At 42.5% G+C, this 70649-nt stretch overlaps 5 protein-coding genes across 7 annotated transcripts; 2 read left to right on the top strand and 3 right to left on the bottom strand.

The window, feature by feature from the left end:
• Positions 1-31340: 31340 nt before the first annotated feature.
• hira (histone cell cycle regulator a) lies at positions 31341-49291 on the bottom strand. 2 transcript variants are annotated; one of them, XM_072709117.1, is made up of 26 exons: positions 49053-49291; positions 48532-48874; positions 47585-47647; positions 46913-47023; positions 46687-46777; positions 46235-46329; positions 45517-45612; positions 45132-45292; positions 43181-43348; positions 41732-41845; positions 41297-41367; positions 41072-41177; positions 40407-40613; positions 39978-40063; positions 39537-39713; positions 38840-39028; positions 38249-38456; positions 36824-36922; positions 36434-36582; positions 36108-36269; positions 33740-33798; positions 33376-33481; positions 33157-33279; positions 32658-32821; positions 32474-32562; positions 31341-32226 (listed from the first exon to the last, which is right to left on the bottom strand). In XM_072709117.1, exons 2-26 carry the CDS (start codon positions 48566-48568, stop codon positions 32110-32112), a joined length of 3048 nt encoding a protein of 1015 aa, XP_072565218.1. In that variant the 5' UTR covers positions 48569-48874; positions 49053-49291; the 3' UTR covers positions 31341-32109. The 2 variants fall into 2 exon arrangements, with proteins under 2 accessions (XP_072565218.1, XP_023692871.2); XM_023837103.2 differs by having other exon boundaries at positions 48532-48818.
• A 62-nt stretch (positions 49292-49353) lies between these two features.
• Positions 49354-50794, top strand: mrpl40 (mitochondrial ribosomal protein L40). Its single transcript, XM_023837104.2, has 4 exons — positions 49354-49494; positions 49780-49863; positions 49978-50136; positions 50462-50794. The coding sequence occupies exons 1-4, from the start codon at positions 49433-49435 to the stop codon at positions 50769-50771; spliced, it is 615 nt and encodes a 204-aa protein (XP_023692872.1). The 5' UTR covers positions 49354-49432; the 3' UTR covers positions 50772-50794.
• A 172-nt stretch (positions 50795-50966) lies between these two features.
• c2h22orf39 (chromosome 2 C22orf39 homolog) lies at positions 50967-52937 on the bottom strand. Its single transcript, XM_023837106.2, has 3 exons — positions 52701-52937; positions 51714-51881; positions 50967-51450 (listed from the first exon to the last, which is right to left on the bottom strand). Exons 1-3 carry the CDS (start codon positions 52863-52865, stop codon positions 51319-51321), a joined length of 465 nt encoding a protein of 154 aa, XP_023692874.2. The 5' UTR covers positions 52866-52937; the 3' UTR covers positions 50967-51318.
• Positions 52938-54803: 1866 nt separating this feature from the next.
• ufd1l (ubiquitin recognition factor in ER associated degradation 1) lies at positions 54804-59431 on the bottom strand. Its single transcript, XM_023837117.2, has 12 exons — positions 59266-59431; positions 58812-58944; positions 58522-58554; positions 58320-58441; positions 57976-58106; positions 57773-57845; positions 56750-56818; positions 56488-56556; positions 56322-56372; positions 56030-56118; positions 55870-55951; positions 54804-55549 (listed from the first exon to the last, which is right to left on the bottom strand). The coding sequence occupies exons 1-12, from the start codon at positions 59266-59268 to the stop codon at positions 55475-55477; spliced, it is 930 nt and encodes a 309-aa protein (XP_023692885.1). The 5' UTR covers positions 59269-59431; the 3' UTR covers positions 54804-55474.
• Positions 59432-59570: 139 nt separating this feature from the next.
• Positions 59571-69284, top strand: cdc45 (CDC45 cell division cycle 45 homolog (S. cerevisiae)). 2 transcript variants are annotated; one of them, XM_023837115.2, is made up of 19 exons: positions 59571-59811; positions 60058-60117; positions 60204-60296; positions 60382-60519; positions 60899-61045; positions 61404-61462; positions 61544-61592; positions 61678-61739; positions 61856-61906; positions 62098-62217; positions 62332-62463; positions 62550-62648; positions 62750-62911; positions 66875-67013; positions 67210-67293; positions 67372-67490; positions 67739-67815; positions 68135-68202; positions 68575-69284. In XM_023837115.2, exons 1-18 carry the CDS (start codon positions 59761-59763, stop codon positions 68197-68199), a joined length of 1707 nt encoding a protein of 568 aa, XP_023692883.1. In that variant the 5' UTR covers positions 59571-59760; the 3' UTR covers positions 68200-68202; positions 68575-69284. The 2 variants fall into 2 exon arrangements, with proteins under 2 accessions (XP_023692883.1, XP_023692882.1); XM_023837114.2 differs by lacking the exon at positions 68575-69284 and adding an exon at positions 68358-68506.
• The last annotated feature ends 1365 nt before the right edge of the window (positions 69285-70649 follow it).

Genomic DNA, 70649 nt, shown 5'->3' with positions numbered 1-70649 from the left:
TTGGATATACAGCTTGGATTTTGAATATATTGGAATAGTAACTCTTATTAACTCCGGTGGACTGCAAAAACTTGTTTAAAAAGTATGTAATGTGACTTGGAGTAATGAATCTGGCAAAGTGGTTACCTAATAAATAATCATTTAAAATATATTTGAAGTTGCATTTCTTTTGAGAGTGAAATTTGATTTGATTTTACACACTTTGATTTGTGTCACATCTCAGAAGTCAAGTAATCAGGAACAGGCATGAGAGAAAACAAAACATGCTTTATTTGAGGTCAGGCAACAAAACAGACCACAAGGGGCCAGAACAGGAAAGGACTTAGGTATACACCAAGGCTTGACATCAATGACAGGACTGTGGAGCACCCTTATACAGGATTGACGAGGGAGCAGACGACGAGCAGCTGGAGTGAGCCACATGAGGGCTGAATTGAGAGGTAAGACAATACAAGCAACAGGAGAGAATGAAGGGCAGGAAAGCAAAGCATGACAATTTGGTTATGACAGATGAATGTATTGCTTAAACACTTCTGGATAAGAATAATAACAATTACCTAATTCAAAAACACAGATGCGAGCTCAGGAATCTGTGCCATTATGAATATAATATAATATAATTAGTGCTGTCAAATGATTAAAATTTTTAATCAGATTAATCACAGGGTTCCTGTGGATTAATTTTGATTAATCATGATTAAATAACATTCATTTTTAATCTATATTAATCACATTTAATTTTGCATGAGCAAACAGACTCAAGAAAAAAGGGAATATATATGCACTTAACATGTTTATTGAACATCTTGAACATGAGTCGGATGCATTCCATCTGCCACAGAAGTGCAATACCATGGACCCATATCAAAAAGCAAGATTTTTTCCTTAGCCGGACAACTTGTCGGATTTAAGGTACCTCAGTTTAAATGGTCTTTATCTTCGTTCGCTTACAATTAGCACGAACTACCATAAATCCGACAAATAATCCAACTAATCATGAAGTCCAATTCTAGCCCGGTTAATTGCCATTGTTAGCAATATCAGTTGATAACACATTACGTGCGGTGCTTTACATATAAAACTCCATAGCAACACATCCACAGATAAGTTGGACGGTATAGCGTGTGCAACCGATTTAATGAGCCACAAATGAGAAGTAGTGCTTAAACAGTATAAGACTACAACTTTCCCTTCTGTTGATAAAGGGCGCAGCCATCTTTGATTCTGAACTCGGGATCCTCTGTGCTGCTCCGAGATATTTCTCGGATGTCCGGAGAAGGGTCCAGCTGCAGACGCCTGTAGAGTGGAGCTCCACGGGAAATATGTCACCTCCACGGGAAATACATGAATTTAAGGGGCGTAAAGTGGATCTCATCATCTCATCATTCTCATGATCTTTACGGACGTAAAGTGGAGCTCCACAGGAAACACGTGACCAAACTGTGTGTTACAGCAGAATTTCAGTTGTAAAATTCTCAAAAAGTATGTTTTTGTTCATTTATACGCTAGAGAAATTATATATATATATACACACACACACACACACACATATATATATATATATCTGGTCTGATCTAGTTTGTGGAATATATATATTGGTCATAAGATGAGCAGTTATAAACATACCATACATACGCAATTGCTATTATGTTACTTTCCATACACATTACTAATATATATATTGGTCTTGCCTTAACTGTTATAAACATATACTATATACGATTGCTGGAACAGCGCAAATGCGTACGTATTTTATGTGCATTTGCTCTGATATGACAAGAAATTATTGTGCATTTTAACCTGTATATGCTAATTCGTACTTCATTTGCGGTATATAGGTTGAAATGCATGGTATTTTCTTGTCATATCAGCGCAAATGCACATAAAATACGTACGCATTTACACTGTCACAGCAATCGATTGCCGCACGTATCGCTTTTAAAGGTGAATGCGTACTTGCGTACCAGTTATCAACATGTAACAATTATATTCAATCAACTGCTAAATTTATTTAGACAGCAACAACAAACAGAATAAAATAATAAAAAAAAATCAATCAACACACTCATGTGCCAGTAATTTAATCTTTCTCATAACAGACAGCATTAACCCGGAAGCCCCGCTGGTCAACACAGGCCTGTAAAAATAATTCCATGTCCTCTTGGATCTGAAAACCAAAGAGGAATGGCTCCTTGGATTCTATCTTGTCTCTTTTCGCTAACAGAGTGGTAGTTTCCGGTAGAGGTCACGTGTTTCCTGTGGAGCTCCACTTTACGTCCGTAAAGATCATGAGATCCACTTTACGCCCCTTAAAATCACGTATTTCCTGTGGAGGTGACGTATTTCCGGTGGAGCTCCACTCTACAGGCGTCTGCAGCTGGACACTCTTGGATGTCCGAGAAACGGGAGTGCATGTAGTCACTTCCGGCTTCAAAACTCCGGAATCCGACTCGGAATACAAGTTCCGAGGGGAAATGGAACGCACTAAAACTACCCGAAATGGGTTGACAGAGACATTTCAGTGATTTTGAATCATTCTGTGCTGCAGATGGGTTAATTGCATTAAAAATTTTAATCAGATTAATCATGGTGATGGATTAATCCGCGTTAACCCGTTAATTTTGACAGCCCTAAATATAATATAATATAATAACTATTTACTAAACATAAAAACTAAAAAGAAGTTTCTCAGGCTTAATATTAGTCTTTTTTTAAGCTCAGCCTTACATATCATTTTGGTTTTTGTCAATTTAAATAATTGCTTTGGTTTCCATCAACATGTTGTCACGCCTGGCTCGTACGATCCTCGTGTGTGCCACGCCCTCCCTCGTTACCTCGTGTTACGTCCTGATTGTGATCACCTGTGTCCTGTTATTTCTGGCTAGTTTGATGTATATTAGTCCGCATCTCCCATTGTCTCCCAGATCAGTCATTGTAATGTATTGTTTGATGTCACCTGTCAGCCCTGATTAAAACCCCGTATTCACGGCCTACTTCCCTGTTCGCCCGCACGCCAAATGTAACTCATGTCATGCAAATAAAACCCACCAGGAATTTTAAAACTTTACACAATTTCTGTTGTACTTATCTGGTCATTTTTCATGTCCTATGTCTATCACATGATTCACTGGTATGAATCTGTGCCCCAGCAGGCAGCATTTGGTACAAGGCAGTGCTATACCTTGGACAGGATGCCAGTGCATCACAGGACATGTCACTGTACAGCAGGAGAACACTTATGAACATAGGGAGAGCATGAAATTCAAACCCCCAGCCCCAGATATGTGGGGCAATAGGGCTATCCACCGATCTACAGTGACACCCTGAGGAAGGTAGGGAAATGATTCATGGTAAAATCTGTACTGTTCTAGATTATGCCATGGTTTTTCCATGATTTGTCATTCTTCTTTTTCAGTGTATACAACATTGTGTCCATATTTTCTGTGCATTAGCTAAAACAAATGAAGCACAGTTCATTTCTGTAGAAATACTGTTTTTATATATCAATCAAATTCATTAAGCTATGAAAGGGCTGACTTTAAAACCTTCCTAATGTATGTAAATAGCTAATTATGCATACACTATATGGATACAAGTATTAGGATGCACCCCTTAATCGTAGAACTCGGATGTTTTATTCAGATCCATTACCACGAGTGTATAAAATCAAGCATCTAGGTACAACAGAAACTCAGCCACATAGCAGACCACATAAAGTAACAGAACAGGGTCACCGAGTGCTGAGGCACATAGTGTGTAAAAGTTGCCAACGGTCTGTTGACTCAATAACTGCAGAGTACCAGACTTCCTCTGGCATTAAGCCCAGCACAAAAACTGTGCGCTAAGAGTGTCATGGAATCGGCTTCCATGGCCGAGCAGCTACATGCAGGCCTCATATCACTAAGCACAATGCCAAGCGTCAGATGGAAAGGTGTAAATCATGCTGCCACTGGACTCTGAAGCAGTGGAAACATGTTCTGTGGAGTGACAAATCACGCTTCTCTGTCTAGAAGTCTGATGGACAAGTTTTGGTTTGGCGGATACCAGGAGAACATTACCTGCCTGACTGCATTGTGCCAACCGTGTCAAGTCTGGTGGAGGAAGAATAATGTTTTTCAGGGGCTGAGCTAGGCCACTTAATTCCAGTGAAGGAATTCTTAATGCTTCAGCATACCAAGATATTTTGAACAATTATATGTTTCTGACTTTGTGGGATCAGTTTGTGGAAGGCCTTTTTCTGCTTCAGCATGTCTATACCCAAAGTGCACAAAGCATGGTCCATAAATACATGGCTGGGTGAGTTTGGTGTGGAAGAACTTGGATGGCCAGTACAGAGCTCTGACCTCAACCCCATCAAACACCTTTGGGATGAACTAGAACTGAAATCGCGAGCCTGGCCTCCACATCCAACAACAGTGCCTGACCTCAAAAATGCTCTTAAGAACATAAGAAATTTACAAACGAGAGGGGGCCATTCGGCCCATCAAACTCGTTTGGGGAGAACTAAACTAATAGCTCAGAGTTGTTAAAATCTTATCTAGCTCTGATTTAAAGGAACCCAGGGTTTTAGCTTCCGCTACACTAGCAGGAAGACTATTCCATACTCTAACTACACGCTGTGTAAAGAAGTGCATTCAGATAACTGCAGCTGGTGTGATGACACAATGTCCAGCAGTAAGATGCAGAAGCTGTCCTTTTGTTACTCTTTCCTTTTTGCTCTACTTTTTCTTCAGTTGTCATGTATTATTTTTCTTTCCCTGTCTCTCCCCCCCCCCTTTTGTAAATTTTTTTTTCTTCTTCTTCTCTCTCTCTCTCTCCTTTTTCTCTCCCTCCTCTCTATCTCTTCAACCTCAGTTAACTTCCCCTGTCAGCTCCAGATTTGTGCCGCAATAATCTAAAATGGTTAATAAAGAGTACACCACAAGTAACAAGAGGAGCTTAATCCAAAGCTTCACTTGGCAAAATAAAAGTGTTGGCACAATAAAGCACCCAGACTAACATCCTGCTTGCTAAACTGCCGGACACGACAGGGGTAAAAAAAAAAAAGAAGTGCTTCCTCAAATTTGTTTTAAAATGTTCTCCCGCTAATTTCCACTTATGGCCAGAAGTTCCAGTATTTAAACTAATGATGAAATAGCCATTTGGCTGAACAGCATCCAGACCCATTAGAATCTTATAGACCTGGATCATGTCTTCTGGATGAATGGACAAAAATTCCCACAGACACACTCCAAAGTCTTGTGAAAAGCCAGTAGAGTGGCATCTGTTATAACTAAAGGGGGGACCAACTCCATATTGATGCCTATGGTTTTACAATGGGATGTTGTGATAGTTCATGTAGGTGTAAATGCTAGGTGTCCCAATATTTATGTCCATTGTGTGTGTGTGTGTGTGTGTGTGTGTGTGTGGGTAAACTTTGGCAAGGTAATTAGCCCTTGCAGCAAGATCAGTATTCACTAATGATCTGTGATTAGCCTCTTTTTCCTTGCATGAAAGTGGCGTTTATTAGGAGAAAAGAGGATCTATTACATTGTATTAATTATGAAATGGTACAAATTTTGTAAATTATATTTTACAGATGTAAATTTCAATCTCTGAATAACATTTCCCCTATCACTGAATTATTGGAGTTTGTGTTCTTTTAAAGCTGCTGTTCATGTTCAACATTCACTGTTCATCCACTTGATTTTACTACGTTATGAAATGAATTAAATGAAATCTGATATTTTAAAGAGTTAATAAGCTTGCCATGCAGTAGTTAGGATCATCTGTGATATTATTTCCTGTCACACAGGCTGTGTTCAGAATGTCCACTTGGCGACTATGAACAGGGTGGGCCATTTATATGGATACACCTTAATAAAATGGATACACTCTTCACACACTGATAGCAACACCGCAGGAGAAATGCTAGCACAGGCTTCCAGTATCCGTAGTTTCAGGTGCTGCACATCTTGTATCTTCACAGCAAAGACAATTGCCTTCAGATGACCCCAAAGATAAAAGTCTAAGGGGGTCAGATCGGGAGACCTTGGGGGCCATTCAACTGGCCCACGACGACCAATCCACTTTCCAGGAAACTGTTCATCTAGGAATGCTCGGACCTGACACCCATAATGTGGTGGTGCACCATCTTGCTGGAAAAACTCAGGGAACGTGCCAGCCTCAGTGCATAAAGAGGGAAACACATCATCATGTAGCAATTTCGCATATCCAGTGGCCTTGAGGTTTGAATGGCCCCACTATCTTTGTACCCCATATACCACACCATACCATCAATTTAGTGGGAAGATAGTGGGGCCATTCTTCATCAATGGAAACCTCAAGGCCACTGGATATGCGAAATTGCTACATGATGATGTGTTTCCCTCTGTCTTTCCCTGTGTGAAGAGTGGGAGAAGAGGGTTGCATTGACAATCCAACACAATGGGCAGCACATTGAACACATTTTATAAGTGGTCAGAAACTTGTAAATAACTCATGAAAGAATAAAGTCACATTAAAACCAAGCACACCATTGTTTTTCTTGTGACATTCCCAATAAGTTTGATGTGTCACATGACCCTCTTCCTATTGAAAAAACAAAAGTTGGATGCAAAATGGCCAACTTCAAAATGGCCACCATGGTCACCACCCATCTTGAAAAGTTTTCCCCCTCACATACTGTATACTAATGTGCCACAAACAGGAAGTTAATATCACCAACCATTCCCATTTTATTAAGGTGTATCCATATAAATGGCCCACCCTGTAGTCCACTATATAGTTAGTCAGCCATTTTGTAGTGCTATTCAAATTCTCAGTTGTAAACTTCATTAACTATATAATTCACTACAAATTTGTCATCAGGCACACCAAAATGTAGTGTACAGAAGCTGTACCCTACATTGGCCATCAGATACGATGGAGAATACCAAGTGTCACTAATAAAGTATTAAACTCACCTATGTGTGATTTATATTTTACGTCTAAGTTACTACTGTTTATTACTTTTTTGGGCCCCATGTCAATGTTTATACATATTGTTTGATCAAAAAATATGTGAACACCTGGTGCATTGGTCTTTACAGACCAATCTCTGAATGCTTTCTGTGTCTAGTAATGTCTACAAAAATTACTGCTGAAATTAAAGAGGGGAATTATGGGAAAGGGGTGTCATATTAACATGGGCAATGACAGAGGTAAACATGTTTTGTTTCTGGTCTTTAACTGAACTCAATAATTAAAGAGGGTGTTGACAAACTTTTGAATTACAGGCTTGTACATTTAATGTGGGCATATCATAACAACTGTTGAATGAATTTGTCTCACTAACACAACAGGTTTGGTAGGCTTGTGCCTATATTTACATTTACAGCCTTTGGCAGACACCCTTGGCCAGAGTGACTTATATAACTGCTTAGAAGTCTCGATCAGTGAATTACATTCCAATACTGGTTCAATAGAAGCCAAGCTTAAGAATACCATCAATCTTAAAACTCTCTTGGCAAATATATATATTTTTTTCATTTTAAAATACAGTTGTAATATTGGAAGTGCTAATCCAAGTACTTCCGAAAGAAGTACGTCTTTAGTCGTCGTTTGAAGATACCCAATGACTCAGCTGTTCAGACATCTAGGGGAAGTTCATTCCACAACATAGGTGCCAACACAGAGAAGAGTGTACCTCAGGGGTGGCCAGTCTTATCCAGAAAGGGTCTGTTTGTATACAGGTTTTTGGGATAACCTTTAGGTCAGCTGTTCAAACCCAGGTGTGAGGACTCTTCAGCCAATCAGTCCTCTAATTAGTAATCTAAATAGGGAGTTGCAGCAAAAACTCCCATACACAGCGGCCCTTTCTGGATAAGATTGCCCACCCCTGGTCTCGATGCATGTCTTCCTTGCGCCTTGAGAGATGGTGGGACTAATCGAGCAGTGCTGGAGGATCAGAGATGACAGGGAGTATAGCAATTGTGTGGTGTGGGAGATATTGAGAAGGTTGAAAATGAGTTGAGCAGCTGCATTCTGGATCAGTTGCAGAGGATGAATGGTACTCAGAGGCAGACCTGCTAGGAGTGAGTTACAGTAGTCTAGTCTCAAGTACCTGAGTGACCTGTGTGGAAAGAAATGAATGAACCCTTCTGATGTTGTACAGGAGAAATCAACATGAGCTGCAAAGATTAGCAATATGACAGGAAAAGGACAGGTGATTGTCCATGGATACCCCAAGGTTGCTTGCTGTGACTGAAGGACAGATCAGACAGTTGTCTAGGGAGATCACAAGATCCAGGTATGGGGATGAATCTGCTGGGATGAAAAGCAGTTCCATTTTTCTGGGGTTGAGTTTCAGCTGATGAGCTATCATGCATGATGAGGGTCTTTGGTGAATATAATACTTCTCAGACATCTCAAATGTGCGGTGGCTTGTCTCCTCCAGTACCTGAACAGCAGAATTAAAATTTTTTTTAGAAGACCTCTCTGAACCATATTTGAGAAACATTGCTCAGTCTGAACTGTAAACATTAACAGTTGTTAAGCAGCATATGAAATATTTGCATATGAGGTATAACAACAGTGGCAGGGTAGCTTATTTAATGTATTTCAATGCTTTGTATGGGTAATGTTAATTTACAATAAATACAGTATATCGAAGTTTTGTATATAATTCCAGTTACAGCTGCAGTCCCCATCATGCTTGCAGAAGTGTATATAGTACAGAAAAGTGTAAATAAACCTATGTATGCACAGATTTGTGTTGTTTTATTTTAATTTCAAAATTCTAGAGGCATACTGTCATAGCTCGGCGGAGCAGGGAAACAGGCATGGGAGTCCAAAGGTATGGGGCAAAACACAGGCTTTATTGGAGGTGACACAATCAGGAACACAGAGAACTTGCAATGTTATGACATTAATGACCATACTCAGGAAAGAGTCACAGGGAAGCACTGAAATACACTGAATCATTAGATAGGATTAGAAACAGCTGGTAATCAGGAGGACTCCACATGAGGTAAACGAGGGGGCATGGCACACAGGAGGATTGGCATGATCAGGGCATGACAGAACCCAACCCCAAAGGCGCACAACAGGTACACCGAAGAGGACCAGGGGCCCGGACAAGACACGACACAGGACCCTGGGACAGACGGCATAACACCACCTAGAGGGAGACAAAAGCAAGAACATCAATGAGGCAACAGGAACAACACCAACACGCAGAACAGGCACAAAGAGCACACAAGGGCATCAAAGATGGCCAGGGAGTCGGAGGGACCCCAAGCGGTCATGATGCATGAGCAGGCAGAACCACCAGCGGCCGCGAAGCAGGATCCAGAGGGACCACCAATGACCATGAGGCAGGAGCTGGAAGGACAACCAGAGGAGGCGAGGGGGGAATCGGAGGAGTTGAAGTATTGTGCATCTCTATTTTTTTATTATTTTATAAAAGGAAATAAAAAAGGGATCATTAGTCTTATTTAGAATAAAATTCTAGAGAATTCTATTCTAGAAAATGTTAGAGAAATTAAATGTCGCCTGTGCTACTGAAAGTGAGAGAAGAGATAAAAAGAAATTTAGTCCCCCACAGCCAGCTGCAGTTGTAAACACAGTGCAGTCTGAGGATCGATCACATGCTAAACGGCAAGTTAAAGAAGTTAGCATTACAGTTCCCCCTGAATTATTAACAGATATACTGGAGCTTAAAAAAGGTGTAGCTTCTTTAAAAGGTCTCAGTGCAGAAATAGCTCAGATTAAAGGAATTCTACAGCAGACTAAATTGCAACCGCAGTTCCATGTCCGACCTATAGTAAGACCAGATGGAGACACTCCACCATCTGCTTCGCTGCAGTACCCGCATCAGCACTACAGTCAGCCTCAAGTACCTACACCAAGGCAACCCTTGTGTGGACCTAACCATTATAGTAACTGCTCTATCCGTGCTCCACAGAGGTGTTTTGTTTGTCAGCAGGCAGGATTAACTGAACGCTGCATGCATTGCTTCCGGTGTGGGAGCGGTGAGCATTTCCAAGCAGGATGCAAGAGGAGTTAGACCGTCAAGAGAGACTGCTTTAAACTGGGATGGGTTACCACCGAGGGACGAGTGTCAACCATAAACAGCATGAAGTCCCAGGGATGTAGAAATCACGACAATGTAGAAATGCATGGCAGGTTGAAGCAAGGTCCCCCTGTAAAGGAAGATTGTACTGTTCCAGAACACGTCTGAAACAGGATTGGGCTGTACATAAGCAAAAGTACACTCACTCGTCAGATGCCAGTGACAGAAGGTCCATCCGAGAAGGAAATGTTAACCCTTCGCCCGATCAAGATGGCCACCCCCACAAAGTCACCTCACTCGTAGGTAGTCTTGTTAAATGTTGTTTGAATGGCTACCAACTGCAAGCTTTATGGGACACAGGTTCTCAGGTTTCGGTTATTGACGAACGATGGAAAAAGGAATGCTTCCCAACCGCAAAGGTGAGAGATGTTTCAGAGCTTCTGGACTCGCCTGAATTGTCATTGACTGTGGCAAACGGGACTGAAATGCCATATTTAGGATGGATAGAAAGTCTCAGAAACTGATCAAGCTGAAGAACTGATCATTCCAATGCTAGTAATGAGAGGTTGGCACTTGTCTCATCCCATCATAGGTTTTAATGTTATTGAGTAAATTTTGGCAAGGACTGATGGGCCAAGGCAGTATAGCACAGTGAGAAAAGCGTTCCCAAGTCTAAAAAGGAACAAGGTAAGCGCTTTTATACAAGCGATTAATGCAGGACAGGAACATGTATATGTAGTGAGAACAAAGAGAGAGGAGGTTAAAGTTCCAAAACACGGCAGTGTTCAGATAAGTTGTCGTGTAGCTGCCCAGCCCTTTAAGGAGAATAGGACCATGCTATTCGAACCTGACCAGAACCCGCAGTGGCCAGATGGTCTTGAGTTTTATGAGACGGTAGTCACCATTAGGAAAAATGTAGTTCCAGTTATCATGATTGATGCCCTCAATCCGACTAACCATGACATTGTTTTGCCAGGGCGTACATTAGTTGGCTGCGTACAACCTTTCACAATGGTATTACCCACTCAGATTTTTGAGAAAACTACCCAGGCCACAGTAAACCATACTGGTGTGACGCCCATTAGTAATGCTAATGACCAGTGGGATCCACCTGTAGATTTGGATCATTTAAGTGAAGATCAAAGGAGGGTAGTAAGGCAGATGCTTAGGGAAGAGTGCTGCTCCTTCTCAAGGTCAGATAATGATATTGGCTGTACAGGGAAGTTGCAAATGACCATCTCTCTTAAAGACACAGAGCCAGTTAAGCGCACGTACGTATCAGTACCCGGTCCTCTTTACCAGGAAATGAAGGATTACCTCCATGACTTGATAGCGCAGGGTTGGGTCAGGAAGTCGAGCTCACCATACTCCTCACCTGTGGTGTGCATTAGAAAAAAGGACGGTACCCTTAGGTTATGTATTGACTACAGGGATTTGAACAGGAAGACCCATCCCGACCGTCAGCCTATCCCACGGGTCCAAGACATCATGGACAACTTAGGTGGTAAGTCCTGGTTTTCCCTCTTAGATCAGGGTAAGGCCTACCACCAGGGGTTCATGTCAGAGAGTAGTAGACCACTGACGGCCTTTGTTACCCCATGGGGATTATATGAATGGATTCGTATTCCCTTTGGGCTCATGAATGCTCCTGCAGCGTTCCAGCGTTGCATGGAGGAATGTTTGGAAGGGCTTAGAGACACAATTTGTATCCCCTACCTTGACGACACGTTGGTTTTTAGTAAAACCTTCGACGACCATGTAAATGATAAAAGTGTTACAACGCCTCAGAGAGTACGGTATAAAGTTGAAGCCAAGTAAATGTGATTTGTTTAAATCTGAGAATCGCTACCTGGGCAGGATAGTCTCTGCTGAGGGTAGTAAAATCGATCCATCTGACTTTAGAGCTGTCGAAGCATTAAAAGGCATCAGGCCTCAGACAGTGGGCCAACTTAGGAAAATGCTTGGTCTTCTCACGTATTATAGACAGTATATTAAGGACTTCTCACGGAAGGCTAGCTGTCTGTATGAACTGTTGAAAGCTGACCCAACGGAGATCCCTGACAATTGTGTAAAAGTTAGGGGTAGAAAGAAGAAAGTGAACCACGTTTTACCTTCAGACAAGCAAATCACATGGACCGACCAACATTAACAGGTACTTGAACAATTAATTGACTACCTACTTCATCCACCAGTTTTAGGTTTCCCAGACTTTACTCAACCATTTGTTTTGCACACTGATGCATCCCACCAATGCCTTGGGGCGGTGTTGTACCAACACCAAGACGGCATACTGACGAGTAATTGCTTACGGATCTCGCACGTTATCACCTGCATGCAGGGAAATTAGAATTCTTGGCGTTAAAATGGGCAGTCACTCAAAAGTTCCATGATTATTTATATTATACTCCAACCTTTACTGTGTATAGTGATAACAATCCACTTACCTACATCCTCTCCACCACAAAGTTGAATGAAACTACTTCCAGATGGGTTGCGGAGTTAGCTGATTTCCACTTTACAATAGAGAACAGACCAGGAAAGGAAAACCGTGACGCAGAAGCTTTGTCAAGAATGCCGTTGGATGTAGAATTGCTAATGAAAGAGTGTTCTGAAGAACTGCCACCTGCGACCATCGCTGCTGCCACTCAAACAGTTGAGGTACAGGGAGAGTCCCCTGCAGCTTTGTTGTTTACAGCTGTCTCCATGTCAGTTTCAGTTGAAAATGAGCCACTTATGGTATCGGTCAGCCCCATACCAAAAGAACAGTTGAGGGACGCACAAAAATCAGATCCAGTCATTGGTCCCGTGTTAGAATGTAAAATGTTGGACTCCCGACCACCGATTAAGGAGCTACGAGCCTTTAGCCCAAAGGTAAAACGCTTGTTCAGGGAGTGGGACAAGTTGTTAATTGATGATGATGGCATCCTGTATAGGACAAATACTGTTCATAGGCAATTAGTTCTGCCAGGAAAGTACAAAGGACGAGTGTTGGAAGAGTTGCATAACAAGATGGGACACCAGGGCACAGACTGTACACTATCCTTGGTACGGGACCGCTTCTTCTGGCCATATATGCAATCTGACGTAGAGCACTATGTGACTAAGGTCTGCATTTGTCTAAAGCAGAAGAGACCCTGTCATGACGAAAGGGCCCCCTTGGTGAACATTGTAACGACACAACCCTTTGAGTTAGTAAGCATTGACTTTCTTCATCTTCAGCGATGCAAGGGCAGATATGAGTACATTCTAGTGATAGTTGACCATTTCACCCGCTTTTCTCAAGCGTATACCACCACAAGCAAATCTGGAAAAACTGCTGCAAATCTTATTTTTAATGACTTTACTTTAAAGTTTGGTTTCCCCTCCCGTATCCACCATGACCAAGGAGGAGAGTTTGAGAACCACTTGTTCAGTGAGTTGAAGCGACTAAGCGGAGTAGCTGGGTCCAGAACAACTCCCTATCACCCAATGGGGAATGGACAAGTGGAGCGCATGAATAGGACATTGCTGCAAATGCTTAAGACCCTGACAGAGGCACAGAAAACAAACTGGAAAGAATCTTTAAATAAACTGATGTTTGCTTACAACTGCACATGTTGTGAAGTAACAGGCTATTCACCATTCTATCTTTTGTATGGAAGGTCACCTAGATTGCCAGTTGACATGCTTTTTGGACTGAGCATACCGCCAGATTCCAGTGAGCAGCGTGACTATGTGAAGCGATGGAAGCAAGGTATGGAAGAAGTCTACGCCATTGCGAATCAGAATGCCCAGAAAGCTGCTGAAAGGAGTAAGAGACACTATGACGCGAAGGTAAGAAGTTCAGTACTACAACCTGGTGACCGCTTCTTGGTAAAGAACCTGATACCCAGAGGAGGGGCAGGCAAGCTCACAAACTACTGGGAGGAAATCATCCACACAGTAGTGAGACACATGGGGCCCGACCTACCAATTTATGAGGTAAGGCCCGAGAGAGGCAAGGGACGTTCTAGAGTTCTGCATAGGAACCTGTTAATGCCCTGCGACCACTTACCATTCAAGACACCACCAGTACCTTCAAAGGGTAATAAAAGGAAACAGAAGGAAAGATATCAGCCTTCACCTGAAACACAGACATCTGATGAGGACAGTGGGGATGAGTATGGACTTTGTTACGAGCCCCCCCGCGTAGTGCCAAGGGATAGAACCAAGTCACTGAGTGAGTTAGGGAAGGTGATTGAATATAGGCGCTCACCACCGGAGACAGAACCGGGAATGCCAGCTTCAGTCACATCTTCAGTGCAGCTTCCTCGCGAGGACCAAAGGAAGGAGTGCAGTGAACCTGGTGAAAGCCAGCTTGGTGAGGAGATAGACCTACCTGCTGAGGATCCGCCTGATGAGGATTTGCCACGTGCCACTTCATCACCAGGTGTTGCTACTGAGGGGCACAACAAACGAGGGGCCACCTTATCAGTTGCCAAGAAGAGAGAGACATCCACCGTACATTCTTGTTACAATGTACAGTCAGCACCACAGATGTTACCCATGTACCATGCCCCGGGTTTGGTCCCATGGATTCCACCCTTGTACCCATTTTACCCTCAACCTTCTTCCCAATGTCAACCCCAACAAGTGTGAACAGTTGTCATGGTAAATAGGGTTGAACTGTTGTTAATATGTGTTTCTGCTAGTCTATGACCTTTGACTTTTGTGTGAGTACCAAAACTGTCAAAAGGGTCTGTAGTGTTAAGTTTAAATGGATTGTTTGAGAGACTTCTGTCAGAGTCTGTACCAGACCCCACCCTCTGTGGCCCTTCCACCTTTGTCTAGCAGGCATTGCTGGCCATTCTACCTTTCAACCCTCTCAGTCATTCAGTCCATCCCTTTCCTATGTGTTCAGTCCCCATTCAACCAGGAGGTGTTGCTGGCCAAACTGCTCCCTCTGTTTTAGTTTCTACTCTTCCCTAGTGTTTTCCCTGTTCCCTGGACCGCCACATAGCTTAGTGGGTTGAGTGTGCAGCATGCAGTCTATTAACCCTATGCTTGTGAGTTTCAGCCTGGCCTCAGGCCAGCGTCATCTGTTATTTTGTATTTATTGGTTTTCTGTTGGGGCAGCATGGTGATGCAGTGGTTAGCACTGTTGCCTCACACCTCTGGGACCTGGGTTCGAGTCTCCGCTTGGGTCACATGTGTGTGGAGTTTGCATGTTCTCCCCGTGTCGTCGTGGGGTTTCCCCCGGGTACTCCGGTTTCCCCCCACAGTCCAAGGACATGCTGAGGCTAATTGGAGTTGCTAAGACCCTTAGGTCTGCATGTGTGAGTGACTGGTGTGTGAGTGTGCCCTGTGATGGGCTGGCCCCCCATCCAGGGTTGTTCCCTGCCTCGTGCCTATTGCTTCCGGGATAGGCTCCGGACCCCCCGCGACCCAGTAGGATAAGCGGGTTGGACGATGGATGGTTTTTCCTAGTGTTTATTATTTTATTATTTTTGCTTTCCTGTTTCAGGTTGCCCTGCTTGTGTCTTGTTTTTGATTTTGGTTTTGCTTGTACATGTTCCTAGTGCTGTTATCCCAATGTGCTCTGTTAGAGTTCCCTAGCTTCCCTGTGCTAGTATTTCATTGTTCCATCTCTTCCATCTAGTTATTCCATGCCCTCTGTGATCGGTTGATTATTTTGATGATTCAGACATCCCTTTTGTTAGTCTTCATTATCTGTGTCCCATTCAGTCATTGTATTAGGTGCCTGTGTCATGTTACTGTGTTTTTTAGTTCTAGTTAGTTTCCTAGTACTACTCCCTGTGTTGTAGTTTTCCTAGTTTCTGCTCAGTTCCTTTAATAAACACTTTTGTCTGTCACCCTCTTTATGCCTACACCCTGCCCTGCATCCGTAACATATTTCAGACAGTAGGGGGATGTTACACTGCTATAATTATGTGCCAGATATTTGTAATTGTTATCTCTGTCCCATAAACAAATGCTAGAACATGGGCACTAATGTTGCTATTTTTGGATAAGTACATACATACAAATTGTATTTGGTATGTGTCACACCCTGATCATGCCAATCCTCCTGTGTGCCACGCTGCCTCATTTACCTCGTGTGGAATCCTCCTGGTTACCAGCTGTCACTACTCTTATCTAATGATTCAGTGTATTTCAGTGCTTCTCTGTGAGTCTTTCCTGAGTCTGGTCATTAACATCGTAACGTTGCATGTTCCTGAGTGTGTCGCCTCCAATAAATCCTGTGTTTTGCCCCCATACCTTTGAACTCCTGCACCTGTTTCCCTGCCCTGCACCGCCAAGACAGAATGACCAGACTCCGCGAAAAGAGGTCTCGCCTCACTGAGGAGGACTACATGGAATTAGTGGATGAGGTAATATACTGGCACCTGCCCCAGAGGCTGCCATGCTCCCAGTCTCCGTGGCGCCCACCTCAGAGGCTCCCGTGCTCCCAGTCCCCGTGGCGCCCGCCCCAGGGGCGCATCTCCCTGTAGCGCCTGCCCCAGAGGCTCCCATGCTCCCAGTCCCCGTGGCGACTGCCCCAGAGGCTCCCGTGCTCCCAGTCCCCATGGTGTCTGCCCCAATGGCGCCAGCTTCCCAGATTCCTGACGCTATCCCAGAGGTACCCGCTCAAGCCCCAGAGGACTTAGCCCACCTGACCACATTTCCTCTTTCATCATCATCTGAAGATGAGTGGGATCCTCTGAGGCTCACCCTGAGACCTTCCCCCGGGGACCCCCTCCAGAAAGACACCCTGGCCCCGGCTCCAACGGAGAAGACCCAGGAGAGTTCTAACAACTATTTAAATTTATTTTCAAATTTTATTGCTTTTAAATGTAACTAAACCATATGGATACAAGAAAATTAGCTTCTCATAATTCATCCACATTCATTAAAAATGTGGAACATAGAAGCTAAATTCTCCGATACGAAATGTAACTGCTGAAGGTGTCAGTGTACCTGGGTGTGTTATAGGCAGGGGAAATCTTCTGCCATGCTCTGCTCTATCAAGTATATTTATAGGCTGATGGTGTTTGAACTGTGGTGCTTGTAAAGTTGATCTCTTTATGACCTGTTAGCTTCCAGGCATCAAATTTCAAATTGTGCATACAGAAATGGTCATTGGGTACAACCTAAATAATAACCTAAATAATAGCATAAAAATTTATTTATTATTTATTATCTTTTATTTATAAAAGTTTATTCTTTATTAAAAACAAGTCATACTGTACATATTCAGATTTTTATGTTTTTGAACAGAGGATAGATACAAAATATTATACTCTAATTATAGCTGGAAGAAGGTGCCTCTGCCTTCCTTTTTCTACATGCTTTGTCAGAGTTATAAATGAGAAACACACAAAAAAATTCGTATAATTTCATTTTCTTTTATAAAGTTATACAGAGGAAATGCTTGGTAGACAGTGAAATTGTCAGCACAGGAAAGGCATTGTTGGTCTATTGTACCTTACTCCAAACTGGAGTGTATATACTTTTTGAAGATAATGTCCACTAGTGCCAACCTTGAAATGAATGTCTACTCTTAGGAGAATGGAGCATAAAGGAATGACATGCAAAAAAAAAAATCTATTTAAAATTCATATAAAATTCTTGACTGACATCTAGTGGTGAAGTAATTCATTGACTCAACATTTTAAAGACCCTAATTCTGCTTTTTTGTCATTATAAACCCATAAAGTATGTTAGCCCTTCTTTATAAAGTCATGGCTATTTAATAAACATGGCTGGGCCTGCTTCAGACATTCAGGCAGATTATTACACCCATATTAACTTTTACACCCATATTACGTAACATGATGAACAAAATTAAAGTTTCACGCTGCCTGTGTCTTCTGGCAGGATTGTAAGAAATGGTTCAAGAGACACTGCCCAGCTAATGTCCAGCACAATCTGTTCAAAATAAATATATGATCTCAGCTCTGGAGCCTTGTCCCGCTGTTCCAGGAACATGCCACCTTGCTAGAGTCTAGGCAGAACCAATCGAGCACTGAATACAACTCAACACATCTGCTGGAATGTGGAACAGGAACATTTCAATGAATCATGCCAAATAAAGGCTAGTCAGAGTTAATATAGCCTGGTGCTACTTATAGTGGATGAGAAAATACACTGAAACACTAAATACGCTAAATAGACAACTGCTAAGTAAGCTGCCAGTTAAGGTTGTGCGATATGGCATAAAATTCATATTGCAGTATATAGTTTGAACCATAGATGGTATATATTGCAGTACATGATTTGATCTGTAAATTTCAATATAACTGTTTTTGAAAGGGTAACATACAGTATGTCCATAGCCAAGGCATTGCAGCAGGAAGTTGTATAATAAACTGTTAACACATTTCAAAGTAGTCATGAACGTGGAATATTTATTGTGCAAATCTGCAATTATAGAAAAAATATGAAAACATTTCAAGTAACTTCACTGTTTTATCTTATATTAAAAACACAGGTTGGTTTTGTAAACTGTATATGTAAGCAGAAAACAAGACACAGAACTAGACTAATGTCATAACTCCATCTATATTAGTATGACCATCTCTGCCATAAAGGTCCTGCCAGGCAGAGTCCTGCACGGGTTCAGGTAACCGACGGGTGACCCGCAAATTTTGATGAAACGGGTGAAAAATATTCTACTGTGTCGGATACGGGTTCAGTTTGGGTCGTGTCGGGTCGGACCAAGGAGAGCTAAATTGCGGTTTTCAAAACATCATGTGCCAACAAAAAATACCCTAGGGCTATATTTTAGTGACAAAATCCCTGCATTCAAGATGATAAAACGTAAAATCCATATCAGTTTATGCCTGCACGCTCATAACAGGTGTTATGCCGAAAAAGGCATCCCTGCCATAGAATGCATGCCTGTCTGTAAATGACCGATATTGGTCGCTGATCTGAAACGAGTTGAGCTACTTTGTCGAGTTAGGCTACCGTAGTGCTAATCGATAGCCCTAACCCTAACCCTAATCCCTAAAAAACCCCTAAAACCCTAAAAAAAAAACCCTAAAAGCTCAACTCGTCAGAACACCGGCATGCATTCTACGGTAGGGATGCTTTTTTCGGCATAACACCTGTTATCTCTCACACTTTCATTTTCAAAAAATGCATGCGATCTCCTCCAGTTGTTCGAAATGGATGCTGAAGTAGTCAGCTGAGGCCACCAACTGTGGACAATATCCTTCTTTTACACAGTAATATAAAGCACCGCACCAAACGCTAGTCTTCGAATTCGCGTAGGAATTCCAATCGGGTAATCAAAGGAAAATGGACAGTGCACGTAGGTAGCCTATAAAATCCAATACTGTGTGAGGTAGTCTAATGTACATTTTATATAATATTAGTTTTATTAACAAATTTAATTGTAAACTGGTAAGGCTATGCGTCATGATCCGCTCCGTTCGATCCCGATGTGTGCCACGCCCACCTCGTTACCTCGTGTGATTCCCTGATTGTTCTTACCTGTGATTCGTTACCCGTAGCCTGTCTCGTGTATTTAGTCTGTGTCTAAGTCTGTAGTCCCTAGTTCTGTCATTGACGTTGCTGTAGTTGGTTGTCAATCTTCGTCTTGTCCGGTCCATGTGCAATAAAGTCACATTTACCTGCCAGTCTGAGTCAGCTCGTCTACTTGCCTGCTCGTCTGCACCACCAATCGTGACACTATGTGTGGGCATGGCAATATCAAACATTATTTGAGTTTGGAGGTAGGCTACTACCATTTGTTTTGCTTATTATTAGACTGTTATTAAGCAACATTTACATTTGGCTATGCCTTTTCAACTGATGTTGCACATGTCACTGGTCGTTTGTTGTGCCAATAAATTTTTGTCTTTAATTTTTAATCTGACTGATTTTCATTCGGGTGCGGGTCAGGTGTCGGTATTTAGTTAATTGTAGCGGTTCGGGTGCGGAATTTTATTTTATTTCTGTCGGATAACGGTTCGGATACGGTTTAAGTATGATAGGTATGGGCGGGTGCAGTTTGTCAAAATCAGACAGGACTCTGCTGCGGGGTACAGCAATAATCATATAAACAATTTTCATATAAATCATATAAATAATAAATTATTTATTCATTATGTCATTTTTGCGGGCGAGGAGCGGAAATTTCTGCGGTAGGGCGGTATAATCAAAATCTCTCCCGTTGGCCAAATTTATATCGTATACCGTTTATACCGCCCAGTACTACTGCCAGTAATGTGCAACTTGGGCAGTGTGCTGGGGTTTACAGCCACTCTGCAGTTATCACTTCCATTATTTCACAGGAAATCCACACATTGTATTGTTATGTAGATGGAAGTTCTAAAACTTATCTTCCAAATGTCCTGATTATCATACTGTGAGCATGTATGTGCAATTCACAAATGGGTGCATAGAGTTATGGTTGCTGAATAGGATTCTGGCCGTGTCCACTGTTAGCATATGCATGGCTGTTAAATGAAAAAGGGTGAGTGTGTCCCTTTTTTACATCCTTTGCTTTGCTTACTTTTTTGCTTTTCTTTCTGTCTACATTTTAGCATCCATCTCTCCATAGATTTCTTCTTTAACACTACTTACTCATAATAAACTGGAAGGGATTCCATAGGAATAAATCACGTGTCACTGTTATATGAAATTTCTATCCTCAGACTGATGATAAACCATTTGCCTCATCATTATTCATTAATTCCCCTGGTTGACATTAAAATAACTCAAAGTTTGCATTAACAAAGTAGGCCATTCCCTGAAAACTACTTGTTTTTAAATGACAAATGGCTTAATGGCTGCAAAAAATTATAAATATTTTTGTTTTAGAAATATTGTTTTGCATGGATTACATCCAAATATGTCAAAAGAACACATTATACTTGATTAACAAAACTGGGTAATATAAAATATTAAATATAACTAACACACACACTGAGTGCTGACATATGTTTTCTTGTGAATATTATCTACTTTTATGACATTCAAGTTATTAATTTTGCACTAATGGGGTGGAACAAAAACAGCAAAATAGAATTATACAGGAAATGCATCTATATATAGCCAGTTACATAGAAAAGGAATTAATGTTTGTGCTTTCATGTCATTTCCATCCACACAAAGGATAACAGAATAGATTATGTTCATATTGTGTGACTTATTCAATTCAATAAACTCGCTCTCAGAAGTGTATTTCATATTATATGGGTTTGAATGTGTGTTAAATTATGGCACAGCAAATGTAGGTTGGAGTCAGCATCCTCGAGCAGGATGGAACATGAAGCTTTTATAAACTTGTGGTGCAGGAATCAGATGGCGCACCGACCTTTGAGTCCTGCACCTAGTCATCCATCAAACATATTCGGCCACATGGGGTAATTACTGCTGAGCTCTCTCTGCACAAGGGTCTCTTCCTACAATTTGGATATCATTGTCATCACAGGCTGTCCAGATGTATCAGTCTCGTTAAAGGAAAGTGGACCCTGTGATGTGTCTCCCTGCATTTACCTGTCCCTCTGTGCCAGTGATCCTTCTGAACCCCTGCAGTGGGAAACTTCATTAGGAGGCTGAGCGGAGACGAGCCGGGCACAGCTGGAAGCAGGTCCCCGATCGGCAGTGTTTGCTGGCCCCTCCAGCGTTACCACTTAATTTCTCCAGCGTTGCATATTGTTATTCTTAAGTATGAATGGTTAAAATGAGCTCTTGCAGACATGCGATAATGCACTAAATGTAATTACAGCTAGTAAAATAACAATGACCCTCCTCCATCTGTTAGGCAGGGGTGAAATTTATTAAATGTAATTCCGACAATGGGCCTGGTGTAGTTATTTAGTTGCATTCTATGTTTTAATTGGATTCTGTTTCTATGTTCTGTGTTTGTATGCGTAATATTTATTGTGATACAACAGTGGTATCTATATATAGGGAATTTATTCTAATATTAAGATTTTCATTTTTATAAACAAAAACTTTGCTAATTCCTTGTAGAAAATAATGCAGCCATATGCAGCATCAAAGGAACATAACAGAGGTCATCTTATTATTTTAGCCATAAATATATGCATGGGCTTATTTAAAATCGTTCTTCACAAGATCTGTCTGAAAAACTATTGTGACTAGAACAAATGTAAAAAAGAGCTAAAAGGCAAAAATGGTTTGGGAGCATCTTATACACTCACCGAAAGGATTATTAGGAACACCATACTAATACGGTATTTGACCCCCTTTCACTTTCAGAACTGCCTTAATTCTACGTGGCATTGATTCAACAAGGTGCTGAAAGCATTCTTTAGAAATGTTGGCCCATATTGATAGGATAGCATCTTGCAGTTGATGGAGATTTGTGGGATGCACATCCAGGGCACGAAGCTCCCGTTCCACCACATCCCAAAGATGCTCTATTGGGTTGAGATCTGGTGACTGTGGGGGGCATTTTAGTACAGTGAACTCATTGTCATGTTCAAGAAACCAATTTGAAATGATTCGAGCTTTGTGACATGGTGCATTATCCTGCTGGAAGTAGCCATCAGAGGATGGGTAGATGGTGGTCATAAAGGGATGGACATGGTCAGAAACAATGCTCAGGTAGGCCGTGGCATTTAAACGATGCCCAATTGGCACTAAGGGGCCTAAAGTGTGCCAAGAAAACATCCCCCACACCATTACACCACCACCACCAGCCTGCACAGTGGTAACAAGGCATGATGGATCCATGTTCACAAATGCTTTGCTGCATACCTCGGTTGTAACGAGTGGTTATTTCAGTCAAAGTTGCTCTTCTATCAGTTTGAATCAGTCAGCCCATTCTCCTCTGACCTCTAGCATCAACAAGGCATTTTCGCCCACAGGACTGCCGCATACTGGATGTTTTTCCCTTTGCACACCATTCTTTGTAAACCCTAGAAATGGTTGTGCGTGAAAATCCCAGTAACTGAGCAGATTGTGAAATACTCAGACCAGCCCGTCTGGCACCAACAACCATGCCACGCTCAAAATTGCTTAAATCACCTTTCTTTCCCATTCTGACATTCAGTTTGGAGTTCAGGAGATTGTCTTGACCAGCACCACACCCCTAAATGCATTGAAGCAACTGCCATGTGATTGGTTGATTAGATAATTGCATTAATGAGAAATTGAACAGGTGTTCCTAATAATCCTTTAGGTGAGTGTATATCTACACAAAAATTTGTTTGGAGTTAATCTGAGTATTTTTATTATCAGTTGAAGGTTGTATTTAAGGTTCCAAACAAAATTTGTGTTGTGAGAAATATGGAACAGAAAGACAGAAGTGTCCAGTACTACATGGATATTTCACACTGCTGTCATATTAATATTGATAATATTTCTAGAAACAGATGCCATACAGCTTCATCCATCTTCTTGTATTATCTATTCCACGATCCATCCATCCAACCAACTACCTACATATGCTGGTCAGGGTTACTGGGTTAATCTGGTATTGGAATTTCATAATTGATCATTGATGAACGTAAAAAAGCTTTATTTCATCTTCTGCTTGCAACCTCATATCCAAATCATTTCAGCGACCCAGTAAAAGTGCTTATGCATATCACAGGGAGGCAACGTTATGGACACATTACATCACTGTTAAATCACAGGAGAGACACACCCTTGTTCTCTACAATATAAACATTGAAATGCTTTGATTTATACAATTTGGTTTTTGCTTGTGTGTGGCACAAAGAGGGAAAGGCACAACCCAGGAGCAGACCTAGGGGTTTTACTTCCAACTCAGACAGAACTGCAGAAAACAAAGGAGCCACAGTGGAAAAAGCACAGAACAAGGGATGACAATTGACATAGGGGGGAGCACACAGGGCAAAACTGATGGGCAGAGCGATGAAACAGATAACAGGACTGGCAGTAATATCAGCAGATGACACTGATTTGATGACAATGACTGGAGTGGGGAGCACAAGACAAAGCGTGTATTTTATATACTGACTGACGAGGACATAACGAGAAACAGGCGTGAGGAGATGGGAGGGCCAGACAGACACGTGACAGGCAGGACACAACAATACGACCTTATCAAGTGACAGGCTCTTCCAGTTGTTTGTTCCTAGACACTATTCAGGCAAAAGATTTTTAAATGTAAAGATTTTTGTCAATCATTTCTCTGTTTTATTATTTTATGCAGTGGTAAAATGGAACATGTTCCATTGACAGACTTTTCTGTTGCCTTATTCATTGCATTGCAGTAATTTTTTCATAGGTTTTTATGTCATGTGAAAGATTCAGCTCAGTTACATTGCTAGCAATAATAACAATAGTCATCCTCTCCAGGGTGTCACCTGTTCTGTGCTCTTGTGCTTCCTTGGATGGTTGGATGGATGGATGGATGGACAATAATAATACAGTCCCATTCTATGACTACCGCTTATCGTGTTACAATGACAATCTATTCCTCTTAGAAAAATGTTTCTTCTGATCATTTTCCTTTGGGTCAGTATTTTTTGATCAGTGGCACTCACTTCTCCTCACTCCAAACTTCAGACATCAACACTAATGCAGTTGTGTCCCATTACCTTCCTCCGAGAGTTTTTAATCACCTCCCACACAGATATGCTTCTCCAGGAAACCAAAATGCACAAAGTGTTACCTTGATCAATGGGTACTTTTAGATATGGATCTTCTTTGAAAAATCATCACACAAACGCTGCCATATATTACTTTAGATGTTTTTCTAAATGGAAATGATGAAGAACATTAATAAATCGGAAAAATCATGTTTCATCAACAGATAACTTGATTTTTAATCATGTTACTGAATGAGCCACAAAGAAAATCATTATTATTGAAGAAGACATAAAAAAAACTTTAACTGACACTGCAGAAATTAAAACAAGCAGCATCCTAAACCAGAGTTCTTACAAACTGAATAAGCACAGAATTATTAGTTGTTACTCACCAACAATAGTATTTTAATAATTGGTTCTGTCACCTTTAATGTTCATTGCAGGTTAAAAGTGTTCTATCTTTTTTATAAAATTTGTTTGTTAGAGGAATTGGTCTTAGGGGTTCACCTCAGTACAAATTCTTTGTGCGCCAAAAATGATTAGGCTTTACCTAGAATGAGATTTGGTAATGTTGTGATCATTGCAGAACTACCACATTATAAAACATTGAATATTTATATGTTGGCACAGTGGGTAATGCTGTTGTCTTTCAGAGATTTGAATCCCATGGGTGTCCTCTGCAAGTCCAGCTTCTTCTTGCAGTTCAAAGACAGAGATATAATCCTTCCAGCGTGTCCTGGGTCCGCCCCGGGGCCTCCTCCCTGTAGGACATACACGGAAAATCTCTCCCGGCAACTGCCCAGGAGGCATCCGTGCCAGGTGTCCAAACCACCTCAACTGGCTCCTTTCGACGTGAAGAAGCAACAGTTCTACTCTGAGACTCTCCTGGATATCCAAACTTCCCACTCTATCTCTAAGGGAGAGCCCAGACACCCTACGGAGAAACCTTATTTCAGCCACCTGTATCCACGATCTCATTCTTTCGGTCACTATCCACTGCTCATGACCATAGGTGAGGGTAGGAACGAAGATAGATTGAGAGCTTTGCTTTCAGGCTCAGTTCTTTTTTGGCCACAACGAGCTAGTTAAGCTACTGCAAAACTGCAGACGCTGCTCCGATCCGTCTATCCAGGTCTCGATCTCTTCTACCATCACTCGTGAACGAGACCCCAAGATACTTGAACTCCTCAACTTGAGGCAGTACCTCCTCCCTGACCTGAAGAGGGCAATCCACCCGTTTCCGGCTGAGAACCGTGGCCTCAGACTTGGAGGTGCTAATCGCCATCCCCATCGCTTCGCACTAGGCTGTGAACCGCCCCAGAGCTCTCTGGAGGTCCCCAGCAGATGAAGCCAACAGGACCACGTCATCTGCAAAAAGCAGCGATGCAATCCTGAGGCTACCAAACTGGACACCCTCAACACCCCATAAATATTCCATAAATAGTCCATAAATATTATAAAGAGGATCGGTGACAAAGGGCAGCCCTGGCGGAGCCCAACACGCACTGGGAACACGTCCGACTTATTACCAGCAATGCGGACCAACCTTCTGCTCCATTCATATAGGAATCAAATCACCCGCGGGCCCTAAACCCCATACTCCTGAAGCACCCCCCACAGAGCACCTCGGTGAACCCGGTCGTAAGCCTTCTCCAAGTCCACAAAACACATGTAGACTGGATGAGAAAACTCCCAGGTTCCCTCCAGTACCCTCGCTAAGGTAAAGCTGGTCCAGTGTTCCACGACCAGGACAAAAACCGCATTGTTCCTCGTGAATCCGAGATTCAACTATCGATCTCACCCTCCTCTCCAGTACCCCAGAATAGACTTTCACAGGAAGGCTGAGAAGTGTGATCCCCCTGTAGTTGGAACACACTCTCCGGTCCCCTTTCTTAAGTAAGGGGACCACCACTCCGGTCTGCCAATCCAGCGGTACTGTCCCTGACCTCCACGCACTGTTGAGAAGGCGTGTCAGCCATGACAGCCCCACAACATCCAGAGCCTTCAGGTACCCCAAACGAATCTCGTCCACCCCTGGGGTCCGGCCACTAAGGAGCTCTTTAACCACCCTGGCAACCTCAGCCCCAGTGATGGGCAAGTCCGCCCCAGCCCCCTCTGGCCCCGTGCCCTTTGATGTCTCGAAGGCGGTGCGCATAGATTGAGGAGGTCCTCAAAGTATTCCTTCCACCATTGGGTGATGTCAACAGCACCCCCTCTCCACTGTAAACAGTAGGAACCAGAAGCTGCTTCCCCCATATGGCGCATAAGCGCTGCAACTCCAGAAGAGCATCCAGCCCCTCTGCAGGAGATTGGTTCCAGAACCCACGCTATGTGTTGAGGTGAGCCTGACTATATCTAACCGGTATCTCTCAACTGCACGCACAAGCTCAGGCTCCTTCCCCACAAGAGAGGTGACATTCCATGGCCCGAAAGCCAGTTTAGTCAGCCGGGAATCAGTCCGCCAGGGTCTCCCTTGGCTTCCACCCGATCCACGTCGCACCGAACCCAAGCCATTCCCCTTGTGGGTGGGCCCACATGAGAACGGTCCCGCAGACCTCTTTTGGGCTGGGCCCCACAGGCCAAAGCCCAACCACCAGACGCTTGCCAACGAGTCCCTCTCCCAGGTCTGGCTCCAGGGTGGGGCCCTGGTGACCCTAATCCGGGCAAGGGTAACGAGACCTTGCTGTAATACTCAAATTTTCACACAAATACTCACAAATTTACGGACATCAAACTTCATCTCTGGAAAGACAAGCCGATCCGAAAGAGATGGGGGCTTTGGAACTGGATGGGTCATCAGGGTATTTCAAACAGATGAGCCGAGCAAATGGCGAACTGTGGTTTCACTCTCACTTAAACACACAAAATGGTAAAGCCATGTGAAGCAGGCTGATGTTCCTGCAGGTTTCTTTTTCTAACACAAAAACATTAAACTTGCTTTATACTACCTTTCCATGTTCAATATCGTGTTTAATATACAGACATAACAGTTGGGGGTGGGGGGGACTTTTCATCAAACTCACAATCCTGCAAGTATGAGGCCAAAAACTGATAATTTTATATGCATTTTAACTTTATGTAAAAATGTATACAAGATTTTGCACAAACCATTTAATATTTCAAAATGGAATTTTTGCTATAATCCTTAATATAATCCTTGGAAAGATTTGAATTAAGTAAGCTAAACACAACAAATAACAGCAGTGAATACTACAGGAAGCAAAATTTTAAACTAATTTTCACCTTTATGTGCAGAAGTAATATTTTAAATAATTTCTTTTAACATGCTATTTTACACATTGTGTTTTCACTTTAATATGCTTTGATAGTCATTTAAATTGAAAGATACACCAGGAACCTTATACAGTACAATGCATCTAAATGTTTCAATAGTGAAATGTGTAGACTATGAAATAAGCATGATATGGATCATTTATTTCATAACACAAAAATGTTCTCTGCAAAAATATAAAAATAAATTATATATAGTTATTGTGATAGGAGTGTTGAATCCATCCATCCATCCATCCATCTTCTTATTCAGAACAAGGTTGCTGAGAAAACAAATATTACATTTCTTAAAAGAGTCTAATAGTAGGCATATTTCCTGCACTAACTATTATTACTGTGCATACTGTTATTAGTTTATTATTTAAATAAGCTCTGAACATCAGGTGGAGTATTCCTTTAACAGCGGGCAGAAACATCACCACTTGTCTTCCAGATTAAAGTCACCATAGTAACAGAGAAATTACCGGAGAGGATGGGAGTGCTGTGGAGCGGTCCCGAGTCGCAGGTGTGTGAGCCTGGCTCTCCACAGAGCTGCCAGCTTCCTGAGCCTGTGTGCACAGCATGCTCTAATGTGCTGCCTGTCACACCTAGAGCACCAGAGTATGATAGAGGCAGCGTCTCTGGAGTACAAGCTTTCGTCTGCAGTGCAGACCTTTCCTCTGGGGTCTTATCGCAGTGTGCGGTCTATGTTTAGTTGCCATATACAGAATGCATTCATACAGAAGCAACACAGGCAAACAAACATCATTATTGCCACAGTGAGGAGACTTACTGTGAACACTTCAATCTGGAGGTGAGATCAGATTATTATTACTACAGGCACACCCAAATACATTTTGCACTTCTTTCATTTCAGTCTAGCAGTTCATTAATGTGTCAGGCCCACGGCTGTGGTTAGAGTGTTTTCACATCAATGACAATTCAATCTAGCAGCCCAGGTGTTACTCCTCAGGTGATCTTACATTTGTTTAAAATTAGACACCATTAAGTCAGCTTAAGCAAGGTCAGGTTAGTGCAGACAATTTAGGGCACCATTCCTTGCTTGCAGAACGTACTACACAAATGCCACAGTGCCCCTCCATGCCAGATCTCTGGAATTAACTGGGAGCTGAATTCTCAGCAAGTAAACTACATATTAACATATCAGTTGCGCCCAATATATATCCATTGAAGAGGGATTTTTACAAAGCGCATCATAGAATAAATTTCTCCCCAAATCAGAGGCCTTTCATTTGTACTCCTGTCTTATAAATCTACTTCAAAATAGCACAGGGTTACGCAAATGGAGATTCAGCAAATGCCTCGGAAAAGGACTTCCAACAAACTGCAGAACCATAAATAGGTGCAAACAGCCAAAATTGCCCAAAGGATTGTCTGTGTGTATGTGTTTGATAGCTCTTAATATGGCCATTATTTCTCTGATGTAAGTGTACACTAACCTTGCTCAAGTTCCAGACAGTAAATGTGAAAAGGGCCCATCTTACATGCCTTCCCTGGCTGATATGATGCCACCATGCAGCCAGTAACACTTTCTTCTCCTGGCATTGTTAACTTTAGAGTGGCTGCCGTCGGCCAGAAAATGCTAATTTCTAGCACTGATAGATAACACATTGCAGGAGAAGTTCTGCTAACCTTTTCTGTAGCTCTCTAGGAGAGCCATGCAGCAATGATTAATGGGGCAAAAAAAGCTGCAAGGCAAGGAGGTGAAAAAAGGACATGCAATCAACACAACAGAGTGCATCATGGGAGCTTCTCTGGGAACTCTGGTCCTAATGGTCTGGGACCACTCATCACCTTCATTTATCTGTCGTCATACAGATTTAATACACATAATGCTTTAACAAAAGTACCACTTGTTTTTTCAGTGGCATTATATTGCATACAAAGTTGGATGGATGGATCGGTGGGATTTGTTTTCCAGAGAAACGTACAATCATCCAGAAAAATTCATTTATGGCATGTTCTTCAATGTTTCTTAAACATTATACAAATGTTAAACACCTTTCGTAAATACACAGTGGCATGTATCTTACAGTCTCACCCTCACACACAAACTAAATCCAAGCAGAAAAGGACCCAGGCACAGGACTCTGCTGCCTCCCACTGGTGCTGGCAGGATGGACTCTTAAAAAACCGCATGTTGAGAAGATCCACTTAAAGTTGCAACCGAAAGCAAACTGACCCATCTCATATACTAAATAAATTTTAAGTTATTAAAAAAAATATATGTATTTTGGGGAGGTCCTAAAGAGCACACACGCACTGCTGATAAAATAAACATTCTGATACATGCTGAGGACAGATTTCCAACTGGAGTCTTTGCGGGAACCTTACATCTGAATATATGGAGAGGCAGAAATAGGCTACTGCTGGCAGATGAGTGCACGACTGCAGCCTTTGAGGATAGCTTCACGTCCGTCCTAAAAGGCACCACCACTGCTGTGAATCCATGGGGAGGTTAAAGCACAGGCTGAAGCTGACATTACAAAGAAGCCCTGCGACTGCAGCCATTCAGAGCTGTGCTTAATTTCCATATCAATGCATCAGTACTCACCTCCATCAACTGAAACATGCAACCCAAAATATACATTCTATATACTCTTCATTCATTGGCCCTGCAGCCAGAGGAGGAGATTCAGAGAAGACTCAGCACTTATGCTGTGCTGAATGACTAGGAAACAGGTCATTAGAATGCTTTAGCTTTAAGTATGAGTACATCCAAAGTAGGAAAGCACTGGTGACTGAGGTTAGCTCAGACTAACACAGATTACATGCATAAAAAACCCATTAACAACCTATAAAGCAAAAAACTAATTAACAATGACAGATGAGATTTTGTAAACACGTACATACACAAGAAATGCACGTTTTCTGACCTAAAACTGTTAGGATTTTGTTTTCCTTATTGTTTAAATACCGATCATACCATTGCCTCATGACTCATAATATGACATGGGATACTTAAACTGGCCCTGGTGAAACTCTTCTTCTTTGTTCTGGGGGGTTATTAATAGAAGAGCCAGCACAATAGCTCCTGCTGCGCTGACATAATGCACAGGCACGCAGGCTGCCTTCATTACGCACGGCCTGTCCTTGCTGCTCTCTGCGTCACCTCAGAACAACAGAGGCCTCAGAGGAGCCGGGAGCGAAAGGCAAGCTGTGGAGGAAACAGGTCTGCCAGAGACCAGCGCCCTGATCCGAGGATGCAAACTAACCCAAACAATAATGTACACAAAGAGCTACATCTCCCATCAATTGCTGAGGTTTTAAAAAATATTTTTTTCAAAGCTATACCTGCATTTTTATAGCTACATGGTAATTTTAGCAAAACACAGGTCCTTGGCACATTTGGATTCCCTGTTCTGTAAATGAACAACTTTATACAGGAATTTCTGCAAACTGGTTGAAAGCACAGAAGTTGACATATTTTTACATTTCATAGAGCTGGACTCAGAAAAATAAAACCAATAAAAAAAAAAATGTTTAAAAAGTTGTCTCAGAGTCATTGACATACTGAGGCATTGCTCAATCATTTATTTGATTCTCCTCACTGTATTTTTATAGAAAATTGAGAAGAAAAAGCCTAGTACAAACATTTAAAAATGACTAACAGAAAGAGGCTGTACAAATTGACAGGACATCCGTAAACGTACAGGCCGCTCCGAAAGTCCACAGCGTCCGCAGCGGCCCAGACTCATGTGCTGGCTTTTCTCGTATCTTCTGCATTGGAGATGTTCTGTTTTTTTTTTTTTTTTATGTAAGGCGACCGTGTCAATGTCCCTGGCAGCCGGGCTGAGGTGGGGATACCTGCTCTCTCAGGAGTCCCACCCCCAAGGTCCGACAAAAACACAGAAAAAAAACCTTGCGGCACGGACATTCCTGCCAGGACTCCTTGCAGCCATGAAACTTGTGCTTCGTCTGCCACACAGTGATCAGTCTTTGTTAGCTTCCAGCTCATTGTGAAGGCGCCTGACGCCAGCGACCCTATCACTTTCATTTCATGATCGACCATCATAATTAATATCAATTTTACCAATGTCATCTGTACTTATACATATTTACTAACTATTATTACCACCACCAGACGCCAGGCCTCAGACAAACTACGACTGTGACACAGGAGCAACTGTGGGGGTGCCAGTTAGCCCCACGACCCCCCCCCCCCCCCCCACACAGGTGTCCCTGGAGCCTGGGCCATCAGGGCAGGGATTTTAAGGGGGAAATTGCGTCCAAGTGACTTTCAGGGCAGTGCTGGGAGGAAGTGAAGGGGCCAGAGGTGGGTAAGTGCTATTTATTGCGAAGAAGCTCCAGTTGGTCCTGGAACTCTGTGAAGACACGCTGGAAACGCAGGTTCTGCCCGATGACAGGGAGCACTTCTTTTAGGAGGTCCTGCTTCCTCAGGCCCTGCACATGGGTCACAGGATCAAAGGTCACATGGTGTACAGCAGCATCACACACTTGTGTTGGGCCTGATAAGTAAAACAAGGAATTCCTGCTAACTGAGTCAACTTGCATCACTGGCTGAGAAAGCAACTCCAACAGGAAATGACATTCTGGACATCACATGATTTAGACAACTGACAGATGAAAAGCAGGGACCTAAATTAATGAACGGAAACAAAACTGCCAAATGCTGCACGATGGCGCTCACCAGAATTGTGGCTTCCCAGATGCTTCCGGCAGACTTGTGCACTGGTCCCAGTAAGTCTCTGCAAAGCTCTCGGAGCCGATGCTCAGAGCCTGAGGGATAAACACCATTGAATGGACGGCTGCATTCGCACACTTTCTAGGTACTTTCTGGAGAGCAGGGATGGATGCATGGGCCCCTCACACACCTTCATTGACCAAGAAACGTGCATAGGTGAGTAGCCAGTGGCGGTACTCCTGGCTTGACTTGAGGATGAGGGCTGACGCCAATTGGTTCTCCAAGTAGGCCAGGGTGACTCTCTGCTGCAGGTGGTGAGGTGTGGATGCCAGCCTGGATGCCAAGCGTCCCGCACTGCAATGAAATAGGCCAGTGAATGGCAGAGCCGGACAGGCAGCCAAGCAGGCATGTCAAGAGCAACAGCATTTAAGAGAATATCGGACAGGTCTGAGGACAGCTCTTAAGATCTGCAGGCTGTGATTTGAATCAGCAGGAAAACAGATTGCAGCCTCTTATCAAGTACTTTCAACAAATGAGACCCCACAGATCATAAATAAAATGTTTGCTATGAATAAAGAAGTCTAGTAAGAAAAAAAATAAAAGTATGTTTTAGCCCCACAGTGTTATAAATATAAGAAATGCATAAATATATTGTGTGGCAAGCAGTTTAGAAAGGCTACCAATCTTACTTCAAAGCCCGGCCCTGCATGATAGCCAGAGGCCCAGAAGACAGCAATGCATCCTGGGAGGGCAGGAAGTGCCTGAAGTCAGCGCACTGCACTAGAGGGTCCTGCTTGTCTGCAATAAGGTTCCTGAGGAAGGCAGAATACAGCAGTTATACTTATTGTACAGAGTAAATGCCAGCAACATTCTGTCTGCTGCTTCCCACACCTACGAGCAGGCCTCACCACGTCTCCAGGGAGGAGCTGAAGCAGTAGGACTTCCCGTTGGAGAGGCAGATGACAGGTACACCCTGCTGGGTGAGCAGGGACTGAGAGACCGTCGCGTCGCCACCTGGAGGAGGGTGCGAGATCATGCAGTCACAATGCATCCGAGTCCAAGTCGACCTGCTGCGCTTGCAACATTGCAGCTGTCAGTTTCCTGTACATTTCCCACAATCCTCTCTCCTAGTGCAACCCAGCATCACAGGGCCCCTAATGTGTTTTGAGTTCTGAATACAGATTTAATAAAAGGAAAAACCATAAGTATCCCTACTCAGGACCAAGGTTTTTATTGCTGTGATAAAAAAAGAAATGAAGATTAAAACCTTACCGGATAAGATGGTCAGCAGAGATACATTTCTCACAACAACTGTTTGTTTCTTAACGTCCCTAAAACAAGCAGGCATTTTGTTAGAGAATCCTTAAAATTGAAATAAAAAGCAATGACAAAAAATGGGTATTTTACAAGTCAAAGCACTGGTGGTTTAAGGTTTGTAATACTGAACCCGACATGGACGTCATCTGTAAGTTTAGTGAAAATGTAGAAGTGTAGGTGTGAAGTGGGCAACAAGTTTAAGAAAAAGAAAAAGAAAGAAAAAAAACTGTGTGGAGCAATGTTGTAGTACTCAATTCTGAGCTTGGTCTCAAGACCACTTCTTCACTTACTAGGTCTTGTTCTGGAATTGGAAGCATTTATACTCAGTCTTGAAATTAATCAATTTCAATTTGCAACTACGGTTCATAATTTTAAAGCAAGACGTAAGATTTTTTCCACTAGTGATAAACTATTTCTCCTTCTCCTCTCAAAATAACAATATATGCTAATCAAAATAAAAATCATTATTCACATATGTTCTTTTTTTTTGGAGAGTCCCAGAGTGCAACACTACCTTGGAAATCCCTTCAGAACAGACAAGATTCAGTTTTTATTTATTTGATCTATGTTAATCACAAATGAATTTTCTTACATGCAAGCACACTCTGCTGTACAGAAAGATCTAAACTCAGTCCAATGACTATTGTTAGAATCTGAATGAGCGTGATCACCTTTTGTTTCATGTGGTTAGTTCTCCCCAGAAGCTCTTGCGAATTACACAGGTATAACTATTCTTATGCTGATTTTTCAAGTTCTCTGATTTGACATATTACATGGTCACCTTAACTTCCCATAATGAATAATAAAATGCTGTGCCCCTATTTGAAGTGACACAATTTTTCCCGTATTTTTGGACCAGGCTATTTTATTTTCAGATATGTCTTGAAACTGGATTTGAATTTTTCCAGTCTCAGTCTCGACCCTCTCAAAGTCTTGGTCTTGACTCTGACTGTACTCTTATGATCTAGAACTCGATGTGAATCTCAGAAGTCGAACCATGAACGCCGACCTAAGATAACATGTACCCGCGGGGAAATGAGTCACGCGGCACGTCACTCAGCGGAAACAAAGGGTAACGATTCAGTCTCAGCCTTGCATTCGCTGTGAGAGCATCGTGCATGTTTACACTAGCTGAATACATATATTTAGACAGTAAAAATACATTTAGACAATGATACAGTAACTAATTATTATATAATAAAATACATTTAAAAATAAAGATTTCTTATTTATTTTAATATCATTAATAATAAACCATTAATACATTGAATTATAATAATATTGTCGTGCAGACGTCAGGGTATTGGGGAATACGGGGTTTAATTACAGGTAAGGTAGGCAAAATGCAGACGGACAATACAATGACCAGACTGGGGAAACAAACTGAAACGCGGACTAAATACAACAACCAGAAACAGCTAATCACACGGCGATTCCACACGAGGTTAACGAGGGGGCGTGGCTCACGGAAGGCACGGACGATCGGGTTAAGACACATTGTTTTTTTTACTTTACATATTGTTTGGATACATTTATTTTCTTACTTTACAAATTACTGTTTTGATAAATGTGCTTAGATGTGTTTAGTAGAGTATATGCTCTTCTTGTTTTATCCTGTCCATTTTGTGCTTAAATGCTAACAAAAAAAACATTTAGGTGTAATTTTTTTGGGGCCGGGAACCAATTAATTGGTTTTCCATTATTTCTTATAGGGAAAATTTGATCAGAACTTGAACTTTTTAGGATTTGAACCTAAGTTCTAAACGGATTAAGTTCGAGTTCTGAGGTACCACTGTATGTGGTTTTGTATGTAAAATTGTCTGGACTAGATGACTGTTGGGATGGAATCAGATCAAAGGGGGCATGAGTTTATGAATGACAGCAGCCCAGAAGTGTGTTGTTCTGTAGATGTCCTAGGACCAGGTGGGTGTGGTTCTATAGATGTTTTAGGACCAGGTGGGTGTTTTCAGACCAAGGGGGTATTCCACAAAGCAGGGGGCAGTTCCACAAAGCAGGATTTCTTGCTTAGCTGGATAACTTGTCAGATTTAAGGTAATCTGGGCTAAATGTAAAGGAACGACCTTAAATCCAAGAAGTTATCTAGCTAAGCAAGAAATCCTACTTCATGGAATACGCCCCAAGATTTCCCAGTTAGCTGGGTTAACTTGATTGTCCAATAGAAATGCTCCTTAGCTAAACTGTTATTTGATGATAATTGCTAGCTTAAATTAACCCAGCTGAGAAATTCTGTTTCATGGAATGCCCCCTCAGATGGGCAAGGTTTTGTGTTTTCAGACACAGATGATAGCAATAAAGGACTCACCAGACAGAGAGTGACGCACAGGCCGTCAGGGCCATGACAAAGGAGCCAGAGCAGTGGAGGGCAGACAAGGGCGCAGGTAACAGGATGGCAGGTAGCAGCCGCCGCCCACAGGCTGAGAACACGGACAGCATGCGGTCCTCACAGGCCACGGCGATGACATCGCTGAGGACACAGAGAAGCCCGTTAACAGAAAAGGAACCATGACTCCACATTCAGGGCCTGGCAGGATCACTATCACTGAAGGCCTAGTATGCTGTAGTAGTGAGCTGCTGAGACATTTCTAAGGGGGGTGGGGAGGGGTGCTATATGACAGGAGAGCTACTCGCCTGCTGCCGGCCACAGCGAGGATGCGGCTGCTCAGGAGTGTGTCCCACTCGCGACCCTGCCGTGCGCACCGCAGCTGACTGAACCGCACCCCTGCTGCTGAGGACACCTCGTTCTCCACCTCGATGTGGACTGATGGCTCCACGCTCACCTGAGAGGACAGCAGGAGCAGTTAGCATACCAGTGCTAGAAAGTACACTGCAATCTGAGAGAGAGACTGAACGCTCATCTAAGTTAAACTGCAGCACATAATACTCAGCAGTGTTTTAGCATCACATGATGCAGAACTATGAACTGTATGCAAACTCACTGTATGGAGGGAGTATTACAGACGCATCCTGAGTGGAACCTTAAAATACACCATCTTTCTTACAAGGCAGGGGCAGACTAACCTGGATGGAGAAGGTCTTCTGTGGAGCAGGAGTGGGCAGCTTGAGCACCACTGTGGGGGCCGTGATGCGAGAGGGCTCCCTCTCTGCTGAGGGTGCCACCTAAGCGATAGGTCAAAGAGAAGCTCCATCAAACAACCAGCCTTGTCAATGGCCAAACACCAGGGCCGGTATGCATAAAACATGCATAAAGCATTTAAGAGTTTCACTCTTAAATGCGTCATAATTCTAAGAGTGACGTGATTTTGCTCCTACTCCCAGACTTAAGAATAAGTGGCATGCATAAACATTCTTAAGTGTTAATTTAGGAGCTGAGACCAAGTCTTATTTAAGACACCTGGAGAGGACTCCTAAACCAGTTAGGAGTTGCACGGTGGCAGCAGCACTACACGTACTAAGACGGAGACCGCGCACTTTCCATGAAAGAAAGGACCTACTGCAGATTTACGATAACGAGTTGATAAAAAGATACAGGCTTGATCGTGAAGGCATTCTTTTTGTTATAGACCTAATTAGGAACAGAATACAATCTCCTACGTCACCTAATAATGCACTTGCAGTTGAACTGAAGGTGATAATGATGCTACTTTTTTGGCAACTAGAAAAATATAATAGTAATCATAATAATAATCATCATCATAATCTATTATAGCGAGGGTCATGAGAGCAGTATAAGTAATGGCACAAACCTGTAGCTTGCATGCTTGCTTTATAAACTGTGATTTCCTTTCACGAGGTCGATAAAACATACCACCTTTTTTCACATTCCTCTGCTGAACGCCTTGTCTGAGGTGACGCAGCATTTACGGAGTTTGCAATAGCCTCCTAAGCTTTTTTTGTCCGTGCTTGTAACAGCTGGGCCAAACTTTCCTCGCACTACCTCCTTCCATTTAAGCGCCAACTGTGCCAGTAAAACCGTTTCGTTTGTCGTCCAGTTTGGGTTTTTTTTAGAATCCATTGTCTTGCTATGACTTTTGCGTTTGACCCATAATATATACAACATTGTGCATCTATTAGTGGAAATTGAGTGGTGATGTGCTAGATAGATTTTAGTACAACCAATTAAAGGTATGATCACAGAAAGGTATGTTGTATAAAGCTCTACATTAGTGGTTTAATGTCACTAATATATTCACCGTGCCGCTTCTCTATTGGTTGAACTCAGTATTTGGGGCGGGATTTTATTTGTAGTTCTCATTTCACAACACTTAAATGCTGCCTCTGTCAGCACTTAGGAATTGGGCTTAGACTTTGCTGAAAGTTACTTTTAGCATCTTTATGCAATGCTCTTAGGTCCTACTTTTTGCTAAGATTTTTTTAACTCTTAAGTCAAAGTGTACGACCATTCTCAAGACCATTCTTAGGAAATTTTATGCAACCCGGCCCAGGTAGCCTTGATGCTTTGTAAACATGTGACCTGGCAGATACCTGCTGATTGGCCTGAGACATCAGAGGCATGGCTTTGGAGTCCTTCCGCGGTCGGCCCTTCTTCCTCTTCTCCACCACCTCCATGCTCTCTATCTCTCCTTTCCTCTTGGTGAAGGACAGTGATTTGACAGCTACCATTTTGTCCTCACTGTCGCTGCTCGTGTCCTCCTTGGGCTTAAGCTCCTTCACAGCACCCCCATCCTTCATTCTGTGAGCAGTGCAGCCCACAAAGAACGATTCACTTTGCACACAGTCTATATGCATCATGCTTTCCTGGCCTGGATCAGGTATCACAGCATGCTAATGAGCTGAGTGAGCATAGCCAGCACTGCTGAGCCCTCTGTAGCAGGGACAACCACCCCAGCACTGAAAGCCAGTTTGCAGTAGCTTAACTAATCTCTCCGAAAGGGGGCTAAAGTGGGGCAGTTCAGAACATTTGCTGTATCTGAACCCAGGCCAGTCAGACCTCCATAACTATTATAATAGCTCTGCTCTATGAAGCTAAATAGCTCTGTTCTACGAAGCTCCTTCTGTTAACTATTAAAGTACCTCTCCTTCCAATCATACTATCCTCCCGCAGCTCCCCCATACCTGTCCAGAGGGCTGAGGCCAACAGATGAAGAGGAGATGGTGACCCCTGGCGTGGCCTTTGACCTCTCAGTGAACCGTGAGTCCAGCGCCTTCATTGGCTCGATCTTAGTGGCAGAGGTGAGCAGGAGGTTGGTTTTCATGGAGGTGGAGTTCATGGCAGGTGCAGGAATGGTGCCCAAGGGGTTAACACTGCACAAAGAGAAGGAAAACCATGGCTACCAGAAACCAGAACATGACCTGTTCACACACAGACACACCTCTATTGCTAAGTGTATAACACTATTGTTGATGGTCATTCCTTAATGGGCAGTCCCACCCTATAACCTAACCAAGGTAAAAGAAGGGTCTCATAAAATAGCCCCTTGAATGTATATTCTTTGTATATAATATGGACCATTTCAGTCTCATCTACAAGCGTGACAGTTATGTAAAAAAAAGCTCACTGCCTAAGAAAATCTGCAGGAAATGGTAATGAATGCTAATAAGGAAATGGAAAAGTAAATGCTGTAGGACGAATGAAGGCCTTCAAATATTAATAAAGACAACACACACGTAGTCTTAATAATCTGTGGGAAAAAAATGGAAGTCTTTGCACTGCACGTGTGAACAAGCCCTCATCCACTGCTTAAGATCTAACCAAATGAAGAAAGCTAAGAGCACATTGGATCTGTTAACAGCAGAGTCAGGAGCTTCTGACCATTCTTTGGTGTCATCTGTGGGCTTGCTGGGGGGCACAGCCTGGGTCTCTGGTGGGGGCCGCAAGCCCAGTGAGTTGGCAGTGTTGGAGTCAGAGGACACCTGGGGGGTCAGCTGGGAGGACATGGATGAGCCCGGCAGGATGGGGACGCTATTGAAAAGCGCTGGAGAGAAATCCCTGGGGGGGGCGGGGGGCAGACTTGAGTTAAAGAGATTCTAAAAAGGTTTGTTACTTCCTAGAGACCTTTAAATACTCAAATCAATGATATACAGGTATGAACAAACATAAAACAGAATAATAGCACAGTACAGCAGTCCCCAATCCAGGACTGTAATGTCAGTGCTGGTTTTAGTAAAAACATTTTATTTTAAATACGTTGTCACACATGATCTCTAGACATTGACATATCCAGCTGGAGCCCTACAGGCATCACCACCTTACCCAGTGTCCAGCTGGGCGATACACAGGGGGGTGATTCGCCTCCGCCCATCAGCCGTCCTTGTCTCCACCTGCTTCTTCAGCAGATTCTGCAGCCCCAACACACATCACACATCCACCACTTCATCGGGGGTTAAACCATAGCAACATGCAAACCAGTTGACAGGTAATCTAAATCAGGCATGGCATCATATTTGGAAGAATATTCCATAATTACACACTGAAGCACCTTGAGTGCATTTCCCAAGTCAGGTTTTTATTCTTACAAAGAATTAAGATATTATATAATATAGGAGTGAAGTACTGCCCTGGCTATCTGAGAGCCATGACCTGAGAAAACACCAAGTTCAGCACTCTCATTTTGTTCATTCATCAACTCTGCCTGCAAGCCAGCCAAAGATTAGCTTATGGCACAGTCACTGCTGGCTGCACCTTGCGGATGTCCTCCAGCGACTCTCCATTGACCACGCTGTTGAGTTTAGGTGCCTGGGCCTCCTGGCCCACAGCATTGTGGGGCTCTGCTGCCTCCTTTGCCTGCTGGTATTTGAGCATCTCCGGGTTCTCGATGATAGTGGTGGAGAGCTGGGCTTGTGTGGTGATGGCCAGACTCTTCCCATAGATGTTCTGGTGGATTGAATTCTGGAGACATGCAAAACTATCAAATATTTTGCAACAGGAAAGCAACACCTTGGTTTCCAGAAAAACACCGTAAATACCACTCTACCCACACAAAGGCAGTTGGTTCAAGTACCCTTGAACCTGGTACTTAACTATAACTGCTAGAATATCCAGCTGTATAAACACATTTGTACATTACTTTCCGAAATATATGCAACTTTAGTTTTTCTGTATGTATCTATATGTATTGCGGTTAAGGTATATGTAAGGTATATTGCGGTATATGTAGCTGTAGAGCTGGGGACTGGCTTTAGCATTAATTATTTTTACAATGGATAGAGAATAAGGCTATAAACCATGTTGCTATAAAGTACATATTTTACAGTGCTGTCTACATCCAAGCAACCACCACAATTTGTCTAAGGATGGTCAAAATACGATTTTTAAGGATTTCAAAGCAAAATAACGTATTTCCTTACCTTTTCTTCTTCATTGAGGGGATCCCCAAGTTCATCCTGAGAAAAATCAAGAAAAGCCACAGTCCCATCCATGGAGCAGACGAGAATCCCAAGTCCATTTAGCGTCCTGTAAATGCCAAAGAGGAAACATTACCACAGAACCTGCATGCATTCCTAGGACAACAGCAGGAAACGGCAGACCCATCCCAATTGAAGCTTTGAAATACTAGCAGTATGGGGAATTACCATGTGATATCCATGATGGATTTGTCGAACAAGTCATGGATCACCACGAGAGGGCGCTTCAGAGATGTCAGCTAAAAATAAACAAGTCACATTAACAGTCAAGCACTGTTCAAACCTGGGAGCCTGTATTCACACAGTGATGGCAGCTGCCTTCCATCACAAAAGCAAGCTGATGCAAAAAAGGCCAAATAAATTACTAAACATCAGTGTTAAAAAAACAAAACAAAAACATTTTAACATCACAATGCTGTCTGAAGGACAATGAGAGCCATCATGATGTAAATTACCTCAATTAATTTGAGGTAGTGACACTTGTATTTCTCACTGAACTCCAAAACGACTGTATACTTCCTTAAGCAAATATAGGCTTCTTTCTGAAGCCTCCAAGGAACTCAGGGTGGATTGCGGGGCTGCACCTGGCGGCGTCTCACTTACCCACACGGACACGGAGCGGTCCTTACTGCCCACAGCACAGCAGCAGTACGGGCAGCTGGGCTTGGAGGAGCTGCCGTTCTTCTGCATCTTCTTAAAGATTTTTGGGTTAAACTTCTGAAGGGGGCACAGAGGCAGAAAAAAAGAATGTGTCACAAATAGGGATGCTCCTTTTGACTGTTTAACCGTTAACCGAAATAATTAATTTTGACCGAATATTACTATCAATTAAACGGTTTAAAATGTTTTTATATATATTTTAATTATTAGTAGTAGTATGAAGTTTTGTGGCATCTTAGCTGAAGATCGCTTTTCACGTTCTAAATACACTGGGTTTGAATCGGCGACTGTGATTACAGGCACACAGGCTTAGCCCACTGAGCCATGAACACAGGTACGAGCTTTGCTGCTGAAAATGGAAACATTGGCGCAAAGCTTCAGCGGCAGAGACGTATCCGTGTGCTATATTGTAGCCGATCGGTGTAAACACTACCCAGACATGTGCTCTTGTTTTATTTCGGTTACAATGGGCGTATTCACATATTTCTTTATCCAATACTAACTGTCGGATTATCATGTTGTTATCATGCGAATAGCGCAATTTGCAAGTGGGAAGGCGATCAGAACTGCTTCGAGACGCAGACGCTTAAGTCAGTAACTCTTGTCCTTTCTATTCGTATCACGAAGCTATAAAAATATATTTAGTTTCTACCTATATATATATATATATATATATATTTGAAAAGTAGACCGTCCAAGGTTTCTGAGGGTGTTTTTTTAAATGTGTATATGATAAAACCTCGCAGAGTTATTTAAATGGTTTGGCGAAATTTCTGTCAGATCCCACCGGCGGGACCGCCGACCCCAGAGGAATTTAATATTCTAATCTAATCAGTTAACGGTCAATGTTCGGTTAACGAACGGCGGTTGTCGGTTGGGAAAATTAATCGAAATGAGCATCCCTAGTCACAAACACAAAGGGCTGGGAATGTATGCGAGAGCTCAGTTGCAAGCACGTGTGGGATCCGGCACCTGGTTTTACAAAAAGAAAAAAGGTTGCTGCTCTCAAGAGAGGCAAATTTATCATTAGCATGAACATCCTCCCACACTCAAATTATCCAGCTGTATGAACAAGTATATTACAGCTGTCTAGATAAAACATTTTATATGCATTATAAACAGGTCTGCTAACAGTACTACAATTACCAATAAAAAGTAACTGGGTCTAAGACAGTGAGGGCTTGGTTACCATGTTTTTAAAATTAATGTCATATGATCATGATTTTGGTGATTAATGTTTTTTTCCAAACAAGCAGCCCATGCACGTGGACCCCCACAGACACTAAATACTGTGGAAGTTATGGCAGTAAAGCAGACAGATGCCTGAGTAATGCGCTTGGGCTTTGGGTCGCTGTCCTGTTTAATGAACAGCTGAGGCCTGGCTGCACTTACCACCACTGTCACGGCCTTCCTGTGGCCCACGAAGTCCATGTTGGTCTTCCAGCCATCTCTCTCGATGATCTGGGCCGTTGGACCAGAGTTATTCATGGCGTGGGCAGACACCAGATACTGTCCATCCGGAGACCAGCTGAGACGCAGCACGTGAGTGGTGCCTCCACACTGAGATATGTGTACAAGCGCATGCACAAATTCAACTTCAACTGCAGGCCAGTGTCCTGCCCCTAACATACCCTTACATTCATGTCAGATATGGGTGTAGGTGCAAATATTCACTTAAATGGTATAGAATAACACTGATTGAAATACTATTGCCTCGTTTCCACCAACATGGAGCAGGTGCTGGTGCCAGTGCTGGGCAGGTTCTCCCTTGGTGATTTGAGAACCAGCCTGCGTTTCCACCGGTTTCAAAAAAGAACATTAATGTTAGTCTCTGCTAAAAACTACATTTTGCAGTCCGCATCATGATCTCTTTGCCACTCGAATGCAACAATATTTAATTTATTCATCCTATAACATATTTATACTTTATTAAACATATTTATACTTTATTAAATCTGGCCAGCATATCGATCTTTCGTTTTTCACAAAACAAACACGATGCAACGTTGCATCATTTATGTGAATTATAAGTGTTTTAGTGCAAGTTAATATTTTAAGTAAAATCTTATTTTCAGTAAATACAATCCATACTAGTTTAAACTATTTTACGACGTTTTGTCTCCGCAAAGGCTCCCCCATCTGTGTGCGTTAGTTTATTGTCGTTTGCTGTTTTACTGCTGTCCTTTTAACGATCATGCAATAATGCTAAAAACTGCTAAAAAAATGAAGTTTTTCAACCTGCAACATATTTATACTTTATTCCTAAATCTGGCCAGCAGATCGATCATTTTTCTCAGACAAAAAATATGATGCAACCTTATTCCGCTAATAAGCTGGCAAGTTGTTTCACTGCCAGCACTGCCATTATTAGACTAAATATTGGTTATAGATTGAATTTTCCAAGTAAAAGGAAGGTTTGGATGCCATAGCCCACCCCACTTTCACTGATGTTATAGTGCCACATTCTGACCCAAGTTTTTCTGTGGTGCCATGCTGGAGCCATTTTTTCTGGCCCAGGGCCATTTTTTGTGGTGAAAACACATGGTTCCAACCAGTCAGTGCCAGACTGGGGAAAAAGTCCGGCACCAGCATCGGCACCGCATTGGTGGAAACAACGCTTTCCCATGAGATACTTGTACATTCACTTTTTTTTTATGGTACAAATGCTAATGATGATAGAAGCTTATACCGGTACGTACAATGGACACTCTCCCCAGAGTGCCCACACACACAGGGCCAAAGAGCAGAGCTACTAGGAATCGGCAGTGATCATCAATCCTAGCCCCAGACAAACTGTCACTCCAGATGGCTTTATGTCTGTCTCTAATTACTCCTGTTTAATTAGAGACCACTATTGATTGCTGGACTATTGTATCAATGCAATATAGTCAGATGTAGCAGTAGGACTGGATCACACATTAACTTGTGGTGTTTTATAATACTTTGCCACATTAACTTATAGCTTTCTGCATTTCTGCACAAGAAAGTAATTAAGACTTGAATATAAACTTAATGGAAACAGTGGCTCAGTCCCATGAGGCTGAAGATTCGATTCCAGCTGCCTTTTCTGCATGTGCCATTCTCTCCTATGTTTGCGTGTGGTCAGTGGACTCAAGTTTCTTTCCACAGTACACAGTCAAATGAACCGTCTAAACTACCCAAAGTGCACGACTGTGGGCTGGTATCCCCTCCAGAATGCCCGGTGTTTCTGGGGATAAACTACCGGCTCTCCAAGACAGTGTACTTAATAAATGGTTATGGAAAAAAATTAATGGATGGATTTGAAATTAACTGCCCTGTCATGTTGATATGTGCCACGCCCAGTCTGCATTAGTGACATCACCTCATTGAAGGGCTTGGTAATGTTGGTCTCCAGCTGCCAGTCCATCGTCCTCCACACCTTCAGGCTGTGGTCATCAGCCTGCGAGGCAATATACTTCCCCACAGGGTCCCAGGTCAGGCCCTTCACCAAACCTGTATGACCCTTTAATGTGGTGACAATCTCTAAAGAGATGGCAAGGTCAAGGTGAGATGGGAGAAAAGCATGAGTTACAGGAGATTCTCAGAAGATGGACTCCTTCACATGCATGTTACCTGGGTTAACATGAGCACTTTAAGGACACCATGCTCAAAAACTACACTACAAGTTATGCAGATGCTCTATTTCAAAACTAGTTCCCTGCTCCTGTTCCTATGAGCGCCTGGTCTATTCCACACTCTCAGCCCACCTGGAAACTTGCGTGCGTTCCAGATGACGATAGTGTTGTCGACACTGCAAGACGCCAGCCACACATCATGCGGTGACCACGCTACATCCATCACATCTGAAATCATATGCAAATGATTAATACTGTTGCCAAACAGTTTCAAAAGATAAAAGGCTTTCAAAACACATTTCTCCTGAAGGCTGCTGGGATGAGCACTTTCATGTTCTTGAGTAAACAGCATCAGTCCAGTAGTTAGGTAAGAATGTAATAGAATATGATACATTATTCATCCCCTTTGGATAATTGGCTAGTTTTCACATATCCCATTATGCTCTCTTTTGGGGTCAAAGTGCAGGGTGAGCCAGAATTCAGTGGCCCTGGAGCAAGTGGGGTTAAGGACTGTGCGCGAAGGTCCAACACTGGCAATCTGTCGGCCACAAGATTTGAACCAGCAACCTTCTGATAACAGGCACAAGTTCTAACCCAAACCTAAGACAGAGGTAAATTTAAAGTATACTAACACATGTATACCCTATCAAAATAAGACATGTCTTAAGTTTCAGAACAGCAAATTAAAAAAATTAAATGCATACTGCCACAAAAATTTACAAATGACGTTGTGGAAGAGAGAAGGATGAGAGGTTATAGTGCATGTATTATGTGCAAAGCCTCTGTCTGATGGTAATGTGGACTTATCAGGAGTGAGGAGTAGATGGGCCCCAATCGCTCCATCCCTTACCCCCCGTGTGGTTTCTAAGGATGGTCACACATCGCCACTGCTCCACATTGGCTAGCTTACTGCTCGAGCCAAAGACAGTGCTTGGGCCGATGTATCTAAAAGGTATAAACACAGACTTAGAGCTCAGAAAATTAGCATGTATAAAGGCTGATGCTGCTGATATGCAGCCATCTCCCAAAGATTTCAAAAGCAGTCAGTCATTTCAGGAGCCAGTCACAGAAAAGCACATTGCTACTGCCATCTATCACAAATGCCAGAAAAGACATTTTATGTTTGTTACAAGTATTTAAAAAATACACACACTTTTCCCAGATTCATTTCAAAACCCCACAAATGCAGACATATTTCACTGTTGCTTAACATACAACATTCACACTACACCTTTGCTGCACTGAAAAAAGCATAAAGTTACATTCATGCAACTAGCCAAGGCAACATTATTAGGAACTCACGCAGCTCGCTTCCACACCATCACCAGCTTATCATCGCCGCCGGAAGCCAGGTAGACACCATTGTTTGACCAGCGGACACAGTTCACACAGGCTGAAGTTAAAACGGAAACAAAACTGATATTATCAAAGGTTTTGCCTCCTTCACAAAATGCTTGACAGGACTGTACCAATAAACCTGAGTAATATGAAATAAAAAAAAAAAAGACGAAGGGAGGCATCGCCACACCTAAGTGATTGTCCATCTGGCACAGCATCTTTGGAATGTTCTCATTCTTCTCATCCTCTTCCCGGAGGACAGGAGCCATGTTCCATATGACAACCTTCCCAGAGTCTTCTCCTGCCAAAACCAAACACAGGTTGTAACACTGCCCTGCTCGAGTGGCCCCAAGGTCAGAGTTCCGTCTCTCAGCAGATGAAATATTTCCATTTGGCTGAAATGTTATCAGTGCCCATGTAATATTTCCTAAAAAATAAGTCTGTTATAAAAGGCTGTCCTCAACAGTCCCCAAGGTTAGCAAAGAGCAGGAAAGCATTGAAAATACTTCTCAAATTAACATCCCTGCTGGCCGACAGCAATCTGACACACTGCAGGTCTCCTGGTACCTCGAGGAGAGCAATCACAGAAAGGAAGAAGAGCCGAAGAAACAGGAAACGGGTAGGTTGCACTCCATTATGACTGCTTCACACAAAAACTCAAACAGATTTGTTCTAACAGATTTCACACTTACTATGTCTTCAGTATATAATTAAGCAGCAAACTACCATCCTGAGTAGCATCAAACAACCTATATTTAAAGACTGTAGTTTAAAATTATATATTAATGCTGGGTCCACCGTCTTAAAATAAAACCGTTATTCTGAAGTTTAAGTCTACTTTAAAGTTTCAAACAAAATTTACCTTGCCCGCCTGTAGCAAACTTTGTTCCCTCTGGATGGATGTCAACAGAAAATATTGGTTTTCCTGAAAGAAAGAAATATCAATGTGCCATTTCAGAAAATTATTTAGTTCACAAATAAGTGTTCAGATACATGGGGAAAGACGACATTTTCAACGACACTTCTCTGCCTGCCATCGCAAGTTTTCGCAGGTGGTTCTTAGGCATAAAATGTCTACCAACACACTTGAAACCTAAATAAAATGTATATTGCGGTAAAATACTCCTACTCGTTATAAATATTACGCTGGCATTTATCTGAATATCTTTTTTATTTAAACATTACAGAGAGCCCTGTGTATAACCGCGCTATTTAGCCACTTAGTTCCCAAGTTTATTAGTTTTGTTCACTTCGGTAACTACGATCATTCATTTTTCAGTAGTGTGAATTTATTTTAATTTAACTAAATAATACCAGCTTTCATCACGGTTTATTAATCTCTCGCGAAGCTTTCAAATCATTTAAATACTGACTTATCCAACTATTTTTTGCGTGCATTCCCCATTTAAGTTTATTATTGTGCGCGCACACGATTCGTACTGCTCTGCTAAATGAGAAAAATAAGCTGTAGCTCTTAGCTAGCTAGCTAATTCAGCTCCTGGTTGCAACTTCAAAATGGATAACTGGGACGGACAGGCGAGGCGGTCCAGGCACAAACATATGCGGGACTACAAACGCATCACTGAGAAAGCACTTTGCGCTAAAACATTTGTGAAATTAAAAAAACAGCATCCAGTCGTTTGGAGGAATTAGTAAACTTGCAGGTGCTTCAGGTAGGAGGAGGAGGTGGAGGAGAGGGTGCATTCCGGCGAAGTAGCCCGAAGCCTACGGTAGCCCCGGCTAACTGGTAAAAGCGAAAAGCGCAACTTGAGGATTCCGGCAGTACGGCGAGGCGACAGCTCCGCTCACCATTGTGATTGACCCAAGTTGGTTTCAACAGCTTCATTTCAAGCGCGTAGCCCTGAAAATAAAAAAAAACACCAGCGTCGGGGCTGAAGCAGTCTCCCCCTGCTCTTTTTCTCCGTCGGTCCCCGGGCACAGCTCACTATCTCTGCAACCTTCGAGCGAAATCCCGTCTGTTACTCCGGGCTTTAGTGAAACTCCATTTCTCTCTCCCTCATTCGCATCCCTCAAGCTCCTGGCAGCAGCTGCAGCAGCAGCAACACAGGAAGTATCCGACCTTTCCCTCGGTTCCCCTGGAAACACATGCCCGGGTAGAGGTCAGGTCCGTGTCCCCCTTGCCCTGCCCTCTCTGGAATAAAAAGGTCCACATTATCCAGATTTCATAGGGCACAGAAAGTACAAAATGACTTACATATGCGTACGCAAACCTGTATACATAATCCTTGTGAACCTGCTTTGTGTACCTAGTAATGTTGGGTTTTCCTTTAACATTTAACATAGTCGAGCACAACGTTTGTAGCACTTACCACTAAAATGATCGATGTCTAACTGTACGGTTTTAATACTAGCTTTACAGTAGATTCTAAATACATTTTGTTTGGTGTGAATAACAATTATTGCTAACAATTTCCTGCCTCTTTTCTGCTTCTACGTTACCATCTTGAATGAACAAACGGGCCTAGCAGGTTTCACTATGGGCTATGAATTGTTTAATCTTAGTTAATAGGAACTTAAAGATTCTGTCTTGTTTTTAGTCGGATAGGGTCGACTGTGACACAAGGGGACAACGTGAGGAGTCTGAACGAGAGGACAAAAGGATTTACAATTTGTACATTTAACAGGAGAAGATCTGTGTGATTATAAGCATTTGTTGGATTGTAGAGACATTTGTGCATTACCGTAAATTATGTTCGTCTCTGTGGGCACTACACTAACGAGGGTATTGTTGCACCAAAGTACGACGACATGGTAAGAGATTACCGGAATGTTATATGTGCGATATTTGCCGTAAGAATGATGGAGGTCAGTGTGCTACTTATATTCATTATGTTTGTGTAGCGTTATCCAGGATTTGTAGCATAATTTGCTTACATGTTTAATCTGCAGTTGTAGTTGTCACATGAATCGGTTGCTGTGACCAGAATCAGTAATATTTTAGTGTTAGTTTCTAAGTGTCATTTGTTGAATGTAAATTGCATTTTATCTCTAACGGTGGTTCAGGTTTGAGATCTAACGATACGTTGTTTTGTTCAGCATATTAACAGCTCAGCCAGCAAACATTAGGCTCAATCACTGGTTTCCATCTTTACTTGCAGTGAAGACCTCTACTCCTGTAAGGTTAGTGTTGAGGAAAAACCAATGTACTATGGGTTACCTACCCAAATTTATCAGTATGGTACTGCTATAAGAACGTGGTTTCCTGTCTGCTGGAGCATATCTTTGTTCTAATAGAGCAGAGCCCACTAAGAAGAAGAAAAAAGTAGACCCAAAACGAGATGTAGAGGCCAGAGAACGTCTCAAGAAAAAGCTCAAAAGAATGGAAAAAGTCCCTCCGGAACTTATACCTATTGAAGATTTTATTGTACCATCCAAGTACCTTGACGAGATCAGGTATGTCTCACAGAAGCAGGCAGTGCTCTTGATGCATGCACGTTTAATAAGTATAGCAAAATTCTCATAATTTAAGGGCTTATTCTGTAGTAAGTGTAGATATTTAAGGTTTGTGATGCATTATACTTTTGTGTTAAATTTAAGATTATATGTACATATACATAAACATATATGTTTATGTATATGTGTATGTACATATAATCTTACATTATATATATATATATATATGCACTTCTCTTTACTTCTATTAATGTTTATCTTGTTGATAAGTGACTTATGAGTACGTGCAGTCTTGTACTGTATGTCCTGTATGTGTATTTTTCAGAGTGCGATCCCCACCGCAACTGTTGTCAGAGGAGAGCGAGCGCAGGGCGCTGCTGCTGAAGGACTGGGCCCGGTACAAGCAGGCTCAGCACAAGGAAGAGATGCAAGCTATTGCTCAGGCTCTGGATGCACAGCAGGAAGCACTGAAGGAGCTGCGGCTGGAGTCCGAGGAGCTGTATGAGGCTGCCATCCAACGAGACCCAGAGCTTGTCCCTTTTCTAAACCAGGGACCCAGCCACACACCACCAATAACAAACTACCAAGCACCAGAAGGCAAATATAATGATATTACCAAGGTTTATGTGCAATAAGTAATAAAAAATGCAGGGCAGAACTGAACTGTATCAGTTTTTTTTTTTTGGGGGGGGGGGGTTGCTTAAGCATTCATGGACCCTACTAAAGCTTCAAATAGGTTGTCTTGGATGTTTCTGAAGCTACAGTCTCCCCTGCAGACCTAGAGAATCATGAGGAGTATAGATACTTATGAAAACATCTTTCTTGGTATATTACACTCATGTTTGACTTTACTTTTTTCTTCACAATACAATGTTTAGTCCATGGATTCTGTGCAGCAAAGAAATAACATTCTACTACAATTTACCTGTTCTGTGTAAAACACATTGTATATAGCCCTTTACTGGGTAAATAGTATAGGGGATGGATGAAGTAAATAAAGGCACTATTAACTGATACTTACAAAAGAAAGGGGAAAAAAATTGGAACATACACCATACAAACAGTTTTTTTTTCTTTTTTGTTTGCTCAAGTTTTGACCAAATAAACCATGTACAATATACATGGTAAAGTCAGGATAGGCAAATAGGAGGTCCAGTTGACCATTATTGGTATGTTGGGATTTCAGGGTTCCTCGGGCTTTTCCTGGTTCAGAGGTAAATGCCAGTCTTCAGGGGGCTTCTGTCGGAGTTTCCACACTGGGGCAAACTTACTCTGTGCTGCCACCCTAGCTCTTTCACTTTGCTGTAGCAGTTCCTGGTAACAAAGTTCAGGACATGCAGTTAACACTACATTTCTGCAGATCCCCCTATTCTATATTAAATTCTTTGATCATTATCCTTGGGTTACTAGTAACTAGTGAAATACCCTAACTATTGAATTATGAGGGTTATTTCTTACAAATTAATATATGGCCATTTTACGGCTACTATATATGGACACATACTCCCATAAAGTCACCCATATTCTTCATGGTGACAAATTATGGCTGTATGTGTCTTACTGTAAGGGACTCTTACCTTGGCCTCAGCATTATGTCTCTTCTCCCATTCTCGACAGGCTTTGTAGTCGTCCTTCCACTGCTGACAGGCTGGGATCGTACCAAAAGTGTAGTACTGGTAAAATCGATTCCAGAGGCTTTTGCAGTGATTGAATTCATTCCAGTAGTCATCACACATTCGAGGGGGCTAAAAAAAATAAATACAACATAAATACATGAAACATTTTAAAGGAACCATTTGTATGTTAGTCACATTTAAATCATTAAATGAAAGCATTCACTTGTCTTAGGAAAATTAATTTGGAAAAAATGCTGAGTATTACGAATAACCGTAAATCTGCAATACTTCATTATGATCAAAATAATTATATTGTGCTATTATTCACAGGTATATGCATAAATACACAAACTATAGAGGGAAGTTCACTGAATTACTGGTCTAAAACGACAGCAATGTAAAATATACTGAAAAACTATAATATCTGAAACTCGTCAGATTTAGCAAAAGTCAACAATTTGCAAACCCACTCTAATGAGTGGGTTTTTTGCTCATAAACGATAAGTAGCTTTCAAGTGAAGCAGTTTTTGTCTTTAAGCATGTCTATTGGTGGTTATTGAATATTTCTGAGAATATGTACTATTTAACACCGTGTTTTCTAGATCCAGGACAGCACTGCAGGATTTAAAAATGTATAATATTATAATCTATTAAAAGATTAAAGTTATTAACTTTATTTTGGAATAAACTACTAGTTGGAAGCCAGCGATACAAATAATGGGATACAGGTATTTCGGAATGTATTTCTAGAATTTCGAAAACACTGGATCATTCACCGGTAACGTCCTTCTGATTGCCGCTATTCCTGTTGTAAAACAATCCATGACAACATGTACAACTGAAATCAGCTTTCAAACTATGACTCATCAGGCAAAATATAACCATAAGTGTCAAAAGTATATTATAAAAAAATCTCGTCTTATAAAAATAATAAAAATACAAACATACCCTCCACACTGCATTCGTAGCGGTCATCCTCGGCAGTTCCTTGCTTGTCAACCGGAAACGGATGCATTTTAATCTCATGGTGTAACTACCAATCAAACACTCCGAAAGTACAGGTCCCGCCCTAATGATTTTTTTTCCCGCGGTAGTGATAAGGCTTATTTTCATTCTACTTATACACTTAATATTAAGGCCGTTATAATATGCGATATTTCGCAACTTAGAAGGGCATGACAAACGGTACAAAATACCAAAGATTCACCCAATACATACACACACATACATACACACATACATACATACATACATACATACATATATATATACATATATATATATATATACATATACACTCACCTAAAGGATTATTAGGAACACCTGTTCAATTTCTCATTAATGCAATTATCTAATCAACCAATCACGCTTCAATGCATTTAGGGGTGTGGTCCTGGTCAAGACAATCTCCTGAACTCCAAACTGAATGTCAGAATGGGAAAGAAAGGTGATTTAAGCAATTTTGAGCGTGGCATGGTTGTTGGTGCCAGACGGGCCGGTCTGAGTATTTCACAATCTGCTCAGTTACTGGGATTTTCACGCACAACCATTTCTAGGGTTTACAAAGAATGGTGTGCAAAGGGAAAAACATCCAGTATGCGGCAGTCCTGTGGGTGAAAATGCCTTGTTGATGCTAGAGGACAGAGGAGAATGGGCCGACTGATTCAAGCTGATAGAAGAGCAACTTTGACTGAAATAACCACTCGTTACAACCGAGGTATGCAGCAAAGCATTTGTGAAGCCACAACACGCACAACCTTGAGGCGGATGGGCTACAACAGCAGAAGACCCCACCGGGTCCCACTCATCTCCACTACAAATAGGAAAAAGAGGCTACAATTTGCACGAGCTCACCAAAATTGGACAGTTGAAGACTGGAAAAATGTTGCCTGGTGTGATGAGTCTCGATTTCTGTTGAGACATTCAAATGGTAGAGTCAGAATTTGGCGTAAACAGAATGAGAACATAGATCCATCATGTCTTGTTACCACTGTGCAGGCTGGTGGTGGTGGTGTAATGGTGTGGGGGATGTTTTCTTGGCACACTTTAGGCCCCTTAGTGCCAATTGGGCATCGTTTAAATGCCACGGCCTACCTGAGCATTGTTTCTGACCATGTCCATCCCTTTATGACCACCATGTACCCATCTTCTGATGGCTACTTCCAGCAGGATAATGCACCATGTCACAAAGCTCGAATCATTTCAAATTGGTTTCTTGAACATGACAATGAGTTCACTGTACTACAATGGCCCCCACAGTCACCAGATCTCAGCCCAATAGAGCATCTTTGGGATGTGGTGGAACGGGAGCTTCGTGCCCTGGATGTGCATCCCACAAATCTCCATCAACTGCAAGATGCTATCCTATCAATACGGCCCAACATTTCTAAAGAATGCTTTCAGCACCTTGTTGAATCAATGCCACGTAGAATTAAGGCAGTTCTGAAGGCGAAAGGGGGTCAAACACCGTATTAGTATGGTGTTCCTAATAATCCTTTAGGTGAGTGTATATTCACACACACACACAAATATACATACATATATATATATATACATACACACACACACACATACATGTACACGTGTTTGTGTGTGCGTGTAGTGACAATGTATTCATATTAATAGTAAAGAATCCGGCACGACTTCAACTTTTAAGCTTATGCTTAGTGCCAGCCTACCTCTACAAAATTCTGACGTTAAATATGGACCCACAAGTTGTATTTCATTGTCTTTCACTTTGCCCCTGGTTGGAGTAACTTACTGTGCACAAATCATTCATATACACACATACTGAAAACAATTAACTGCATATAAAATTTATATTCTAGTGTATATCTAGTGTATAGTTAAAGTAAATTATATGATACGTCCTAATAGCTATTTAATGGTTGCATATTAACATCAGAGATAATAATGAATGTAATACTTAACTAGTGCCAATATTTTTCAATGATTATTTCCACTGAACAGTCAGCATTCATATATCTAATGCAAATTTAGATCAAATGTGTAAAACATTTGTAAAAAAAAATTAAAATACTTAAACTAGTACACTATGAAAGTTAAATATTTTATTCAGCAGTTGTGCAAGCTTATGTCCATCTACATTAAGGCCATTGATAAAAAATAATCCAATCAAATTTTAAAATAAAACAAAAATTACATGAGCAGCTGAAGAAACCCAGAAGAAAAAGCAATATCACAAATGCTCAGGTTAACTGTTTGCTGTATTTTGAGTGTCAGTGAGCCAGTGAGGGATTCACTGACCGTTTGGTGCATTTAAAAAAAAAATATATATGGCCTTAATCACATTTGGAACATCCTCCAAAAAGTGACACTTCATTGTATGTATAGCATTAAATGGACACTTTATGTCCAAAGTTACAAACTACAGCTTGATGAACAATGAAAAAAGTTGTTTTTCCCTTTTCATCCAAATACCCAAGATTCAAACTACTTTTAAAAATCTGTCTCACAAGCTAAAGATATATTTGAAAGCTCAATCACTCAAAAGGGACAAAAACCAAGATCTAAAGTATGTGCATTCATATAATCAAATCCAAAAAGAAAATTGTATTTCAAAACAAAAAGTGAGAATCCAGTTTCTTAACCACTTTTACACACTTAAGCACTGCCTGTGGTTGCTTTTACAAAGTCCATGGAAATCAGTTTCAGTTGCAGACTCTCTACTCAGTCTCTCTGCATCACATTAAACAGCTCCTTCAGGGTTTCCTGCCCTTCTTGCGCAGTGATTGTCCTTCTCCAGAAAAAGCAATAAAACGACTCATGGTATCGTCCTGCAAGCAAAGAGGAAACACTGTGTACATCCATCTATGCTTCATAGTATCTGAACCAACACAGGGCAGAAGTGAGCTTGGACCTCAACCAGTAAACATGTGGAATGGGATAACCTGGGTAGGATGCTAGGCCATCACAAGAAGCACAATTGCACTATGAGCAATTCAGAGAAATAAAGACTCCTTATCCTGTCTTTCGGGGCTATCGGAGGAAACTCACAATAACACTGAGAACATGCAAACTCCCTCACAGAGCCTGGGTAGAGTTTAAAGTAAAGATAAATTTATCATGCATTCAGTTAGTTTTCCTTAACTCTTACCTCATCCACCTTCTTGGGCTGAGGGCGCGAGTTTCTGATAAATGTAATCCTCCCAACCTTATAGTCATAGTTTGGGATCCCTCTGCAAAGGATATATGATGGTCATGTGGTCATCAGGATGCAGAACTAGGATGCACAAGTAACTCGATCACCTCCTTACCTTTTGATATCGCTCGGATCAATGGGGGCAGGGCTGGGCTCAATGCCCTTCTTTTTGCCATCAAGGCGGTTTCCTGAGCCCGAGAAAGCCTAAAAATAAAGCAAAGGAAAGTGAATTTCTGACATGGTGCACTTTAGAACACAGGGGAGAGAATACATTTAGAACTTAATTACAAACTCAAGAATATAGCAGAAAATAGACCAAGGCATTGGGACTCCCTATCTAACCAGTCCACAGAACATTTCTTTTTAAAAAAAAAAAAAAAAAAAAATACCCCCAAAAAATAACATACTCTGAATCCCATATCCATGTCTGCATAGCTGCTGGGGTCTCCAACCTCTTCCTAAAGTCCAAGAAGAGACACATTTGCAAAAAGCAAGACTCCTATCTGTTGTTTGAATTCATTAAAATATGACAGAACAAACACAGGTGAAATTTAGGGAGAATAGATGATTTACTGCAGGCTCCTCTGTGTGCTGGAGACGTCTCTCTGGTTCTTTGTAACCCAATGGTGCATCAAAATCCACCTTATCAGAAATGCATGAGGTTTAGAGAAAATATACATATCATACTTAAAGCACTCTGGATTAACATGGTGACAAATTGTGCTGAAAGGCCCAAAATTTGCCTAGTTTCTATGCACATTACACACTGGATATAAAGCGGATTTTCTTTAGTACATGGCGATACATGTAGTGGAACTTTAAAGGCCGGTCTTACATTCATATCACATTCAATGATGGACACCGCCTTGTCTGGCTTGGTCTCCATCACACGAAGTTCATAGATCTGGGGAAAAGTTCAGACAAGACGAATCTTAATTTAGTGAATCTCTTTTGTTGACATGCATGTGAGCATATATACATGTATGTATGCATGTATGAGTGTATATTTTATATATACACAGACACATTCATGCACACAAACAATATATACACTACCAGTCAAAAGTTTTTGCACAACTTTTCTATTTATTTCATAAACTGTAGATGTTTTATTCTTGTTAAACACTGGAAAGTTGAGGGAACAACTATATAAATGAAAAAAATAAGTAAAATAAAACAAGAATAAGTTTCCTTTATAACATAGAAAGAGTTTGCAACAATGCATGCCTGACATCCTATTAATTGGTTGTGTGATGATGGCATGGTCAAATTCTAGGTCAGGGTTATTCAACTCATGGTCCTCGAGGTCCGAGCACTGCTGGTTTTCCAGCCTTCCTTTACCTGTCAGTCAGGTGTGAAGCCTCTGACCAATCAGAATCAGTAATTATTAAACAACTACCTGGGAGAACTGAAAACACGGCCTGGATTTGGAATCGAGGTCCAGAGTTGAAGAACCCTGTTCTAGGTTATACTTTAACTTTAAATGCACTAGTTAACTGTTTCATCCTATGAAACATAAGTATTTAATGTCCCTTGTAGAAGGAATGCCTTGAATTATAATTGCTAGAGGAGGTTACTTTGAATTGAAGATGACATTTTCTTGTTAATAAAATGTATGTAAATGGTGAATAAATTTGTTAGCAAAGAATATTGAGTATATTTTTAGTAAATGTTAAATGAATAACATGCAAACGTAGAAAATCTCAGTGGGTGCAAAAAACTTTTGACTGGTAGTGTACATTCATGCATACATACAAATATATACTGTACATACAAAACATTTTAATGATTGGTTATCCATAAAAGGTGTGTTATACTTCCAGCGACAATTAAAAAAAATAATGTATTGAACTGGTACCTTTTCATTATAGTTGATAGCAATTACATCACCGGTGGTCAGACAAGCAAAGTTCCTCAAAGCATTCTCTAGTCTTCAAAGGCACTGTTAAGGAATCAGGATTACACAAATCTTTATAGCCGGAATGCACCAATGTGCACTGTAAACACAATGTCATGTATTGGAATGCTACAGGGGCCATTCTCAGTCATGAAAAAGGATACACTGCTTTCGGGTTTGTGATATCCAGGAAATCAGGACTCTGTGGTTGGAATTTGGAATAAGTTGCTACCATGAGGTTGACGCTTTCTACTTGTACCAGACCCCCCTCCTCCAGTAACAGGTTCTGCATCATCTAGGAATAATCAACATGAAACAACTTTCATACTTTCACCATATACATTAAATCACAACCATTGCTTAAAACAACAAGCTCTGAAGCATTCTCATGAAAAATCATTTCTCACTGTACCATGATGGTTTTTGTTACACAATGAATCTAAAGACTGGTCTTACAATATTTGATAAAACAACCATTGTTTACATGTGTACATTTGTCAAATCTTACCCAGTGAGGTAGATAGCAAATTCCTTCATCGGCAACAAACTCCAACACCCCACAGTGTGTCATGCGATCAGAATTCTTATTTGTCAGTTTGAACAACATTGGATATGTGATGTTAAGACGACCTGCAAAAGAGGAGAGCTAGTTGCATGTACGAACATACAAATATTCCTAATTTGCTAAGTTTTGAAAGTTACATACTTACTAAGTTGGTCCAGGGCAGAAGGAGGCATTATAACTGAAGTGAGAGAAAACATCTAGATTACAAAAAGTTCTATACAATATATATATATATATATATATATATATATATATATATATATATATATATATATATTATAGACACAAACAAGTATTGTTTTAATCGTAATGTTTATTTAACATGATGGTAGATTTCATAAACATAGATTGAACTTTAAGAGTTCGAAACATCCACGCCAGAAAACTAATTGTGCACAATAACATAATGGATGCAATATGAAAGGTTGGGGATACTTTTGCCTCCTTTTTCGACATCAGATCGGTCGTTGGGCCCAGCCAGCATGGACACAGAGTAACAGCGGTATTGCGTGGAGAAGCGGTTTTGGAAAGCCCGTGGGATCGGGTGGTCGAACATATTAAAAGAAAACTGCGAAGAATAGTAGATAAAATAACAGAAAAGACTGTCAACTATCAACTAACCATCATATTCAGACAAATTGTGTGGATGGTGTCCAGGCCAAAGAATTTAAGATAATTACAGGGAAAGACATAATAAATGCACGAAGAATCACTTCACAAACGAAAACGTTTGACTGTCTTATACGCCATGGTCGTAGATTTTACTCACACAGAATAGCTCACTAATGGTGACTGTCCATTTTAGTTATTTTCCTCTGCTAGTATAGGGACTGATTTCATCAAATAGTATAGTGACTGTCCATCAAAACAGTGTTAAAAACATACTTACCATGTCTGTTAATGTTGATGTATATGTTACGTATATTATACACTATTAGAGAGCAGAAATTCAGCCTACCCAGTCTGCTCTATTTCTTTCTCTGCGGGGAAGTACCCTGTCACTGTAGGAAATGACGAAAGAAAACAGACGTCACCGAGCCAATCACATCACGAACTAGGCACTCTTACCCATTCTGTCACATTACTGGCCTACAATTTTGTTTTGTCGTCTTAGTCTCGTTTTTATTGGTTAGGCTGCTCTCTAGCTCTCTCTATAGGTTGTCTTCTGACAGAATGTTTTATTAAAACGTCATTGCTATTGGTTAGTTTGATCTTAACAAGCCAATCTTAAATTTTGTAAAATTGGCGCCAGGTTTTTAACAAGGAAGGTCTGATAGAGAGCGAGTTCGCATACCGCATTATTTCGCGTTTTTTTGTTTCCCGGGTGGTACAGAAAGTAATTTTTATTATATCAAAAAATATTTCGCTGAGGAACCATTGCAAAATGTTTCTTACGGACATCCGCAAAGAGTTTTACGATGTTGTTGTGAACCAGGTGAGGCTTGATGTGATCGTGTTGGCAAGCTTGCAAATTGAACGACAGGAAATATGCAAATCCAGAAGCTATAATCTTTAGTGATAAAAAAAAAATTGGGAGGTAAATGAGGTCAACCCAGGCGTCAAATCTGCATGTTTGTGATAATTCTTTAAATATTTTAATTAACTGAGTGCTTTGTGTCAACGGGGGTCCGGTGCGGATGGAGTGTCTTAACAGTATTTTGTTGTGTATTTCTATTTCCAGAGAGTCGCTCTCTTTGTGTCTTCCGACGTTGACGCATTATGTGCTTGCAAAATATTGCAAGTGAGTATCATTATTTCTCCCGTATTAAATACAGTGAGACCCGTGACATTATTTACACGGTGCTTTAACGTGTTATGTGTACTTAGGCCCTGTTTCACTGCGACCACGTTCAGTATACCCTGGTGCCAGTTACCGGCTGGCAGGACTTGGGAACGGCCTTCCTTGAACACAAGGAGCAGGTAACAGCCATGATGCGTTAGGTCTTTAACTTCGCTGAAAGTTTTTGATGCGAACGAGTAAGACAGCACCACACTGTCTTCGCAGTTCCGATATTTTGTATTGATAAATTGCGGGGCCAACGTGGACCTCTTGGAGACTCTACAACCAGAGGAAGATACGATCTTCTTCATCTGCGACACGCACAGACCCGTGGATGTGGTTAACGTCTATAACGATACTCAGGTAAGCTCAAGGAAGAGCAGATGTGATGGCTGCCTTGTCGATAACATCACCAACTGCTGCGGATTAAAAAGGAGAGTCTTGTGTCTGTTTACTTTAAAAATCAATTTTATTTCTTGTCGTAATACAAAAAAGCAACCTGGAAGAATCGCGAATTTTAATTTAATTGACTTTTCCCCCACCCCTATTATCCACTGTAGCTTATCAGGTTTAAGTTTCGATCATCAGAATGATTGACGCTACACCCAAACGGCGACTGCTGTCATATAGTTGCTCCTCAATACCGGTAGAAAAAGACCCTCACTCTGAGTACAAATTAGTATTTTCATGTGAACATGTGCTGAATTTCACTCACCTGCCACCACCTGGTCCCCTTCCACAGATCAAACTGCTCATCAAGCAGGACGATGACCTTGGGATCCCTGCATATGATGACATCTTCCGTGATGAGGAGGAGGATGCTGAGGACTCTGGTAATGAGAGTGACAGCAACTCTGAGCCCTCGGGGAAACGGACACGTTTCGATGAGGTGAGATTTGTTTGGCACTAATTGATGGCCATCTTATGATTAGCCCTTTTAGTCTGGCTGATTAGCTGATATTATTTATAGTGCCCCAGATGTAGTCTTTTGCCACTTCACATAGCATTTAGAAAATCTTGCTACAGTAGCTTTTTTGATGGATTCTTCAACAGTAATGGGAAGAACATGTCTGTAAAACCCATGGTGGAACACTGTCAGCCACCAGCTGGTTTTGCTTGTGTCCTACTGGTTAATGTAATGGTCTCGATTAGGCCACACCATGTAATGAGCATATTAATACCACATATAGTCCTCCATGTGCCTGCAATGACATTCTGGCTAAGCTGTCCTGCCTGTCTGTTGACAGGGAGCTGTGGAGAGGAGAATTGAGCGCCAAAGGGCAAAGAGGGAGTGGGAAGCACGCAGGCAAGTCATCATGGACGTACATATTTAAGACCACTGTTTTGTAGCCAGTGAAGCCTTGCAAAACACTTTGTCTTTTAACAGGAGGGAAATTCTGTTTGATTACGAACAGTATGAGTACCATGGAACTTCGGTGAGTACCTAATTTAAAAAATAAAAATAAATAATAATTTTATTCTAATGAAAATGCCAATCCTTTCTTTCTTTTTGTTTTTAAGTCTGCAATGGTTATATTTGAGCTGTCATGGGTCATGACTAAGGACACAAAGGACATGCTGTGGTAAGTCCTCCAACTTCCGGGTATCTTTATTATAGTGTAGATTTTTTTGTGTCTTTTGACAGAGACATTTTTATGCAAGATTTTTTTTCAGCTGCATTATTGATTTCTCTTGATAGGTGGGCCATCATTGGATTGGCAGATCAGTGGGTCCATGATAAAATCACCCAGTAAGACTAAACTTATTCATAAGCATTTCCTTTGCTTTGTGAAGTACTATTTTCTGTAACCTTAGACTGTTAATTTGGAGCCATAGAACAATTGAGGTACTAGCAGCTCAGATCACAATGAACCAAACAACAAAATGTACAGTGCATCTTATGTATGCGCATGTGAACTAATGTTGCTCTTTGTCATGCAGTATGAAGTATGTGACAGATATTGCCACACTACAGCGTCACGTCTCTAGACACAGCCACCACAATGAAGATGAGGAGAATTCTTTATCTATCGATTGCATGCGGATCTGCTTCGAATATGAGTATCCTGCCTTGATCACACATTTGAAATCTTATTCTGTATTTATATACTACAGCACTAAGCTCCATGTGCAGGCCAGACCATGGTTTCTGGTTTTCTTAACTTATCCTCACAGTCTGCGGCTGTCCCTCTATCAGCACTGGTCTCTCTATGAGAGCATCTGCAACTCCTGTTACACTACTTCCAGTTTCAAGCTGTGGTCCATGCATGGGCAGAAAAAACTTCAGGAGTTCCTTGCTGATATGGGGTAAGTCCATCGAGCCATTTTTACAGGTTCATTTTTCACCACTATGTCCAGAGGGATCTAAGCAATTTTACTTTGTTCCATTCCAGTCTTCCTCTAAAGCAAGTGAGACAGAAATTCAATTCAATGGATATCTCCATCAAAGAGAACCTGAGGGATGTCATAGAAGAATCTTCTAATAAATATGGGTATGCAGCCTGTCTGTTAACATCCAAACAGCAGTCCTGCTATTCATATGGCCTTATAGCTACCTGCTCTGGATTATAGTCACGCTTGTCATCTTTTCCAGCATGAAGGACATCCGCATTCAGACATTTAGTGTCCACTTCGGCTTCAAGAACAAATTCTTGGCAGGTGATGTGGTGCATGCAGCTGCCGCCCTGCTTGAAAATGTGGAGAAGGAAGAGAACCCCAGTGATAACTTCATCCGGGCGCTTGACAGCCTTTCCAGGTACGTCTGGGGTCTTTTTCAAACACTTTCAGATTTCTGGTTTTAGTAATTCACTAATCCAGTGGTTCTCAATCCTGTCCCTGGCGCCCCCCCTGCCAGAATATTTTCGTTACAACCCTACCTTAATAGGCAAAAGCTGGTTACAGAACAAACACGGCATGCGCTGTGCGTGCCCCATTCAAAAAAACAGCGGTGTCCGCTCAACGCGCTGTGCTCGCATGGGGCTTCTGCGCAAAGAGTAGGCGTAGTTTTCAAAACTCTCTCCTGTCATTTCAGCTCGTGGTCAGTAGCGACGATGTATATTTTGCATTCAAAAAGATTCTACGCTTGTGTGATATATTGTCCGTGTCTGAGTTCCCAGAGCTATAAGTTTTCCCTCTATTTAAATTTGGGTGCCTTCTTTCTATTGATCGCACGACAATGCGTCACAGTGCTCAGCGGTCAGGTTATGCCTTTTGATAAATATAGCCATGTTTATAATGCTTTATGAATGCATTGTTATGAATGTGTTTAGAATTACTAAAAACATGGCCTTAAGTAAAGTGTGACCTATTTAAAATGTAATTCATTTTAAGTAATTATCTGAGATAGATTATATATAAATAAAATGGGCTCACCACCCATAGGAGGGGCCATAGGGGTCAGGTGCGATGTGAGCTGGGCAGTGGCCGAAGGCAGGGACCTTGGCGGTCCGATCCTCGGCTGCAGAAGCTAGCTCTAGGGACATGGAATGTCACCTCTCTGATGGGGAAGGAGCCTGAGCTTGTGCGCGAGGTTCTGAAGTTCCATCTAGACATAGTCGGGCTCACCTCGACGCACGGCTTGGGCTCTCCTCGAAGGGGGTTAGACCCTCTTCCACTCTGGAGTTGCTCACGGGGAGCCTTCACCTTCGTGTGAGGAGACGGGTCCTGACTGTTGTTTGTGCTTATGCACCAAGCAGCAGTCCAGATTACCCACCCTTTTTGGAGTCCTTGGAAGGGGTGTTGGAGAGCACTCCTCCTGGGGACTCTCTTGTTCTACTGGGGGACTTCAATGCCCACGTGGGCAATGACAGTGAGACCTGGAGTGGCGTGATTGGGAGGAACGGCCCCCCTGATCTGAACCCGAGCGGTGTTTTGTTGTTGGACTTCTGTGCTTGTCATGGATTGTCCATAATGAACACCATGTTCAGGCACAAGGGTGTTCATATGTGCACTTGGCACCAGGACACCCTAGGCCGTAGTTTGATGATCGACTTTGTAGTCGTGTCATCGGACTTGCGGCCGCATGTCTTGGACACTCGGGTGAAGAGAGGGGCGGAGCTGTCAACTGATCACTACCTGGTGGTGGGTTGGCTCAGCTGGTGGGGGAGGAAGCTGGCCAGGCCTGGCAGGCCCAAGTGTATAGTGAGGGTCTGCTGGGAACGTCTGGTGGAATCCCCTGTCAGGAGGAGTTTCAACTCCTACCTCCGGCAGAACTTCTCCCATGTCCCGGGGGAGGCGGGGGACATTGAGTCCGAATGGGCCATATTCCGCGCCTCCATTGTGGAGGCGGCTGACCAGAGCTGTGGCCGTAAGGTGGTCGGTGCCTGTTGCGGCGCCAATCCCCGAACCCGCTGGCGGACACCAGTGGTGAGGGATGCCGTCAAGCTGAAGGAGTCCTACCGGGCCTTTCTAGCTTGTGGGACTCCAGAGGCAGCTGACAGGTACCGGCAGGCCAAGCGGGGTGCGGCTTCGGCGGTCGCTGAGGCAAAAACTCTGGTATGGGAGGAGTTTGGCGAGGCCATGGAAAACGACTTCCGGACGGCTTTGAGGCGATTCTGGTCCACCATCCGGCGGCTCCAGGCAACATCAACACTGTTTATGGTGGGGATGGGGTGCTGCTGACCTCAACTCGGGACATTTTGGGTTGGTGGAGGGAATACTTCGAAGACCTCCTCAATCCCACCGACACACCTTCCAATGTGGAAGCAGAGTATGGGGACTTGGGTGTGGACTCCCCTATCTCTGGGGCGGAGGTTGCTGAGGTGGTTAAAAAGCTCCTCAGTGGCCGGGTCCTGGGGGTGGATGAGATCCGCCCGGAGTTCCTTAAGGCTCTGGATGCTGTGGGGCTGTCCTGGCTGACACGCATCTGCAGCATCGCGTGGACATTGGGGGCAGTGCCTCTGGACTGGCATACCGGGGTGGTGGTCCCCCTCTTTAAGAAGGAGGACCAGAGGGTGTGCTCCAACTATAGGGGGATCACACTCCTCAGCCTCCCTGGTAAGGTCTATTCGGGGGTTCTGGAGAGGAGGGTCCGCCGGATTGTCGAACCTCGGATTCAGGAGGAGCAGTGTGGTTTTCGCCCCGGCCGCGGAACAGTGGACCAGCTCTATACTCTCGGCAGGGTTCTGGAGGGTTCATGGGAGTTTGCCCAACCAGTCTACATGTGTTTTATGGACTTGGAGAAGGCATTCGACCGTGTCCCTCGGGGAGTCCTATGGAGGGTGCTCCGGGAGTATGGGGTGCTGGGCTTCCTTTTAAGGGCTGTTCGGTCCCTGTATGACCGGTGCCAGAGCTTGGTCCGCATGGGCGGCAATAAATCGAACTTGTTTCCGGTGAGGGTTGGACTCCGTCAGGGCTGCCCTTTGTCACCGATTCTTTTCATAGTTTTTATGGACAGAATTTCTAGGCGCAGCCAGGGCGTTGAGGGTGTCCGGTTTGGTGACCTCAGGATCAGGTCTCTGCTTTTTGCAGATGATGTGGTTCTGTTGGCCTCATCAGACCATGACCTTCAACTCTCACTGGGACAGTTCGCAGCCGAGTGTGAAGCGGCTGGGATGAGAATCAGCACCTCCAAATCCGAGACCATGGTCCTCAGCTAAAAAAGGGTGTAATGCTCTCTCCGGGTCGGGGATGGGGTCCTCCCCCAAGTGGAGGAGTTTAAGTACCTCGGGGTCTTGTTCACGAGTGGGGGGACGATGGAGCGAGAGATCGACAGGCGGATCGGTGCGCAGTGATGCGGGCGCTGCATCGGTCTGTCATGGTGAAGGAGCTGAGCCAAAAGGCAAAGCTCTCGTTTTACCAGTTGATCTACGTTCCTACCCTCACCTATGGTCACGAGCTGTGGGTAGTGACCGAAAGAACGAGATTGCGAGTGCAAGCGGCTGAAATGAGTTTCCTCCGCAGGGTGGCTGGGCTCTCCCTTAGAGATAGGGTGAGGAGATCGGTCATTCCGGAGGGACTCAGAGTAGAGCCGCTGCACCTCCGCATCGAGAGGAGCCAGATGAGGTGGCTCGGGCATCTGATTAGGATGCCTCCTGGACTCCTCCCTGGTGAGGTGTTCCGGGCATGTCCCACTGGGAGGAGGCCCCGGGGAAGACCCAGGACACGCTGGAGGGACTATGTCTCTCGGCTGGCCTGGGAACGCCTCGGGATTCCCCCAGAGGAGCTGGATGACGTGGCCGGGGAGAGGGAAGTCTGGGTTTCCCTGCTGAGACTGCTGCCCCCGCGACCCGACCTCGGATAAGCGGGTTGGATAATGGAGGGAGAGAGAGAGAGATATAAAAAAAACTTTTATAGGCCTTAAATAAAAACCTACTTAATTCTACAACAAGCCAGAGCACTTTCACAAACTTCTACTGCAAAAGAAACCAATTGTTGTAGTCGTCATTCTGCATCATGCACCACCTGTGGCATCAGTATTGTAATAAAACAATTACAATTTACAAGTATTTGGTAAATAATTATTTCCAGGATTTTTCCATTATATCCTTTATACTTTTGCCAGTATGGCTGTGAAGTTGACTTAATTTTACGGGGTATTAAAAAGATCTAAAAGTCTTAAATGTTACTTTGAGAACCCTGTTGGTACCCTGGTAAGGGTTACTGGTGCCCTTTGCCAGTACCCATGTAAATATGAGTTTATGAAGGCGAAGCTCAGCTTATCCACTGCACCTGAAAGATATACCCCTGCTGGTGTGCCTGACCTCTCCACTCTGCATAGGAGCAAGTTGGACCAGCTGCACTGTGGTATTGAGCTGGCCAAGAAGAAGCTCATAGCCATTCAGCAGACAGTGGCCAGCTGCATTTGCACCAACCTCATTCTGTCTCAGGGCCCCTTTCTCTACTGCTGCCTCATGGAGGTCAGTCGTGGGGTGCAGTTCAGGGGGGCCTCTGGTACTTTTGATGATGGTCACTACTAAGCCACCTCTTTTTTTGTATTTTAAGAATATGGGTCTGCCCTTCAGAAGTTCATTGTTGTTTACAGGCCAAGAATATTACTTTGAGTTCTTTGTTTCAGTTGTTCTCTCTGTGTTTATTTGTGTTTGTGTATTGCAGGGAACCCCTGATGTAAAGCTGTTCTCCAAGACTCTGGCCCTAACACTGCTTTGCAAGTACCTGCTAAAATCCTTTGTTCGTTCAGTGAGTATGCTGCCAGATACTTTCACTAAACAAGAGAAGCCATCAATAGTCAGCCCACCTGGAGCTTTCTCTTTGTAGACCAGGAACAAGCGCTGCAAGCTGCTCCCGCTCATCATGACGGCCCCAATGGATGTGGAGAAGGGCACGGTTATTGTACTGGGAATCCCACCAGAGTCTGAGACATCCGACAAAAAGAAGTGTGTGCTTATGCAGTTTTATTTTGACTATTTGTTAATCTACATGACAATTTTTCACATTAAGGGCTGTCAATACTGGTTTGTATATATAGTGGTTATTACAGTACTGTGTGTTATTGTAGATAAATTGAAGGCAAATCCTCTTCATACAACAGAACAGAACGGGGAACATTTTTGTGTATCGGAGGGAAGAATCAGTTTCCTTAGATGTTACCTGCATCTCATTATGCACACATTGTGTGTTCCAGTTTCTTTGGGAGGGCTTTTGAGAAGGCTGCAGAGAGCACTGGCTCCAGAACACTGCATGACAACTTTGACACATTCGGTAAGCAAGGCTGTGTAACGTGCCTCATATGTTTTATGCAAATAGCCTGTGATTTATTCTGCAGTGCAGTGTTGGTAGTAATTCCATGTCTGTACACTAGATGGAAGCATCAGAACAGATCTGCTTGTATTTATAATGGTAAAAGTTACCTGTGAGTCCAAAAGTTTTAGATGGGCAACGGTTAATGTTTAATTTGGGTTGTGAATTGGTTTTGATGCATGCAAATAGAGGGCTCCTCCTATGAGCTTCTGTATGGTGAAGAGCAGGCTCAAATTAGCATTCAGTGTAGTATAACATCCTCCTCAACCTTCTGACCTAGTTATCGAGCTGAAGACTGAGGACAGAAGCAAGTTTCTGGATGCACTCATTACCTTGCTGTCATGAGGGGTGAGTATGTTTGCTGAAGGTTAATACAGTGCTATGCAGAAAATGTATTCATTGTTAATGACACTGTAATATTTAAGTAATTCTTTTGGGTTAGTAATTCAAATACTTGTTTTAATGTAGCATTATTTGATTTTTGTCTGGCATGTGTTTTTCAGGTTAATCTGGCCCAGTCACCTTGTGTCGTTTTGATTTGAGTGGTTTTTGTTTTTATGCATTTTGAAATTTTTTTTTATTATATTTTCAGTGTAAATAGTGAATATGCACATAGTACTTGCATTAAATAAATTATTTTAAAAATACAGAATTCTTTGTCTGTAAATTTAGTTGCAAACAACTGTTTTTTTTTTTTTTTTTCCCCCCTGCTCATCCAAGTGATGAAATTTGAATGGGAAAACTGCAAAGACCCAAATGCAGAGCAGACAGCCAAAATGCCAGAGAAGAATCAAGGTCGGGGACGGAAGCAGAGGTCAAATAGCCGAAGGATCTGTTCTGGGGGTGTGAGGGGAAAGGCAGGCACCCGTGCAGATACTGGATGATTATTACAAGCAGGCACCCCCTCACTGGGGGTCAGAACTCGCTGGGAAGGGGATCGGGAAAAACTCAGACATACAGGGAGAAACGAGGCAGAGAAGTACTGAAGTCACACATGCCAAAACAATACATCATACTGACTATACTGGTTCTACCAGTTATATACCCCTGGCAGTTACTCGGCCGAAGCACAACAGCTGACAGTATTGTGGTGAACTTGAGCAAAGCGGGGGGTTGTGACTGCAGAGAGGTCAGCAACAGTACTCAGAGTAATGATAATGATATGCGGATATGGATTTTTCAGACTCTTTTGGAATTTGATTCCCCTTCGTAACTGGGTTGCAGTTTATGTATTTAAACTTGTATGCTTATCGGCCTATTTGTGTAATTGCCCTTGTAGCTCTATGATTCTACAGGAAATGCTGACGGTGTGCCCCACAGGCTGCAATACCAGAATTCTGTGACTGATCATAACACATAGGCAGGGTTGCACCAACATGGATTAAATTAATCCTGGTTCAGACTCAATGTGGGGTTGGTAAATCTAGGTTTAAACTGGTTTATAATTAGAGATGTTTCATATACAGTAAAACTGGTCTAAGTTGCCGGCTTGTAACTCATCAATGTGCACAACATTTTATTCTAAAATGGAAACAAAGGCTAGGTTGCACCAGCATGGTCTAACTTTTAAACAGAAGCCATGCAGATTTACAAAAGACTGTGTCATACCTCAATGGGAACAGAGACGGGGACTCGAGTTTGCGACTTGGACTCGAGTTGCACTTAAATGACTTGCAACTTATTTTTTGACTCTGACTCAACTCCGGCTCAATGATAGCGACTCGTGAACAATAACAGTCTTTAAGGCTCTGTTGAAATTTCTACACATGCGAAGCATTGAGTGTACAACTCTTCCTAAACCCTAAAGGTATTAAAAACATCATGATGTGCTGCGCATAGGAACAGGAGCCAGAGAAGCGTGACATCAGGTGATATCAGCAAACATCATGATTTTTCTGTTTTTCCATAAGAACATAAGAACTATACAAACGAGAGGAGGCCATTCGGCCCATCGAGCTCGCTTGGGGAGAACTTAACTAATAGCTCAGAGTTGTTAAAATCTTGTATAGTTCCTTCGTAAATTATTCATAGTTTCACAGTCAAAAAGAGGTTCAGGATACATTTCACTGCATGTTGTACCTGTATAACTATGCATGTGACAATTAAAATAATCTTGAATAACAACACAATTTAAGCTATATATCATTTACAACATAGATTAAGCAACACCTGTTTCTAAGTGGTGCCTTCAAATGTAAAATAAAACTTGTCCGGGGAGGGGCCAGACAAAGAGCAATCCAAAAGAACCCCATGAACAAGTTTAATAGCAAAGTCCCGTTTCCCTCGCCCAGACTAGGGTCAACGGGGCCCCACCCTGGAGCCAGGCCTGGGGGAGGGGCCCGTTGGCGAGCGCCTGGTGGCTGGGCCTTGGCCCGTGGGGCCCGGCCGGGCATAGCCCGAAAGAGGCACGCGGGACTGTCCCCAGGTGGGCCCACCACCCGCAGGGGGAATGTCAGGGGTTCAGTGCTTTGTGGATCGGGTGGCGGCCAAGGGAGGCCCTGGCGGTCCGATCCCCGGCTGACAAAACTGGCTTTCGGGACATGGAATGTCACCTCTCTGGTGGGGAAGGAGCCTGAGCTTGTGCGTGAGGTTGAGAGGTATCGACTAGATATAGTCGGGCTCACCTCAACACATGGCTTGGGTTCTGGAACCAATCTCCTGGAGAGGGGCTGGACGCTCTTTTACTCTGGAGTTGCGGCGGGTGAGCGACGCCGGGCTGGGGTGGGGCTATTGGTGGCCCCACAGCTCGGTGCATTAACAACAGAGTTTACCCCGGTGAACGAGAGGGCTGTCTC

This window comes from Paramormyrops kingsleyae, chromosome 2 (genome assembly GCF_048594095.1).
Source record: "Paramormyrops kingsleyae isolate MSU_618 chromosome 2, PKINGS_0.4, whole genome shotgun sequence".
Lineage (NCBI taxonomy): Eukaryota > Metazoa > Chordata > Actinopteri > Osteoglossiformes > Mormyridae > Paramormyrops > Paramormyrops kingsleyae.
Note: the sequence above shows the minus strand (reverse complement) of the source record. Positions and strands in the feature narration are given on the sequence as shown.

Excerpts from the sequence above, each read along its gene's own strand:
- hira (XM_072709117.1), bottom strand. The coding sequence starts at position 48,568 with ATGAAGCTGTTGAAACCAACTTGGGTCAATCACAATG. Across the intron at positions 47,024-47,584 it reads GTTTGCTACAGGCGGGCAAG|GAGAAGACTCTGGGAAGGTT; the intron begins GTAAATTTTGTT and ends TGGTTTTGGCAG. Across the intron at positions 36,583-36,823 it reads AGAAGACCTTCTCCATCCAG|GTGAGCGTGGAGCCATCAGT; the intron begins GTTAGTCTGCCC and ends CTGTCCTCTCAG.
- mrpl40 (XM_023837104.2), top strand. The coding sequence starts at position 49,433 with ATGTTCGTCTCTGTGGGCACTACACTAACGAGGGTATTGTTGCACCAA. Across the intron at positions 49,495-49,779 it reads CACCAAAGTACGACGACATG|CATATTAACAGCTCAGCCAG; the intron begins GTAAGAGATTAC and ends TGTTTTGTTCAG. Across the intron at positions 50,137-50,461 it reads AAGTACCTTGACGAGATCAG|AGTGCGATCCCCACCGCAAC; the intron begins GTATGTCTCACA and ends TGTATTTTTCAG.
- c2h22orf39 (XM_023837106.2), bottom strand. The coding sequence starts at position 52,865 with ATGAAAATAAGCCTTATCACTACCGCGGGAAAAAAAATCATTAGGGCG. Across the intron at positions 51,882-52,700 it reads CTACGAATGCAGTGTGGAGG|CCCCCTCGAATGTGTGATGA; the intron begins GTATGTTTGTAT and ends TATTTTTTTTAG. Across the intron at positions 51,451-51,713 it reads GACATAATGCTGAGGCCAAG|GAACTGCTACAGCAAAGTGA; the intron begins GTAAGAGTCCCT and ends CTTTGTTACCAG.
- ufd1l (XM_023837117.2), bottom strand. Across the intron at positions 58,442-58,521 it reads TTCTGCCCTGGACCAACTTA|GTCGTCTTAACATCACATAT; the intron begins GTAAGTATGTAA and ends CCTCTTTTGCAG. Across the intron at positions 55,550-55,869 it reads AGCCCAAGAAGGTGGATGAG|GACGATACCATGAGTCGTTT; the intron begins GTAAGAGTTAAG and ends CTTTGCTTGCAG.
- cdc45 (XM_023837115.2), top strand. The coding sequence starts at position 59,761 with ATGTTTCTTACGGACATCCGCAAAGAGTTTTACGATGTTGTTGTGAAC. Across the intron at positions 60,297-60,381 it reads TCCTTGAACACAAGGAGCAG|TTCCGATATTTTGTATTGAT; the intron begins GTAACAGCCATG and ends CTGTCTTCGCAG. Across the intron at positions 67,816-68,134 it reads TGACAACTTTGACACATTCG|TTATCGAGCTGAAGACTGAG; the intron begins GTAAGCAAGGCT and ends CTTCTGACCTAG.